General features: G+C 38.0%; 2 protein-coding genes and 1 long non-coding RNA gene across 7 annotated transcripts; all 3 read left to right on the plus strand.

Annotated features, from left to right (window-relative positions):
• Positions 1 to 3,092: 3,092 nt before the first annotated feature.
• nicn1 (nicolin 1) lies at positions 3,093 to 22,917 on the plus strand. 4 transcript variants are annotated; one of them, XR_015521150.1, is made up of 8 exons: positions 3,093 to 3,424; positions 8,094 to 8,226; positions 8,306 to 8,479; positions 15,147 to 15,260; positions 17,599 to 17,667; positions 21,560 to 21,664; positions 21,736 to 21,879; positions 21,940 to 22,917. XR_015521150.1 is itself a non-coding variant. In NM_001003610.2 (8 exon segments), coding segments are annotated over 6 exon segments (630 nt in total). In that variant the 5' UTR covers positions 3,142 to 3,306; positions 8,094 to 8,100; the 3' UTR covers positions 21,778 to 21,879; positions 21,940 to 22,259.
• Positions 4,259 to 7,293, plus strand: LOC147838615 (uncharacterized). Of its 2 annotated transcripts, XM_087304665.1 has the most exons (2): positions 4,512 to 6,379; positions 6,500 to 7,293. In XM_087304665.1, exons 1-2 carry the CDS (start codon positions 4,666 to 4,668, stop codon positions 6,865 to 6,867), a joined length of 2,082 nt encoding a protein of 693 aa, XP_087160791.1. In that variant the 5' UTR covers positions 4,512 to 4,665; the 3' UTR covers positions 6,868 to 7,293. The 2 variants fall into 2 exon arrangements, with proteins under 2 accessions (XP_087160790.1, XP_087160791.1); XM_087304664.1 differs by having other exon boundaries at positions 4,259 to 7,293.
• A 473-nt stretch (positions 22,918 to 23,390) lies between the features above and the next one.
• LOC141380234 (uncharacterized) lies at positions 23,391 to 25,962 on the plus strand. Its single transcript, XR_015522305.1, has 2 exons — positions 23,391 to 24,399; positions 25,346 to 25,962. It is a non-coding gene; the product is annotated as an uncharacterized LOC141380234 (long non-coding RNA).
• The last annotated feature ends 46,127 nt before the right edge of the window (positions 25,963 to 72,089 follow it).

Raw genomic sequence — 72,089 nt, forward strand, 5'->3', positions numbered from 1 at the left:
CCATGAGCACAGCGTTCCTAAAATATACCCTGCGTATAAATACTACCTGTTTCAGCAGGCCAGTCCTGGTCCAACTGCGAAACATTGTTTTTCCCATTTCCGAACAGACCCAGGGAAGAGCATGGCTTTTAAATCTCAATTCTGCAGAAAAAAAGAGGAGCTGGTTTTTGGTTACGCGCCAGTTTAACACCCTGGGGGCGCGCGCACGTTAGAGAGTTCCTGTATTTAGTTCAAAATAACAACAAAAACACTAATAACCTAATAATAGTAATAGTAATAATAGTAATAATAATAATAATGATGAATGTTTACAGTCCGATGGTTTAAAAAACTGTAGTAGAAATTAACACGTGATTGGCTTAAAATTGTTTTCTATTCAAAAAAAATTGACAATAATAATAATAATAATAATAATAATAATAATAATAATAATAATAATGATAAACACAACATTTGCATAATATATCACTTCAATTTATAATGAATATTACAAATATACATGCCCACTGATGACACAAGAAAAAAACATTTTTGTCACCAGGGCATATATGAACAATAGTTTTAGCATGAATCTCCTTACTCGATGCATCCTTAATTATCATGACTTTGACAGAGAAAGAGCATGTTATGTCACGCTTGCTGAACAACAGACACGTTGCAGGAACAGAAATGTGTTTTATATAAGAGATAAAACCAATCATAGAGTCCTCAGCACTAGGTTTAGCACATACTGTACCACACAGCAGCATGTATGTTGCAAGTAAAGTGCGTTAGTGCCCTCTTCCGGTGACATTGAGAAACGATCATGGAAAAAATAAAGTGAATTTAATAGCAGAGGTGCCATATCTAGAGAAATAAATTATATATATATATATATATATATATATATATATATATATATATATATATATATATATATATATATATATATATATATATATATATATATATATACTGAGGAATTGAGTTTGACTATAATTAATTGAAAATACAGAAACTATTTTATAATTCACAGTTGGATTATGCACAGAAACAGGTGTTTTGCTGCATTTATTATACTATTTGCATTTCATTTGGCCTCTAGTTTTTAGATAAACAGCTTTACTCATTCACATGTGCTTGAGGGAAATATATTTATTTAGTGTTTACTTTAATACTGGTAATGATATTCGCTCTTGATGTTTTGTTTACTAAGCCAGTGTGTGAACAGCTTGGCTTAAAAAAAAGAGACCTTCCTTAACATCCGAAAGGCTGCATACAATGATATACTTCAATGTAGAACAAAACAGAAGAAAAAAAGAAAGAACCATCACAGCAAACACAAAACTTCCCTAATGTCCCCATATGTTTCCAGTTTGGTGGTTTACAATAGGTTAGTTTTGAATAAGACCATAATATCCTCCCTGATAAAACCAGCATATGCTGGTTATAGGTTTTGACATTTACTGCTGGTTTTTGTTGGTACTTTGGATCAGCAGATAACCAGAAAGAAACCAGCAAGAGCCAAATTAAGCCAGCTTATTTAACATTTTTCTGATCCTTCACCACCCAACCCGCTCCGAGCTGGTATCAAACCGATGACCTTCCGCATGGGAGTCAGTTGCTCTGCCAAGGAGGCTAAGACCATGACCTCTTGTGTATTTCGCTAGAGCACCTTTAGAGGGCAGAGGAATGAGGTTTACCTGCACAGCACCTACTAGGTGGCCTCCGTTACATTCACCCCCCTAAACCTCACTGCCATCCAGGTCACGGCACCAATGTTTCCCCACTGGTCCTATGCCACCTAACCCGCTCCAACCTGGTATCGAAGTGTTGACCTTCTGCATGGGAGTCGGTTGGTCTAACAAGAAGGCTAAAGACCATGGCCTCCAGCGACTGTCGCTAGAGCACCTTTAGAAGACAGAGGAGTGAGGTTAACCTGCACAGCACCTACCAGCTGGCCCCAGTTACACTTACAGCCAGCAAAAACTAGTGTAAACCAGCTCACCATGAGCAAGAACCAGTTTAAACCAGCTCACGACCAACAGTAACCAGTTTAAACCAACTAACAACCAGAGAGAACCCATTTACACCAGGTCTTGACCAGCAAGAATCAGTTTAAACCAACTCAAGGTGAGCAAGAATCAGTTTAAACCAGCTCAAGACTAACTTGAACAAGTTTAAACCAGATCATGGCCAACAACAACCAGTTTAAACCAGCTCGAGGCCAACAATAACCAGTTTAAACCAGCTCACAATAAGCAAAAACCAGTTTAAACAAGCTTATTGTGAGCAAGAGTTAGTTTAAACTAGCTCAGGACCAACAAAAAACAGTTTAAACCAGCTGCTAACCAACAATAACTAGTTTAAACCAGCTAACAACCAAAAATATCCAGCTTACACCAGCTCATGACCAACCAGTTGGAAACCAGCCTGGAAATGGCCCAAACCCCTCTAAAACCAACCTGGTCGACCAGCTAAAACCAGTCAAGCCTGGAAATGGCCCAAACCCCTCTAAAACCAACCTGGTCGACCAGCTAAAAAGCTGTTTTTTTCAGTAGGATTGCAAGCAACAACAAATTTTATACCAGCTCAGAACCAGCAAAAACACGTTTAAACCAGCTCAAGACCAGCAATAACTAGTTTAAACCAGCTCATAACCAGCAAGAACCATCTTAATCCAGTTTGCAGTGAGCAACAAGTTTTATACCAGCTCAGAACCAGCAAAAACAAGTTTAAATCACCTCAAGACCAGCAATAACTAGTTTAAACCAGCTCACAACCAGTAAGAACCAGTTCAAACCAGCTCATGGTGTGAAAGAACCACTTTAAATCAGCTCACAACCAGCAGTAAACAGTTTTAACCAGCTCACAACCAGAATGCACCAGCTCATGACCAGCAAGAACCAGTTTAAACCAGTTTACTGCCAGGAAATTATCAGAGAATAAAATGTTTAATGAATTAATGAATGATTTAAGATTTATTATAACTTAAATATTTACTAAATGAGAGGCTCGTTTATAGTGTTGTATTTTATTATCTTGATGTATTACGTATGTATTATTAGCCTGTGCTTACACCTTTATGATACTGGCCCTTTAAGAAAGACGTCACACGCCGGACCGGAAGCTACAAGCGGAGCTGCGTCTATCAACAGTAGTAGACACGAACCATCATAATAAAGCTGCTCTTCATTCCTGCACGGATGACTGAAATGACTCTGTAAAGAGAGACTCGACACCTTTTAAGGGCACGACCAGGCTATTCGATACAAGATAAATTTAGTCCGAAGAACGAGTCAGACAGCTGAATATAGTAACCTTACAGTAAGTACTGCAGTGCTGCGCAATGGACGCGTTTCAAAACTCAGGGAGCTGCCTAGCTAGACAACATCATCATTGAGCGACATCAAAAGCAGTATTTAATGTGCTATTTGTTTTGAAGGTTTGTTTATTATGTCCTTCAAGGGAAAAACAGACCTACAGTATGTTGTGTAGAAATATCAATATTTATGATACAAACCAATGAGATTGTTTTTAAAATAACTTATTACAAAAACAGATGACAAAATTGTCCTGTAAAGTATTATATTTGTATTTTTGTTGTATGTAACATTATAACATAACATATACTACCACTGGTCAAATAAACATTTTATTTAAAGGTCAAATTGTTATTTTCTATTAAAATAATAATGATAAATATTATTTATATTAGCATCATTATTGTTATTATACTGGAAAAAAACAAAGTGTAAGTGTAAAAATAAAATGACATACGATTATATATATACACAAACTTGGCTCCTGATCAACTTGTTTTTTTAATAATAAACAAATAAACAAAATGTAATAATAATAATATTAATAATTATTATTATTAGTTAGTATTACAAATAATACAAGCTGTGTTTTAAAAATATTTAGTAAATTCTAAAATGTAAAAAAAAAATATGACAATTGTAAAATTAACATTTGTGGTAATATTATATAACTAATTATTTCTGACCAATGTTAAATGGCAAATCTGATAACAAAAAGTTATTATTATAATACAGCAACAGCACAGGATAACTGTTAAAACTACAATGACATTACAAGGTTGTTTAAATAATTCATTTAAAGAGAAATAAAAAAATATAAAAAAATTAAAAAAATCTAAATATTATTAATATGATTAACTATATATATATATTGTTACGATAACCAGCGATCATTCTCTGGAGATCGCTGGTTTCCTCTTTCTTCATGAACCTCACTTCCGCATTCCCCAGGACTACATTTCCATACATGCACTTCTTCCAATCACGCACGCCTGGTCACTCATCTTCCTGATTACATCACCAGCTGAAACCTGTTACAGAGACTGATTACACACAGTATTTAAGCAGCACACACTCATTCACATGGCCGAGTCTTGTCTACTGTTTGGTGACATTTCTACGCGTTTCTCCCGATCTTGTTTCTCCGTGTCAGTTCCTAGCTTAGTTTCCTTGTTATCCTGTTTAGCCGCCAGCCTTTCGACCTTTTGCCTGTTTACCGACTTCGACTCTGGATTTGCCCGTATATGCCTGTTCATACCTGCTTTGACCATTGCTTGTCTGACCAACGAATAAACCTGCATTTGGATCTTACCTTCAGTTGTTTGTATCTATCCCGAATCACAACAGAAGACTCGGCCTCATTATGGATCCAGCAGTGTTTTTGGTCCGTCTACGCCAAGGTAATCAATCCCTCGAGAACCACATCCAGTGTTATTTGGAGATCGCTAACACCATTGATTTACCAGACTGTATGCTCATTGACTTTTTTATTTATGGGCTTAATGAGCCGCTAAAGAGCACACTTTCAAGTGTTCGTTCTCGAGGGACTTTCTCTGAATTTTTGGACTATGCTCTACGCACTGTGGACTCGTCCTTCACCGTAGGTGAGGTGAAGGAAACTCCTAAATATTTTTTGGGGAGGGGCAGTGTACAGCAAGACCAGATAACACCGGGGCTTGCTGCTCATTCCATCACCACACTCCCAGCTCAGAAAATGGCCGCATCTAGTCCTTCAGCTCACAAGATGGCCGACTCCAGTCTTCCAGCTCACAAGATGGCCGACTCCAGTCCTCCAGCTCACAATGTGGTCACAACCAGCCTTCCAGCTCACAATGTGGTAAACGCCAATCTGCCACCAGCTCACAAGATGGTTTCCTGTTCCTTGTCCGTTCCTGCCTTAGTTCCTGTTCTAGTTCCTGAAGTGCCATCAACTGAGCCCCCAGAATGGTCACCACTACCTGAGTTACCAGACCTGCCAGACCTTCCAGAGCTGCTAGACACTCCAGTGCTGCCAGACCCTCCAGAGCTGCCAGACCCTCCAGTGCTGCCAGAGCTGCCAGACCTTCCAGAGCTGCTAGACACTCCAGTGCTGCCAGACCCTCCAGAGCTGCCAGACCCTCCAGAGCTGCCAGACCCTCCAGAGCTGCCAGACCCTCCAGTGCTGCCAGACCCTCCAGTGCTGCCAGACCCTCCAGTGCTGCCAGACCCTCCAGTGCTGCCAGACCCTCCAGTGCTGCCAGACCCTCCAGTGCTGCCAGACCCTCCAGTGCTGCCAGACCCTCCAGTGCTGCCAGACCCTCCAGTGCTGCCAGACCCTCCAGTGCTGCCAGACCCTCCAGCGCTGCCAGACCGTCCAGCGCTGCCAGATCCTCCAGCGCAGCCAGAGTCTACGCCGCAGCCAGAGTCTACGCCGCAGCCAGAGCCGACGCCGCAGCCAGAGCCGACGCCGCAGCCAGAGCCGACGCCGCAGCCAGAGCCGACGCCGCAGCCAGAGCCGACGCCGCAGCCAGAGCCGACGCCGCAGCCAGAGCCGACGCCGCAGCCAGAGCCGACGCCGCAGCCAGAGCCGACGCCGCAGCCAGAGCCGACGCCGCAGCCAGAGCCGACGCCGCAGCCAGAGCCGACGCCGCAGCCAGAGCCGACGCCGCAGCCAGAGCCGACGCCGCAGCCAGAGCCGACGCCGCAGCCAGAGCCGACGCCGCAGCCAGAGCCGACGCCGCAGCCAGAGCCGACGCCGCAGCCAGAGCCCACGCCGCAGCCAGAGCCCACGCCGCAGCCAGAGCCCACGCCGCAGCCAGAGCCCACGCCGCCGCCTGAGCTTCCTGAATGGCCGCCGCCTCCTGAGCTTCTTGAATGGTCGCCGCCTGAGTTTCCTGAATGGCCGCCCCCCAAGCCTCCTGAATGGCCGCCGCCTCCTGAGCTTCTTGAATGGTCGCCGCCTGAGTTTCCTGAATGGCCGCCGCCCAAACCTCCTGAATGGCCGCCGTCTGCTGAACTTCCTGAATGGCCGCTGCTACCTAAGCTTCCTCAATGGTCACAGCTTCATGTTCCAGGTCTTCCGCAGCTCCACGCTCCGGGCTCTCCGCAACTCCACTCTCCGGGTCTTCCGCAGCTCCACGCTCCAGGTCCTCCATTGTCAAACAATCCAGGACCACGACAGCTCTACTCTCCGGGTCTTCCGCAGCTCCACGCTCCAGGCCCTCCGCAACTCTACTCTCCGGGTCTTCCGCAGCTCCACGCTCCAGGCCCTCCGCAACTCTACTCTCCGGGTCTTCCGCAGCTCCACGCTCCAGGCCCTCCGCAACTCCACTCTCCGGGTCTTCCGCAGCTCCACGCTCCAGGTCCTCCATTGTCAAACGATCCAGGACCACGACAGCTCTACTCTCTGGGTCTTCCACAACTCCACGCTCCGGGTCTTCAGCAGCTCCATGCCCCAGGTACGCTCCAGCTGCATGGTCCTGGCCCTCCATCCCTCCCCCTGTTCCGCCTCCGCTCCACCTCCCGCCTGAACTGTATTTGGAGCGTCTGGAAGCCGCTCTTTAGAGGGGGGGCTATGTTACGATAACCAGCGATCATTCTCTGGAGATCGCTGGTTTCCTCTTTCTTCATGAACCTCACTTCCGCATTCCCCAGGACTACATTTCCATACATGCACTTCTTCCAATCACGCACGCCTGGTCACTCATCTTCCTGATTACATCACCAGCTGAAACCTGTTACAGAGACTGATTACACACAGTATTTAAGCAGCACACACTCATTCACATGGCCGAGTCTTGTCTACTGTTTGGTGACATTTCTACGCGTTTCTCCCGATCTTGTTTCTCCGTGTCAGTTCCTAGCTTAGTTTCCTTGTTATCCTGTTTAGCCGCCAGCCTTTCGACCTTTTGCCTGTTTACCGACTTCGACTCTGGATTTGCCCGTATATGCCTGTTCATACCTGCTTTGACCATTGCTTGTCTGACCAACGAATAAACCTGCATTTGGATCTTACCTTCAGTTGTTTGTATCTATCCCGAATCACAACATATATATATATATATACATATATATATACATATATATATATATATATATATATATATATATATATATATATATATATATATATATATATATATATATATATATATATATATATATATATATATATATATATATATATATATATATATATATCTGAGTTGATTAGTAACCAAGTTTGTGGTTATAGTAATAATAATATACTAATGATAATAATATAAATACTACCACTAATGATAATATTAATTAGCAAATAATAATAATAATAGTTAACCAATACTAATAACAATAATAATAATAATAATTATTAGGTAATGTTACAAATAATACAAGATGTGTTATAGATGTGTTAAAAAAATCTCACAATTTTCAAATAAACATTGTATTATAATCATAAAATAAGATATTTGTGTCATTTGTGCTAATATTATATACCTATTTGTTTATGACCAATGTTTTGACAGATTTGATAATAAAGAGCTGTTATTATTATCATTGTTAGTTAATTTATAAATTGTCTTTTTTGATATTTATTATTATAGAACAAACTATAAAATATAAAAATCTGTAAAAAAAAAACAATAATAATAATGATACAATAATTTAATAAAATAATATAAGGAATAAAAATAGCAAAAATAATAATAATAATAATTATTATTATAAAGTTTACATAAATAAAAAAAGCCTGATGTTGTGTCTTTGTGTTGATCAATACCATGGACCTTATGAGGTTTGTAACTGTGATTGATATCTGTCTTATCTCAGGTCAGTGATGAGTGCTGAATCAGTCAGCTGCACAGTGAAGTCTCCTGTGGCTTTGCAGATTGGAGATGCAGTATCTGATTCCTCTCGTCCCGGTGTCTATATTACAGACATCACCCTCGCCGAGCCTGTGAACGTGAGCATCATTGACTGACCACTGATCCAGCAGCAGCGAGGCTTTATTTATGTCTGATCTCCCTTTCATGTCTGTCTAGATTCAGGAAATTTCCTTCAAGAACTTCTACACGGCTTATCTAACAGTGCGTTTGCAGAGGAGGCATGGCTCGACTGCATCTAAGTGGGTCACATGTCTGAAAAACTACTGCCTTATGGGTAACCCACACGCCGAGGCTGGGTCACATGACTATTTCTCCATCTATAGACAACAGGTAAGACAAGGTAATCAAGAGAGATCGCAAAACCTGGCGAAAGATAAAAATAAATACTTGTTTACCAGCTGAAATGCAGCCACAAATCTTATTTTCCCACAAATGTTGTTGGTTTTTACAACATTATGTGAGATTTGAGATACCACAGACACTTTGATGTCTTTGATGATACAAGGCTTGAAACACAGAGACAATAGACCTTTTTCACAGCCGAATTGAACACCGGAAGCGCCCTTCGAAGCAGTGTATCGATATTTCCGGGTTCGCTAGGAGTCGCAGAGACATGACAGCCTCGGGACAGCGGATGACTTTCTCACGGTCAACTTTGCCATAATTTGGACAGGAAGATGTTGTTCGGTGAATGTGTAAAACTGCCTTAATAAAACAGCATTTAAAAGATGATACCGATTTGCAGAATTTGTGCAGAAAACGTGTCTTACACGCAGCGTTTGCAACATCAGGTTCCAGTAAGGTGCACAGCCAACAGCATAAAATCTGCTCATTCAAGCCATTCGTAAACTAGATTAACCTGGCTATTTAACATCCAGCAGGATAAATAAAATACAAATATACAAAACGTAATATAACATTTGTAATAATGAAATACATTGTAGAGTTCACACATTTTAAAGTGGGTCGGGCTTTCTTGTTTAGAGAGTTGATACTGGTATTATACAAGTATATTTCAGTCATCAATACCTTAAAATCTGGTTTCATGTTAGTACATTTACATTTATGAATGTACAATTTTGTTAACAACATAAGCAAATTCAATAAATAAAACTATTTTCCTCTAGATAAGATAGGATAATCAAGTAAAGCCCAAACGTAAATTTATCCATGATGAAAGAGGTTTTGAACACAAAAGAATTGCTATTAATACATTTTGCAACTCACCCCATAAGCTGACTATGTACAATGCCAAAATAAGTGTAAAACTGTCTCCTCATATTCGTTACAAAAATACAATTTACATTAATCCCACTTTTACATTTTTGCAAACAATTTTTTGCTGGATAAAACCTGTGGATGAGTTTATAGGACATTTCTTTAATTCTATTTCTAACATGATATTTCTGTGGTAACAGCCACACTTTTCTTCAATTCACCCTTTAATAAAGACATCCAATAAAATTGAATATAGGGTACAGTAATGATTTCTTTTTAGAAAAGAGTATGAATAGCTCTATCATTACTCTTGCTATTTAGTAAAACAAAATTTGCCGACATAAGATTTAGTATTATTAAAAGACGATGCATCAGAAGGATGGTCTTATTAATACCTCTAAATAACATGAATGAAGAACGTGTCTCTGCAGGAATTGAACCAATAACAGTTGAAAACTTGCTGGGTTATTGAGATTTTGTAATAAGAAAGGACTTCATTGTAAGAAAAGTTTACTATCTTTATTATATAACTGACTAAACAAATAATTTTGCTGTCAAACCAATTAAAAATAAAGAGATTTGCATTTGTATGAACTGTCTATTATTCCAAAAATAACAACAATGTAGGGATAAATCATGCTTATAGATTAATGACCATGATGAGCACTTGTTTGTGGAAGGCAGATAGCTTAACTGGAGTTTTGTCTATATTATAATTACTCTTCAAAATAAACCATAGACCACCAGTCTTTAATGAAACATGATAATCTCCGCTTTGAAGTGCATACAGCATACGAACGTACTCCCGCATATAACTTGAAACGGCATTCAACCCCTCTAATATTGTCATCCATGATTTTCCCTGTCCTTCGTCTTTCGGGAGATCGTGGTCATTAAAGTAAGAGTGTCGTTTTTGAGTTGGAGCAGCTGGGAACGCGGCAATCACAGCGATGAGATGACCCTGCCATTCTTTCTTGCTCCGTCGCATTGAAACCGGATGTTGTGATACACTGCTTCGCTTACCGGAACCAGGAAGTGTGAAAAAGGCCTATTGGCTCTACACCTCACCAGGAGGGAATACAGGAAAGTTCACTCCTCTCCTTTTCTTCATTTACATTTGAATCCATAGCCGGCCATCCCTTTAAGCCAACTAAGCGGCTGCTTAGGGCCCCGCCGCCACTAATAGCCCGTTTCCACTGAGTGGTACGGTATGGTACGGTTGAGTTTGGTACGCTTTTATGGCCGTTTCCACTGTCAAAAGGCGTACCGAACCAAACCGTACCGTACCACTTTTTCGGGACCCTTTCGAAAGGGTCCCAAACACAAGAAAGGGTATCAAAAGGTGGAGCTAGACGCGCAGCTGAATCCTTTTGGTTTACAGAGATACGTCATTTACTTACAACAAGCCAGAATGTAAACAAAGGACCCGCCATGTTTAAAATACACAGCGAGAGATTACAGCAGAATTATATATTCATATATCATCGTCCTGATGAACAGCCACACAGCCTTGGATTAGAGGAGAATCTACCCTGTGCCTCTCAGTTTTTATACGAGCCAGTCTGACGCGCTAGCGGTTTCGGTTTCTTCCTTGCGCTCGCCGCGCGTCTATATCTGAAATATATATATATATATATATATATATATATATATATATATATATATATATATAAATATATATCTGCGCCGGAGTTTAGACCGGGTTAGTTTTGGTCTACTGAAAAATCTATTATAGTTTCTCAAAATAGCAACGCGCCAGCGGTCCGCCTCAGAACGCCTTCCTTTTTAGACCAGAACGCCTATGGGCACACAAATGAGCGCTAATGCATTTGCTATTTAAACAGCGTAGCGCAACGCCTCAAAACCACTCTTGCGCCAAGCTGAAACTACCAAAAGATTATTGCGCCGCGCCTTGCACCACACTGCGCCGGGTGTATGATAGGGCCCTTAATGTCTCTGGTCTGCTCTAAATCCAACCATACATTTCTAAACTACAAACTCGTCAGATTGTGCTTGAATGGGAGTGTTTTTATGCCAGTGTTTCTCAACCATGTTCCTGGAAGACCACCAACACTGCCTGTTTTGGATGTCTCCTTTGTCTTTCAGGTCTTTCAGTCTCTTCTAATGGGCTGGTGATCTGAGTCAAGTGTGTTTGGTTAAGGAGACATGGAAAATGTGCTGAGCCGGTGCTCCCCTAAGGAACATAGTTGAGAAACACTGTTTTATGCAACAAAAACAAAACGACTGCCATTGTACGCAGACAAAAATACTCTTTTTGAATAATTCCCTTTGAGACAACTCAACCATTTGTGTCCGCAGGATATCATGTTTTTCAATTAAACAAAAGAAAAGAAAAGCACCAAACAGTTTTGTCAGCCATCCTAGCATAATCGCTGCAGCTCCCTGAACATTTTGTTTGCTGTGACGGTGATTTGGCCCATTTGTGCATCTCCCGGGATCTGATGTCCCGCTCTTTGATCTGCGAGTTCCCTGTAATGACTGTTTTAAAAGATCAGACTCCCTCGACGCTGCGTTTCAAAGACATTGAGATATTAGACACGTGTCCTGGACTGAACCCGCAGCTCTGTGGCCCACCTTTACTGTCACCAGATGAAATTTGCATTGAAAAAAGCCACCTGGGATGCCATGCAGCTCACCCCGTCTGCCATAATCTGTATAAGCGCTTTTCTGATGTCAGCGGGCACTGCAATGATAAATAAGATTTTATTAAGGAGCAGAGAAATAACTAAAAAACAGCGTCCTCGTGGGCTGTAATTACAAGGACACGGCTTCTCACTTACATTGAGCTTTAAGAAGACTTTAAAGAATTATTCATATATTCATTCATTTTCTTTTCGGCTTAGTCCCTTTATTAATCTGAGGTCGCCACAACGGAATGAACTGCCAACTTATCCAGCACATGTTTTACGCAGCGATGTCCTTCCAGCTGCAACCTATCACTGGGAAAACATCCATAAACACTCACTCATACTCATACACTACGGCCAGTTTAGCTTCCCCAATTCACCTGTACCGCATGTCTTTGGACTGTGAGGGAAACCTGAGCACCTGGAGGAAACTCACACGAATGCAGAGAGAACATGCAAACTCCACACAGAGACGTCAACTGACCCAGCCGAGGCTCGAACCATTGACCTACTTAAAAGAATTACTTCAGCCAAAATTAAAGTTTTGTCATCATTTGCTCCTAAACGTAAGGATTCTTTCCTAATGCGAAACTGAAATGATGATTTTTTTTAACATATCTATTTTGGAAATGTTTGGGGGGGCTGCTTTGTTCAGCCACTCTTCAGGTTCAGGTTTATTTTATTTATTTTTTTTTTAATAATAATATTGCGCGAAAAACAAAGTTAGTTAGTTTTAGGGTTTTACTTTTATTAATAATATTAATAATAATAGTAATACTGCTACTACTAATAATAATAATTATTATGCCCATTATAATAAGTAAACTAATAAACAACAATTTTAATAATAATAAATGAACAAAAAATAAATGCATATTAATACATACACATAATAATAATAATAATAATAATAATAATAATAATAATAAGAACAATTATACTACTACTACTACTACTACTACTACTAATAATAATAATAATAATAATTATTATTATTATTATTATTATTAATTCCATTATAATAAATATAAATAAATAAATAAACAGCAATAATGATTATTTTTTGAATTCTTATTATTATTATTATTATTATTTTGTTTTATTATTATTATTATTATAATTTTTATTATAATTTTTATTATTATTATTATTATGGGTTCAGAATCGCATCAGGGTGAATAAAAGATGTCAGAATTGTCAATGTTTGTGAACAAAAGTGGTACATGCTAAAAGCCACAGTGTGAATGATCTGCATGGTTTCACTGGAGATGGTCTTCAAAATCTCTTCAAATCTTTCAGAAAACAAGCAGATCAGCCTGTCAGTGTTGGCAGCGTCTGCGACTCCATACTGCATCAGTAACTTCCCAGTGTGGGGGAACAGTGACACATTTAGTTTGTTGTGTTTTTGCTGCGTCATTGTTTCTGGAGTATTCTTTCTGTGAGATTTTCTTGGTTGGTGAAGGTCGTGTCAGCCGCAGCCTAAACATTGCAATCTGTTTGACAATATTGTCTGCTGGATAGTAACTCTTTCAGTTCACTACAGTAAATATTATTTGTTTAACTTTATCGCCTGTGTCTGTAGCAGAAATGGTTTATCTACATTTTCCCATGGCCATTAAAGAGATGGTTTTTTTCATTTTTTTCATGTTCTCACCCTTAACTTGTACCATATCAGTTTGAGTTTGTTTTGTTCACACAAAAGGAGATATTTTGTAGAATGTTGGACACCTGTAACCATTGACTATGAGAGTGCATTGTCAATACCAATAACTAAGGTCCTGTGTTCACTTTTTTTGACCAGCATTCATGAAATGCTCTTAAAAACAACTTTGTTTTAATCCTATTAAAGGGGTGGTCCAGAATGTAATTTTAAGGCTTGGTTAATAAGATGCAAAGCAATGTGTGCTCATGTTTCACTTGAAGGAAATCACCTAATTTTTTTTTTACTTATAAATCTCATTGAATGAATTGAAAACCTCAATTTTTTGTTGTCATGCGCTCAAGCATGAAGACAATTGGTACAGTGGTTGCCTAGTAACATAAAAAGCACAGTGCACTGCTCATTACTATTGTCAATCAAAGACTTTTTAGCCGATTAGCTAGTTGTGTGCTGTATTTGGATGAACGTTGTTAGTTTTGAGCTGGAAAGCATCTCCAGGTTTGCAAGAAACATGAATCCATCATTTGTATTTACACAGTAACAGTTAACCACAAGAAAACGGCAATAATGTGCTGTAAAAGCGTATTCACAGCCACCTGGCCTATTCTGTCAAGCGACCGCGTAATGTTATCCGAATATATTACAGAGCTGTCTGGAATACTCGCTTCTGATTGGTCAGTCGCAACATTCTAAGCTATGTTATAACAAGATTACAACTGCTAAATAACACCAGCTCATCTCAGATTTTTGTATCACCTTGACTGTCAGTGAACTTTATTATGTTAAAGAATCGAAGGTTTTAAATACGGTGCACTTTCAGATGTAATCCTCAGCTGGATGTTTCCATTCACTTAAAGCTGTGTTACACACTGCATGAAGATCCTTCTCAAAAACCCATAATAGAGGCTCTTCAAGGGAGCTAATAATATTGATTTTAAACTGCTTTTATTCTAGCCGAAATAAAACAAATAACACTTTATCTAGAAGGAAAAATATTATTGGAATACTGTGGAAAATTCCTAAATCTGGTAAACATCATTTGGGAAATATTTATAAAAAAAGAAAACCCCCAACGCCTTTACCTAAATGTAGAGAATTGCTTTGAGAAGATCTTTCAACAACCAACATGAGAAAGCTTCAAGAAATAAATGCACAGAAGCGATCCTTCAAGTATCATTGCAGGGAACATGAATATTATTTAACTTCACAAGCGTCAAGTATCTGGAGCAGTTCTCTTTTTGCAGATTACCGCGTAAAACTTGTGAAAGCATTGTGTCTTTTATCGGGTCTTCATTCCGTCTTGTTAATTAAGGCTTGGAGACACGTCCTCGGTGTTCAATTCTGATGTTCCCTCTTAATTTAACCTCCTTTGTTTGGTTTGATAGCTGCATGAGAGGCTGCAGGATTTCTTTCCCAATGCGTGTCAGTTCTTGCCGAGATCTTTTCTTCTCTGTTTTTTTGGTGTTTTCAGATGTCGACAGAGCCTGATAATGTGACGACAGTGAGACTCATCTTGCGACAGCCTTCCTCTGAATGGCTCAGCTTCAGCATCGAGGAGATCAACATTTATCCCTGCACAAAAGAAGTACGTGCGGAAAACATTCTCATTTATGTCCTAATGTAAAATGAGCTGTATGCATTGGAAACCTTTTTATGTAGATGTAAATTTCAACAGTTCTTGGCAGTTTTTTTTTTTTTCCTCAGTTTCTTAGATTTAGTCAAAACATACAATAAAAGTTATTTATTTATTTATTTTACTTGCCTGGTTTTATTTATTTATTTATTTTTTTAGGTTTGTTTGATGTTTTATTTTATTATATTTCTTTTATAAATAAAAGGTTTGTTTTTGACTATTTTAATTAGTTGTTTTTTTATAAGTTGACCGGTGTGCTTTTTGTTTGTTTTTGTTTGCTTATCCATATTGTTCTGTTTTGTTTGCATTTGTTTTACATGGCTTTTGTTAGCTTTTTGAGTAAAATGATCAGTTTGTTTTAGTTTGTTTACTTTTGTTCTGCCAGATTAACTCTGATGAAAAAAAAATAGTTTTGTTTCAAGTGTGAAGCAGCATTTTACCAAAACTTAATTATTATTAACTTATCATTATTATTATTTTTTTTTTGCTTGCTTGCTTGCTTGTTGTTAATGCATTCATTTTTCTTCTTGTTTTCTGTGTTTGTTAGAAGTTTTTTTGTGTGTGAGAAGTTTTTTTTTTTTTTTTTGGTGCTTTTTTGTTTCCTTTTTTATGTTTGTGGCCAATTGTTTTTATTTGCATTTGCATTTGCTTTGTTCTGCTTTAGCTAGTTTTTTATTTATTTATTTTTTAAAATAGATATGTTTAGATAATTTTTTTAATCAATATTATTTCTCTTTTTGTGTTTGTTTTAGTTTTGTTCTTGTTTGTTTGAAGTTCTTGCTTGCTTTTGTTCTGCATTTGATTTAACTCTGATAAAAATAAAAACAGTTTAGTTTGGGTTTGTTTCGTTTTCTTATTTAATAATTATTATTAAAGTAGTGATTCACTAATTGATTTGTTTTGTTAGTGGTTAATTTAGTGTTTATGTTTTACTCTGCACTTTGTTTTTTATGATTTTGGTTTGTTTGGCACACTATTTTTCAAATGCCTTTTAGGTTAGATTTTGTACATTTGTTTCTGTTTGGTGGTTTTTTTTGTCTTTGTGCTTTTTTGTGTCTGTCTGCAGATTTTGTTTCACTTTGGTTTGTTTGCATTTTCTTTCTACTTTTTAAAACGTTTTTGAATTGTTTATGGTTTGTTTGTTTTAGCAGACTAGACTTTTATATTTCCTATTTTAGTTTTAATTTTAATTGTTTTAATTTCATTTAATTGTTGTTTTATTTTAATTGTTTAATTGTCATATTAATTGTTTTTTTTTTGTAATTCTGTGTGTTTGTTTGAGTTTTCTTTTTTGTTTTGTTATGCAGTTTGTTTGTATGAATTTTGTTTTGCCTAAAGCAGTAGTTTCCCCAAACTACACTACCTTAACAAAGTCTTGTCAACGATTCCAGTTGCGAGAGCAACAAATAAAGCTTGACTTCTAGTTCATTATTTGGAAAAGTAGCAGAAGATTTTTTTGATGAACCATCTGTTGAACTGCATCCCAATCATCACAAATACTGCAGAAGACCTACTGGAAACTGCATGGAGCCAGGATTTTAACAGAAATCAGTCTAGTTTGGTGAAGAAGAAATCTTGGTTTGGGGTTACATTCAGTATGGGGCATGCGAGAGATCTGCAGAGTGGATGGCAACATCGACAGCCTGAGGTATCAAGACATTTGTGCTGCCCATTACATTACAAACCACAGGAGGGGGCAAATTCTTCAGCAGGATAGCGCTCCTTCTCATACTTCATCCTCCACATCAAAGCTCCTGAAAGCAAAGAAGCTCAAGGTGCTCCAGGATTGGCCAGCCCAGTCACCAGACATGAACATTATTGAGCATGTCTGGGGTAAGATGAAGGAGGAGGCGTTGAAGATGAACCCAAAGAATCTTGATGAACTCTGGGAGTCCTGCAAGAACGCTTTCTTTGCCATTCCAGATGACTTTATTAATAACTGATTTGAGTCATTGCAGAGATGTATGGATGCAGTCCTCCAAGCTCATGATCGAGTCAGATACAATATTCATACTTTCTCCACTAAAACATGACTTTTGTCTAAGCAAAGTCAGACCTTACTGTCCTAATTAAATAATTAAATATCAAGGCAAGATCATATTTTATTGTGCTCAAATAAGCGTAATCTAGAGCCCTTTCATATAAGCCACTTCTGATACCAAATGATCAATTAAAAGCCAGATTTTTATCCTAAAACGTGGATAAGCGACAAGTCTCTTGTCAGGTAGTTTAATCTAGTCATTGAGCAAATGTTTATTTGTATGCTATTTCTTTTTATGTTTCCATTTAGGACTCAGAACGAGATGTTCCTGCCTGGTTGTCCACTCTTACGCCTGTAGATGAACCTCTTGATCTTAAAGTAAGTATTTTGTGTCGTATAATCAATTGTTTATCAGCATACGCAGTGCTGTTTTTACAGTCTGCTAATGCTATTTCATTTAGCAGCACACATACACACACACACACACACACACACACGTCTCAGTAGTTTCTATGTATTTATGCACCTCTGAGGTGTTAATTAACGCTGTGGCTTAAAACAGACTGAAAACATAATTAATGGAAGTGTATGAAACTCGCTGGTTGTCGTTTTTCAATCCCTGAGCATTGTGGCCTTGTCCCAGTTTTCATCTATGGGTCACTTGCATTAGAAATGTAAGATGCTTGTCTGGTGTCTCTATAGCTTTAGTGATGCTGAGTGCTGAACTTAATGCTTATTTAAACATCTGAAGAACTGGAGGAGTAATAGTGATTCACTGTTTACCCATAGTACAGTGTTTCGCCAGGAAAAAGACATGTACAGTGGTCACTTCATGAACTTACAGTGCATCTAGAAAAGTGTTGATATCGCTTCACTTTTTCCACATTGGTTTATGTTTCAGCCTTACTCCAAAATGGATTAAACTCATTTATTTCCTCAACATTCTCCACACAGTACCCCATAATGACAATGTGAAAAAAAGAGTTTTTTGAAATTGTTGCAAATTCATTCAAAATAAAAAAGCTGTAAAATCACATGTACATCAGAATTCACAGCCTTTGACGTGAAGCTCTAAATTGAGCTCAGGTACATTCTGTTTCAACTGATCATTCTTTAGATGTTTCAGCGGCTTCATTGAGGTTCACCTGTGGTCAATTCAGTTGATTGGACATGATTTGAAAAAGCATACACCTGTCTATATAAGGGCCCAGGGTTGACAGTGCATGTCAAAGCACAAACCAAGCATGAAGACAAAGGAATTGTCTGTAGACCTCAGAGACAGGATTGTCTCGAGGCACACGGCTGGGGAAGGTTACAGAAAGAATTTTGCTGCTCTCACAGTTCAAATAAGCATAGTGGCCTCCATCATCCTTAAGCGGAAGTTGTTTGGAAATAACAGGACTCTTCCTAGAGCTGGCCAGCTATCTAAGCTGAGTGAAGCCTTAGTTAGGGAGGTGGTCAATAACTTGATAGTCACTCTGTCTGCGCTCCAGCGCTCTTCTGTGGAGAGAGGAGAACCTTACAGAAGGACAACCATCTGTGCAGCAATCCACCAATCAGGCCTGTATGGTAGAGTGGAAGACACTCCCCGCCTGGAATTTCCCAAAAGCCATCTGAAAGACTCTCAGACCATAAGAAACTAAATTCTCTGCTCTGATGAGTCTAAAATTGAACTTTTTGGAGTGAATGACAGGCGTTACGTTTGGAGAAAAGCAGGCAGCGCTCATCACCAGGCTAATACCATCCCTATAGTAAAGCATGATGGTGGCAGCATCCTGCTGTAGGGATTTTTTTTAGCAGCAGGAACTGGAAGACTAGTCAGGATAGAGGGAAAGATGAAGGCAGTAATGTACAGAGACATCCTTAATGAAAACCTGCTTCAGAGTGCTCTTGACCTCAGACTGGGGCGATGGTTCATCTTCCAGCAGAACAATGACCCAAAGCACACCGCCAAAATTTCCATGGAGTGGCTTCACAACAACTCGGCGAATGTCCTTGCCTGGTCTAGCCAGAGCCCAGACCTAAATCCTATTAAACATTGGAAAATGGCTGTGCACTGTCACTTCCCATCCAACCTGATAGGAGGTTCTGCAAAGAGGAATGGGCAAAGATTCTCAAAGACAGGTGTGCCAAGCTCGTGACATCATATTCAAAAAGACTTGACGCTGTAATTGCTGCCAAAGGTGCAACAAAGTATTGTGCAAAGCCTGTGAATACTGATGTACATGTGATTTTACAGCTTTTTTATTTTAATAAATTTGCAACAATTTCTAAAACTTTTTTTCACATTGTCATTATGGGGGGTTGTGTGGAGAATGTTGAGGAAATAAATTAATATATTTTGGAATAAGGCTGTAACATAAACAAATGTGGAAAAAGTGAAGCGCTATCAATACTTTCTGGATGCACTGTATATAGTCTAAAAATGTTTTTTATGGGTAGATAGATAGATAGATAGATAGATAGATAGATAGATAGATAGATAGATAGATAGATAGATAGATAGATAGATAGATAGATAGATAGATAGATAGATAGTAATCTCAACATATGACTAAAAGTATGAAATATTATATTCAGAAGAATATTGATTCCTACAGTAGTAATAATTCTCCTCTGCACAGGGTCCCCGCGGGTCCTTAAAAAGTCTTGAAATGTCTTAAATAAAATTGTCGATTTTTAAGGTCTGAAAATGTCTTGAATTCTGTAATTTTCCATAAGGAGGTCTTAAATTTTATGTGGGATCTTAAATTTCATGTCCAACTCGTCTCTCGTCTTTTTTATTTTTTTCAACCGCTACTTGACCAGCGCAACATTTGGGGGCAGCACTTCGTGAAATCGCAAGCATGGGCAAATGTTTGTTTGATGACAATTGGTTGGAGGACGAAAAGTATCGGGGGTGGCTAAAGAAAACAGCCAGTAATCATGAAGGGAGGTGTGCTTTATCTAAAAAGACGATAAAACTGGGGACAATGGGCCGCAAAGCGCTCGATTCACACGTGAAAGCAGAGAAGCACAAAAAGTATGTGTAGTCGCAGGCAAGTAGTTTGCCCATAAGTATGTTCTCATCGAGCACTTCGACCTCAGCCTTCCACAAGGCCGTCCACTTCAAGCAATGCTTTCAGCAGCTTTGCGAATATAGTTACATTTAAGGCTGAAATACTGTGGGTATTTCAAACCGTAAGCCGCCGCCACTCGTACACCTCAAATGAGGACGTCCACCTGGTTTTTCAAGCAATGTTCCCTGACTCAGAGTGTGCGAGTACGTTCACATGTGGAAGAGACAAAACAGTATGTTTAGCACGATTTGGTGTTGCCCCATACCTAAAGAAGAAACTAATTTCACGAGCAAACAAGGACGCTTTCATCATAATGTTCGATGAGTCCATGAACGCAGCAACGAAGACTTAGACTTGCACTTTAGACGTTGGTCAACTGACGAGACCGGTGTCCTGTTGTCAGGGTTTTAAGGTCAATCAGCACTCGACATAAAAGTTTTTGCGTCCCTTTGACCTGTCTTGAGCGTGGCTCTGGTGAGTTGTGCCACACTAATGCTTCACCACATCATTCTGTGTTGACACACTGAACATTTTCCTGTTTTTTTTTTTGTTTTTGTTTAGGTAAAGTCTTAAATTTTCATTTTAGAGGACTTAAAAAGGTCTTAAAAGGTATTAAATGTCCTGTTTAAAAATGTGCAGATACCCTGCTGCATGACAGTGCTTTACTGCCACTTGCTGGACAAAACTGAATCTGCAACTCAAAGAGTACAAAGGTTTTCCATATTAGTTATAAACTGATATAACTAATCTTATTTTCCTGACACTGATTATAAGGTTTCAAGATATTTCAAGATATGTCTGTACATTTCAGAAATTGTTAGTTTATTTATCAGGCTGGCACAGTGGGTAGCACGATCGCCTCACAGCAAGAAGGTCGCTGGTTCGAGCCTCGGCTAGGCCAGTTGGCGTTTCTGTGTAGAGTTTGCATGTTCTCCCCTTGTTGGTGTGGGTTTCCTCCGGGTGCTCCGGATTCCCCACAGTCCAAACACATGCTCTATAGGAGAATTGATGAACTAAATTCATCATAAATTATTGAGTGTGTATGGGTTTCCCAGTGATGGGTTGCAGCTGGAAGGGCATTCACTGCGTAAAACATATGCTGGATAAGTTGGTGGTTCATTCCACTGTGTTGACCCCTGATAACTAAAGGGACTTAGCTGAAAATAAAATAAATAAATAGACCATAAATAATTGTGTGCGTGTTTCATCAGGGTCTTCCTGATCCAGAAACAGTTTCCTCCAGCATTCAGCAGATGTGGGCTCTCACTGAGATCATGCAGGCCAGCCAAACCGCAGCTTCAATCGGACGCTTCGACGTGAGTTACTGTTTACTATACACAAGTATCTCTCATGCGCACCACATTAACACTGCTTACTCTGTTTTCAGGTGGAAGGAGCTTATGATGTGAAATTACTGTCATACACGTAATGGGTCTGCTGAACCGAACTTTGACTTCAAGTTGATTAAGAAATTAAATGGATTGTTCATTCAGTATTTATAATAGAAGTGAAAGGTGCCCGAGATTTTAAAGCTCCAAAAAGCACATCCTTCTATAATAAACGTAATCCATACAACTCTATTGAGCTCAAGTAGGAAGCTGGAAATCATAGGTAATAGTTTTAAGTAAGGAATAATTGTCGACGGGCCATTGCATTATTTAATATTTTTAAAATAGAAGTGAATGGTGCCCGAGAATTTGAAGCTCCAAAAAGTACATCAATCTATAGTAATAGTAATTCATACAACTCCATTGAGTTCATGTAGGAAGCTAGAAATTGATAATAGTTTTATTAAGAAATAATTAAACAATGGCAATAGAATTATTTGAAAAGTTTATAATGGAAGTGAATGGTGCCTGAGATTTTGAAGCTCCAAAAAGCACATTCATCTATAATAAAAGTTATTCATACAATGTTACTGAGTTTATGTAGGAAACTGGAAATCATAGATAATTATTTTAAGTAAGGAATAATTTGTGACAGGCCATTGAATTATTCTAAAAATTTATAATGGAAGTGAATGGTGCCCAAGATGTTAAAGCTCCAAAAAGCTCATCCATTTATAATGAACATAATCCATACAAGTCCAATGGGTTAAGAAGCTGGGAATCGCTAATAGTTTCAAGTAAGTAATAATTGATGATGGGCCATTGAATTATTGTAAATGTTTATAATGGAAGTGAATGGTGCCCGAGTTTTTGAAGCTCCAAAAAAAGCACATCCATCTAAATTGAACGTAATCCATAAGATTCCACTGGGTTAAGAAGCTAGAAATCGCTAACAGTTTCAAGTAAGGAATAATTGATGATGGGCAATTGATTTATTCTAAAAGTTGATAATGGAAGTGAATGGTGCCATCTATAATTAAAGTGATTTATACAACTCCACTGAGTTCATGTTGGAAGCTGGAAACCATAGATAGTTTTAAGCTAGGAATAATTGACGATGGGCCAATGAATGATTAAAAAAATGTATAATGTAATAGAATGGTGCCTGAGAATTCAATAATTTCAAGTTCATCAAGAAATTAAAGGGATTGTTTAATTCAGTATTATTGTTTGTATATACAGTAAATATAAATATACATTGCCAGACCCGGAGATAGGCTTAAAAAAAAAAAAGCTCAACTGTTTAACCCTAGATGGGTTGTAAAATTTGCCTATTTGCAAAAAAGAAAAAGTGTTTCTTTTAAGATTTGCTTCTGCAATGCATTAAATTACGATTTATTTATTTATTTATTTTAATTATTTATATATATATATTTTTTTGCAAACTCGTATTAGATATTAAGATAAGACCAAAGATAATTGCTTTCTGTAATTCACTGACTGGTGAATAGGGTGAAAAAAAATGTATCATCATCATCATCCTATGACCAGTTTTTTTTTTTTTTTTTTTTAATGTTATGCTTTAACGTGGACAAGATATTTATTTTACATATATTGTAAGTTGCAATAATTTTTAGCACAAAAATCTGAACACTGGATCTTTTTTTTTCCTATTATTTATTTATTTATTTATTTATTTATTTATTATTTTCTTTACATGTGAGGTTTCTATAATCTCTTTTTAATCAGCCAGTAAACTTTTCACAATTTGTGTAGAATTAAATGTACATGAACAAATCCCTAAATAAAAACCTTCAGAATATATATATATTTATTAAACTGTGAAGTCTGGCTTATTGTAAGCTGCTAAAGAGGAGATTTATGACTCAATACAAGACTAATCACAATACAAAATATGTATTATCATTGAAATATGCAGACACTTTTTGCTTTAAAGTGCTATAAGTCGAACATTTAAAAAGGTATTTTGGATGTTTGCACATTCACATTACATTTAATAACATGCTATGAAAACCCCAAAACTGATCATGGCACCAAAAGATAGTGGTTTTCCAGTATAAATTTACATTAATATACGATAAACATGAAATTATTTGAAATGTTTATAATGGAAGTGAATGGTGCCCGAGTTTTTAAAGCGCCAAAAAAGCACATCCATCTATAATGAAAGTAATCCACACAACTCCTCTGAGTTCATGTAGGAAGCTAGAAATCATAGATAATAGTTATAAGTACGGAATAATTGACAACGAGCCATTGAACTATTCTAAAAGTTTTTAATTTAGGTGAATGGTGCCCGAGTTTTTGAAGCTCCAAAAAAGTACAACCATCAAAATTGATTGTAACCCATACAATTCCATTGGGTTAAGAATCTGGAAATCGCTAATAGCTTCAAGTAAGGAATAATTGATGATGGCCAATTGAATTATTCTAAAAGTTTATAATACAAGTGAATGGTGTCCGAGATTTTGATTTCCAAAAAGCAGTTACATCTATAACAAAAGTAATCCACACAACTCAGTTGAGCTCATGTCGGAAGCTGGGAACCAAAGATAATAGTTTAAAGTAAGGAATAATTGACAATGAGCCTTTAAATTATTCTAAAAGTTTATAATGGAAGTGAATGGTGCCCGAGTTTTTGAAGCTCCAAAAAGCACATCCATCTATAATAGAAGTAATTCATACAACTCCACTGAGTTCATGTAAGAATTAGTTGACGACGGGCCATTGAATTATTCAAAAACTGTATAATGTAAGTGAATGGTGCCCGAGATTTTGAAGGTCCTAAAAGCACTTAGATCTGTAATAAAAATAATTTGTACAACTCTATTGGGATAAGAAGCTGAAAATCCATAATAGGTTTAAGTAAGGAATAACTGACGATGAGCCATGTAATTATTCTAAAAGTTTATAATGGAAGTGAATGGTGCCTGAGTTTGTGTAGCTTTAAAAAGAACATCCATCTGTAATCAAAAGTAATCCATTAAATTCCATTAAGTTAATATGCTGGATATCGATAATAGTTTTAAGTAAGGAATATTTGATGACGGGAAATTGAATTATACCTAAAGTTTATAATGGAGGTAAATGGTGTCCGAGTTTTTGAAGCACCAAAAAGCACATCCATCTATAATAAAAGCAATCTATACAACTCAATTGAGTTGGCAAGGTGGAAATCGATAATGGTTTTAAGTAAGGATTAATTCATGGGAATTTAATTTTTCAAAATGTTTATAATGGAAGTGAATGGGGCCCAAGTTTTTGAAGCTCCAAAAAGCACATCCATCTAAAATAAAAGCAATCCAAACAACTCCGCTGAGTTCATGTAGGAAGCTGGAAACAATAGATAATAGTTATACGTATAGAAAAATTGACAACAAGCCATTGAACTATTGTAAAAGTTTATAATGGAAGTGAATCGTGCCCGATTTGGTGCCATCCATCCAAATTGATTGTAATCCATACAATTCCATTGGGTTAAGAAGCTGGAAATCGCTAATAGTTTCAAGCAAGGAATAGTTGATGATGGGCAATTGAATTATTCTAAAAGTTTGTAATGGTAGCGAATGGTGTCCAAGATTTTCAGTTCCAAAAAGCAGTTACATCCATAATAAAAGTAATCCACACAACTCAACTGAGCTCATGTAGGAAGCTGGGAACAGATCATAGTTTTAAGTAAGGGATAATTGACGATGAGCCTTTGCATTATTCTAAAAGTTTATAACAGAAGTGAATGGTGCCCGAGATTTTGAAGTTTCAAAAAAGCACATCCATCTTTAATGAACGTAATCTATACAATTCCATTGGGTTAAGAAGCTGGAAATTGATAATAGTTTTAAGTAAGAAATATTTGACGATGAGCTTTTGAATTATTCTAAAAGTTTATAATGGAAGTGAATGGTGCCCGAGATTTTGAAGCTCCAAAAAGCACTTCCATCTATAATGAAAGCAATTCATACAACTCCACTGAGTTCATGTGAAGCAGGAAACCATAGATAATAGTTTAAAGTAAGGAATAATAGACGACGGGCCATTGGATTGTTCGGAAAATGTGTAAAAGTACTCCACTTCATGATGTGGCCACATTACTACCCTGAGATCTCAATTCAATTCAATCATTTAAGTGCAGTTTTAAAAAAAGCCTTTCAGCACAAGTTCAAGAGCTTGTCATGCATGTAAAATATGATGTATGCTTATGTATTTATTTACTCATTTGTGTCTTAACATTCAATAAAAAAACACATCTTTCATGCATAGACTGCAAATGTTTCTCATTCATTCCCACCCTGACACGTTTAAATAATTTTAATTTATCTTAGCACATGATGACATCAACACAAGCTTCATTCTCCAGATCTATCATCATATTTCCTCAATAAATAAGCCTCTGCTGCTCATAACATTAAGATTTCCTTATTTTAGACTGTATCTCTCTCTTTCGGGACTTGAGTATCTTTTGACGTCTGTTTTCAAACGTTAATGAAATGCGTCTCATTTGGTGTTAATTAAAACTCAATGGACATGTTCATGGTTGCCAGGCAGTAATCAAGAGCGCTGCCGCTTCCTAATGCTAATCATTGGAAATCAATGGTCGGCGTCCAAGAGGAGCCTCCATCTGTTTCTGCTGGCGTCTCCATCCGAGGCCATCGGCTACGCAACATTAGCCTCCAAATGGAGCTCCGCGGCTCCACAATGTCACCCAAAAAGAGCTTCTTTAGGTGGAAACTGACGGATGGTATTTGTACGTTAAACTAATCTTAAATGAGTAAACGTGGTGTCACTTTGAGTCATTTTATGAACTGCAACCTTTGAAAATTCAGTCATGTTTATGCAAATCAACACAGTGTGGTGTGGTTTAAATCAATAGCTCAACCAAAAATGATCCCATAATTTACTCTAGGAGTCACGTTTTCTTTCCTTTAAAGGTAGACAGTTGAATAAGATCCTGGATTAGCCTATGCTTATAATGGAAGTGAATGGTGCCCGAGTTTTGAAGCTCCAAATAGCACATCTATCTATAATAAAAGCAATCTATACAACTCAATTGAGTTCATGTGAGAAGCTGGAAATTGACAATAGTTTTAAGTAAGGATTAACTGACGACAGGCCATTGAATTATTCTAAACGTTTATATTAGAAATGAATGGTGGCCGAGTTTTTGAAGCTCCAAAAAGCGCATCCCTCTACGTATAATAAAAGCAACTCATACAACTCCATTGAGTTCATGTAAGAAGCTGGAAGCCATTGATAATACTTTTAAGTAAGGAACAATTGTCGATGGGCCATTTACCTATTTGAAAAGTTTATAATGGAAGTGAATGGTGCCTGAGATTTTGAAGCTCCAGAAAGCACATCTATGTATAATAAAAGTAATCCATAATATTGGAGTTGGGAAGCTGGAAACTATAGGTAATTCTTAAGTAAGGACTAATTGATGATGGGCAGTTGAACTATTCTAAAGGTTTATAATGGAAGTGAATGGTGCCCGATTTTTTGAAGCTCCGAACAGCAAATCTAGTAATCCATACAACCTCATTGAGTTCATGTAGGAAGCTGGAAACCTTAGATTATATTTTTAAGCAAGGAATAACTGTTGACAGGCCATTGAATTATGCAAAAAAGTTCAAATAGAAGTGAATGGTGCCCGAGATTTTGAAGCTCCAAAAAGCACATCAATCTATAATAGAAGTAATCCATTCATTTCTATTGAGTTCATGTAGGAAGCTGGAAACTGATAATAATTTAAAGGGCCATTTGAAAAGATTATAATGGAAGTGAATGGTGCCCAAGTTTTTCAAGCTCCAAAAAGCACATCCATCTATAATAAAAGTAATCACACAACCCTACTGAGTTCATGTGGGAAGCTGAAGATCAATAATAGTTTTAAGTAAGAAATAACTGGCGATGAGCCATTAAGTTGTTCAGAAAGTTAATAACGGAAGTAAATGGTGCCCGAGATTTTGAAGCTCCAAAAAGCACATCCATCTATACTAGAAGTAATCCATACAACTCCATTGGACTCATGCAGGAAGCTGGAAACCGATAATGGTTTTAAGTAAGGAATAATTGATGATGGGCCATTGAATTATTCAAAACCTTTATATAGAAGGTGAATGGTGCCTGTAATAGTTCGATTATTCATTGCTTATACGTTGGTTCCCACAGCTAAAGACACTGTTCAGTTGTTGTATTTCAGACATTTATCAGGTTCAGTTACATGGATTTATATATGTATAAACGGATTTATAATATATATATATATATATATATATATATATATATATATATATATATATATATATATATATATATATATATATATATATATACATACACATACACACATATATATATATATATATATATATATATATATATATATATATATATATATATATATATATATATATATATATATATATTTAGGGTTATGGTTGGGTTGTAAAACAACCCAGTATTTTTTAAAGTGTACACATGTCCAGGAAATTTCAAATTTACTTTTTTTTTTACCAAGGAGGCTATAAAAAACGTGAAGAATTCATTATTATTGTATTATTATTGTTTCATTATTATTATTATTACTATTATTATTATTATTCTGTTTGAATTAATATTTTTTATTAAACTGGCCAAATTATGACTGAGGACAGTTGAATGTTCTGGCCAGTTTTTTTTTTTTCGTTTTTTTTGTCTAATAAATGATAGGAGGCTACAGTTTTTTTTTTACTTTAAAACTTTAACAGATTGCTATTTTTTCCTAATGATATAATACATTTGTATTTAAAAGTTGCAAATTTTTAGGAAATATTATTAGTACATCAAAAAGTGTGGTTATGATGACATCTGACTAGCTAATCCAGCAAAACAAAAAAAGTACTGCTTAAAATGTCCCTAAAATGTAGTATTTAACTCTCATAGTTAAATAGAAACTGAGGCACTGCAAAAAGGTCCACGTTTAAAAAAAAAAAAAAAGAACCACCCCTTTCACCCGGCTGGCTACGGGCCTGTAGTTTATTGACAATGATCCATATTCGAAAGTGTATTTAAATGCACATATGCAACATGTTTTAGTAGTATGGTGTTAGTATGTGCACTGTAAAAATTCTGGGTTATTTCATTGTCAAATAAGTTTTATTGATGAAGACACAGATTCAAGACAAAATGAATTCTCTTTACATATTTTGTTTACATAACATAACACATAACTGGCACAGCAAATAAGAAAAATTAAAAGGAGAAAAAAAATAAATAAATAAAATAAAATAAACCACCCACCCACATAACAAGCAAACTTGTTACAAAGACCTGTTTGAACAACAGGGTATGATGACAAAGGATGTTAAAACATTACAGAAATGATGCATTATTATGAGAGTTTTTTTCAAGGTAACAGATAAAAGGATTCCAAATTTTGTCAGATTGTTCAAGTTTTCTTTTCAAATAGTATCTAATTGGCTCCAAATGTAACATAGAGGCAATTTCTCCAAGCCACAGTTTACATGGGGATTCCTTTTTTTTCCAAAACAGTAGCAGTAGCTTCTTGGCAGTAGTTATGCAGTATGAGAGCAATTTATGTTGTGTATTTGATAACAAATGTGTTTGTTCCAACCCAAGCTCATTCTGGAAACGTAGCCCCTCGGACGTTTCTGGAGACCGCGATTTACGTGGCCGGAGGTACGTAAAGGCCGCGTTAGTTTTTTTCGAGCAAACGCTGCGGGGCGGTGTGGTGCCGCTCCGCCCCTCCTCTTCGCGCTCGCCGGCCGACGGCTCGCCTCCGAGTGGAGGGCTTTCCCGATGCAATCAGTTTGTCCGCTTAGCTTACAGCGTTGCGTCGGCGGAGCGGAGGCCCCGGAGAAGGAACCGGAGCCGGTCGCGGTGGACAACGACCGGGATTGAGTCCGGGGAACAGCAGGTTCCGGAAATCAGGTAAGACGAAAAACGGAATCCAAAAAATAAGGGCGAGAACGCGGCGGGATCCGAAAACGCGGTCGAAATCGAAGACGAGGGCTTTTGCTTTTTTTTTTTTTTCTCGATCCGGCAGCTTTTCGCGCGAGAACGGCCGGGCGCGAACGCCGCGCGCTCCCGAGAGGCGCCCGAGACGCGAAAAAGCGCACACAGCGGCCTCTCGCGGATCCGCGAAAACAAAAAACGCTCGAATACTTACCTCCCGGGACGTAAATCGCGGTCCACAGAAACGTCCGCGGGGCTACGTTTCCACAATGAGCCCGGGTTGGTTTGTTCAGAAAATCCCAGAATTACAAGCATTGGATCTGGTTGTAATTACAATTTCAACACTTCGGAAAGCGCTTCAAAAATTCCATTCCAATAATTCTGTATCTTAGAACAAAAAATCAAACTGTGAGATAGATCCGCGTCTGACGAATTACATTTGTCACAAAGAGGTGAAATATTTTGGAAGATTAAAATTCTGGGTTATTTCAAATAAAATATGGTTGTCACGGCCACACAAAGGAGACAAGGCGGAAATTACTTCAAGGGCTTCATTTGTGTGATGCAACCCCAGCAGAGAGGTGAAGCAGGTGAGTGGTGTGGCGGAGGGAAAGCTGTCTCACACACAGTTTGTGAGGTAAGTTCAGTTCTTCGGTAAACACCAATATAACAAATGTCACTTCCCTGAATCAGTCATTTGGATCCACAGGAGGATAAGGACAACCACGGAGGAGCACAGGAGAATTGTAACAGCAAGGAGAAGAACCACGGAGGAAAACCATCCGACTATGATTCCAGCCCAAGAGTGAATGACAGAGGTGAGTTTATACAGTTGAAACCAGAAGTTTACATACACTCTAAAAAAAGAAACATAACTATTAAAAAAAATGTCTGATGGTAAATCATGTTAACGTTTACTTTTGTAGGTTCGTTAGGATTACCTAAATCATTTACATTTGCTAAATGCCAAAATAATAAGATTTTTTTTTTTTTTGAGAATTTTTCATTAATTTCTAGACAGTAAACTTTTACATACATTTCCTTGGTATTTGTTTTGCTTTGCTTTTAAGCTGTATAACTTTGGTCAAATGTTTTGGTTGTCCTTCCACAAGCTTCTCACAATAGTTTCATGGCCCGTTCCTCCTGACAGAATTGGTGTAACTGGAGTCAGATTTGTTGGCTGTCTTGCTTGCACAAGCTTTTTCAACTCTGCCCACACATTTTCTATAGGGTTGAGGTCAGGGCTTTGTGATGGCCACTCCAAAACATTCACTCTGTTGTCCTTAAAGCACATTTTAACTATTTTGGCAGTATGCTCAGGGTCATGGTCTGTTTGGAAGACCCATTTGTGGCCAAGTTTTAATTTCCTGGCTGATGTCTTGAGATGTCGCTTCAGTATTTCTACATAATTTTCTTTATTCATGACATCATCTATGTTGTAAAGTGGACCAGTCCCTCCAGCAGCAAAACAGCCCCACAAAATGATGCTGCCACCCCCATACTTCACAGTTGGGATGTTGTTCCTGGGCTTGTAAGCTTTCCCCTTTGTCCTCCAAATGTAACACTGGTCATTATGGCCAAACAGTTCAATCCTAGTTCCATCAGATCACAGGACATGTCTCCAGATTATTTTTTTTTCCCAGTGTAGTTTAGCAAATTGTAATCTGGCTTTTTTGTTGATTCTGACTTATTGGATTTCCCATGTTGTCACACAAGGAAGCAGTGTGTTTAAGGTTTTCCTTAAATACTATTCTACAGTTGAGCCTCCAATTAACTCAAATGCTGTCATTTAGCCAATCAGAAACTGATTAGACACTGATGTGGACAAAACCAATAATTATTTAAACTTATTTATTGGAGAAATTTAACCCAAAGTTTGAGTCGTATTATTGTAAAATAAAGAACTGCATTTTAAAACATTTCCTTCAGTGTATTAATTCAGTGTAAAAGAAGCATTTTATGTGTATAATGGTTGCATTGTTTCTTTAGTCATTCTATTGTTTATCCAACAGATGGCAGTAGATAAACAATTGATGTACTGAAAAACGCCTACAGTTTATAAATTGATAAATCAACATATACATTTTGTGTAACGACATAGGTATGATCAAGTTGTACTCTATCATGGTGGTTTACATTGGAATTCCTTATGTTCTATTTCAAAACGCTTCAACATCACACTTAAAAATGTTTGACAGTCAAATTTAGCCACAGGTGTCCTTTGGGGGTTGGGTTTAGGGGTATAATTAGCGTTTTTACTGTACAAAATACTTTACACCTATGCGGAGTTCCAGTAAACCACCAACACCAACATGTGTGTGTGTGTTTGTGATAGGTAATATCTGTAACCCATGAAATATGCTTACAAAACTGTTCTTGTACTCCATGTGAGAAATCTACGGCTACCCGATGGTGTTTTCTCCATAAAAAAACAATGCAAGTTTGATGTAACTTCGGTGTGTCTCCACAAGATGGCGCTAGTGAAACACAACACAGAAATCCTGACAGAAATGAAACGGCCAATACATTGACGAACTGTTCAAAGCAACTAAATACCATCTGTTAGTTTAGTGATAATGAATGGATTTTACATCACCAAAAGCACACATTACTCACCACATTAGGTTAGACGACGTTCTGGGAATTCAATACAACCGAAGCCCTATGCGATTTAAGCAGGTCCAATGTCAATTACCACAGACAATAATTTCGACCTAAAATCAAAGAGAGGAGACCGTCGCTCAATTCTGTAAATGTAATAGTCAATTTGTTTGTTCTTTCTCAAACTATAGAGATGTTCGGTGCTTTTGTTTTGCTGTGAATTGCCTGTGAATAGAGCCAGGGACCTACTGAAGCCAAACATTTCTTTAATATCTCTATTATGTCTACCACCACACAAATGTTGACATACGACAAAACTGGTAAACAGACATTTTCTGCTGTCAGCAGATCAGATTTTCTGTTTGCAGCTCTCGGAAAACAAAACTTAGAGGGTTTCGAGTGCATTTAGCTATCATTGAGTCTCGAGCGGATGTGTGAAATGGACTTTTAAATCATTCAAGCCCACAAAGGGAGAACAAACTTCCCTCTGCTGAACTCGTGATGCATTAAAATTGCAGATGGACAATAACCTCTACCAGGACTACTCTTAAATCTTAAAATGTGCTTCGGGAGAACAATATGTTCCTCTTTATAGAGTTTATATACACTAGTCAATCTATAAAAGCACCATTGATGTGGTCTTTGCTGTTAGTGTGCTTTATATTTTCAGTCTTTGAAGCTATACCAGGGACAACACGGTGGCAAAGAGGGTGTCGCCTCACAGCAAGAATGTCGCTGGTTCGAGCCCTTGCTCGGTCAGTTGGCATTTCTGTATGGAGTATGCATGTTCTCCCCGTGTTGAGGTGGGTTTTCATCCGGGTGCTCCGGATTCTCCCACAATCCAAACACATGCGCTATAAAGGAATTGAGTACGCTAAAATTGTCTGTAGTGTATGAGTTTGAATGAGTGTGTATGGATGTTTCCTAGTGATGGGTTGCAGCTGGAAGGGGATTTGCTGTGTAAAACATATGCTGGATGAGTTGGCGGTTCATTCCAGATTAATAAACGGACTAAACTGAAAAGACAATGAATGAATGAATGGTGCTATACTATAGTACAGTCTGTAAGGAATACACCCAAAATACTTGAAATTTGACTTAAGCCAATATTTATTATTTTAATATATTATGATAATGAACAATTGGACATTCAAAATACTATATATTAATAATTTATAGCATATTTACACTGTACAAAATGTACAACAATCGCTCAATTTCATTTGCAGTGCATCTGAAAAGTCTTCATATCGCTTCACTTTTTCCACATTTGTTTATGTTACAGCCCTATTCCAAAATTGATTAAAATCATTGATTTCCTCAACATTCTACCCACAATCACCCATAATGACAGTGAGAAAAAAAGAGCTTTTGAAATTGTTGCAAATTTATTACAAATAAAAAGCTATGAAATTACATAAAGGGACTAGTACTGTGAATACTTTCAGTATTCACAGGCTTTGGCGTGAAGCTCTATATTGAGCTCAGGTACATTCTGTTTCCACTGATCATTCTTTAGATGATTCACCAGCTTCATTGCAGTTCACCTGTGGTCGATTTAGTTTATTGGACATGATTTGAAAAGGAATACACCTGTCTATATAAGGTCTCAGGGTTGACAGTGCATGTCAAAGCACAAACCAAGCATGAAGACAAAGGAATTGTCTGTAGATCTCCATGACAGGATTGTCTCAAGGCACACGGCTGGGGAAGGTTACAGAACATTTTCTGCTGCTCTGAAAGTTCCAATGAGCACAGTGGCCTCCATCATCTGAAGCATGGTGGTGGCTGCATCATGCTGTGGGGATGTTTTTCAGCAGCAGGAACTGGAAGACTAGTCAGGATAGAGGGAAAGAAAATACCTGCTTCAGAGTGCTCTTGACCTCAGACTGGGGCGATGGTTCATCTTCCAGCAGAACAATGACCCAAAGCACACCGCCAAAATATCAATGGAGTGGCTTCACAACAACTCAGCGAATGTCCTTGAGTGTCCCAGCCAGAGCCCAGACCTAAATCCTATTGAACATCTCTGGAGAGATCTGAAAATGACTATACACCGTGGCTTCCCATCCAACCTGATAGAGCTTGAGAGCTACTGCAAAGAGGAATGGGCAAACATTCTCAAAGACAGGTGTGCCAAGCTTTTGGCATCATATTCAAAAAGACTTGAGGCTGTAATTGCTGTCAAAGGTGCGTCAATAAAGTATTTAGCAAAGGCTGTGAATACTGATGTAATTTTACAGCTTTTTATTTGGAATAAATTTGCAACTCTTTTCTCACATTGTGATTATGGGGTATTGTGTGGAGAATGTTGAGAAAATAAATTAATTTAATCCATTTTGGAATAAGGGTGTAACAAAAAATGTGGAAAAAGTGAAGCGCTTTATGACTAATACAATTAACTATAATATGGTTTTTTCTCACTGTTGATTTCAACTTAGGCTCACTTGAAAAACATATTTACGAGTCGTATTATACTGTTCGTTCATTTCATGTGTGTGTGTGTTTTTTTTTTTTTTTTTTTTTTTTGAGGTTTTGCAAAATGCCTTGGACATTTCCAGTGAGCCTCTGTTGGTTGAGTTTAATGCATTAACTAACGTTTACTAACTAGATTTTATAAAGTGTGACCTGCTGTGCTGTGTGTCATCTATTGGCTGCTTAATTTAAAACGTTTGTTTTTACTCTGAACATGTATACACATAAGGAATACACCAAGCATTTTTTTGACTAATATGTCGGTCAATATCATGATAGTACCATTTACCATGATAAAAGCTTAAGCAATTAAATTATAACATGAAAATGGGATACCGGAGTTATGTCGAGAAATGGACCCCTGCCTTAAAATGCACCCACTCCTAGACTTTCATTAGCATTCTCAAGCCACATTTAATAAAAAATAAAAGGCCAAAATTGATTAAATTATAAAAAATATTATTATTATGATGGATAATGCAAGGACAAGTAGTGAAATGCATTTTAATACGCGCTAGGTTTACAAATAAATGTAAAACAATAATATTGACTGTAGTGTAGCCTAAAATTAGGATTTTGTTGGTTTTTACATGGACATTTAGGCTACATGGAACACATAAAGTTGCTGTTTTAAACTAAACCATATGTTAAACAATTCACTTAGGACGTACTCACACTAGGTACAGTTGCCTCGAACCGGGCCAAAGCATGATTGTCCTCCCTCCCGTCTCCCCCGACGGCCCCCGCTCACACCACAAACGGGCTTCGGCACGCTTACGTCATCGCTGCTGCGCTGTTCAGTGCGAAGCGCTCTCTCACTCAGCAGCACAGTGGAGATTTCTCTAGTTATATTGTTTCAGTCGTTTGATTTGCCGTCAAATATTTCGCCAAACAGTCCTTAGGGATGCGGTAACACGCAGTCAGATATTTCGCCGAACAGATCCGCCACTTTTGGCGCTCAAAAACAATCATAAAGCCCTCAGGCTGCAGGAATGAGGTCTACTGAAGGTGCGCAGCTGTCGTGCAGTGAGGGGTTTGCGTCTTTAATAAACTACGGCAGTTTGTGTTCACTGAACAGTAAGAATGATTAATAAATCCATATGAAACAGCCCCTTAAAAGTCACGTCTCGCTTTCAGTTTCGGGCTTTTGCGCGTTTTGCACTCACACACAAGCCCAAGTGAACCCCGCTCAGGCCTACCTCTTCCAACCGGGCCAGGGCCGGCCAAGTGAACCGTGCTTGAGCCCGATTCAGCGCACTCACACTTCTTAAACGATCCGGGAAACGGGCCTGGGCACGGTACGGATGGCATAGTGTGAGTATGCCCTTAATCTCATCCGTATTGTTTTTAAAGTCGTTCATTCATTCATTTTCTTTTCGGCTTAGTCCCTTTATTAATCTAGGGTTGCCACAGCTGAATGGACTGCCAACCTATCTAGCACATGTTTCACGCAGAGGATGCCCTTCTAGCTGCAACCCATTGCTGGGAAACATCCATACACACTCACTCACACACATACACTATAGTCAGTTTTAGCCGATTCACCTATACCAGATTTGTTTGGACTTGTCGGGGAAACCGGAGCACCAGGAGGAAACCCATGCCAACACTGGGAGTACATGGAAACTCCACACAGAAATGCCAACCAGCCCAGCTGAGGCTCGAACGAGTGACCTTATTGCTCTGAGATGAACGTGCTACACACTGCATTAATGCTTTACCTGTTTTTAAAGTCAATCTATTTATTTATTTATTTACTTATATTTTCTGTAAGAGAAGGTCAAGAAGTCACTCTTATTAGTGTCATAAATCTATTATTAAATCTATATTTTTAATCAATTCAAGTTAATAGATGCACATTTCAGTGGGGGTGCATTTTACGGCAGGGGTGCGTTTCTCGGCACAACACCGACAGAAGCCTAGTTGAAATATGACCATGCTTGTTCATCATATCCTATCTTTTTAACTTGGAGGTATGAATTATCACGCAGAGTGCCTGACACTGAAGCCATTTGAATGGGAATTGATGGGGTGTCCGTTACAATAGGTCCTAATTGGCATTTTATCCATCTCAGAGGTTGGCCAGAGGACAACTATCCGTCACTGAGAAGCAGAACATCATCCTGAATGGGATTTTAATTGAAAGCGAATTATTGAGAGACTTGTTCTGTACTGACAGAGGAGCTTTGTCTGGACTCTGCTGACAACTGGTATTTGAATTCAATATTGACACGACTCGTGCGATTAAACTGCGCGGGACGACAGATTAACTGTGAAGAAACAATTAGTTTCTGCATTAAAGAGAAACTTCTGCTGAAAATGAAGCAATTATCTTCCTCGGCGAACCCATCAGGTTCTTTAATAAGTAGAAAAGCGTGAGGCCTTTGACCAGTATTTAGTTCACACTTGGTTTGCTCTGCTCTAAAAACCCTTGACTATTGTCTGAATTTAAACAGAAAGAATAGTGTAGCGTACAAAAGTGTTCACCGCCGGATGATGTCTGTTCTGCATAATGGACCTAAACATGCGCCTCAAGCATCCTGACAGTTGTTGTTGTGGTTATACCAACTAGTTATTCCCCAACAGGGATCGTCTAAATGGCAAGAGGTTGGACACTTTGTGAGAACAAAGCAATCCATTTTCACCCTGTTATGAAGACCTGACTCATTCGATTCAAGCAGCTCAGGGTAACCTTTTACCCTTATCAGCTCTGAGTCATGTCTAACTCCATCACATTTTCTCCTCTTTTACAGAGCACCTTTGGGTTTGAGTTTCAATTCAATTGATGTTTTACAACTAGGTCACCTTTAGTCTCTTCCAAAGCTTATCAAAAGTATTGAGTTCGGTACCAATCAGTTCTAATAACTGTCCATTTTCACATTTAAACACAGCTGATTGGCCAATGTGTTCACTCCACATGTACAACAGAAATGTATATGGCTGTTAACGGCTCTTCATCGAGTTCTCCGAGTGCAAACACAGATACACAGACACTGGAACATTTCAAAGTCGCTTCAATTAGCTGTTCTATGCTGTTTTTGACATATGAGCAATCTGCGGATGGATCGACTGATCTACGCGACTTCAAAATGCTCCAGTTTTTGTGTATTTGCAGTGAAGAGTGGTGAACTGATGACCTTTATGGCTTATCACAGTAATTCTGTTGAGCATGTGAACACAATGGCTAATCATCTGCGTTTATGAACTCAGTCAATAGCGCTCAAATGTTAGCGGGAAATGGAGGCTTTGAAAAATTCAGTAATGATTGGTACCGAACTATATAGATTTGACAACACTAACTAGTACTGTTGTTGTGGTTTTATACTTAAAGTTGTTACATTTTCAACTGTCATACAAACCTGATTTTCTTTGCCTCCTGTACAAAAAGAATGTTTGCAGAATGTTGAAGATTTTTAACTTTTAGTACCCTGAACTTTCAGTACCGTTCCAATACTGGTTTGGAGCGGAGCTTATTTGCAAATCTTTGTTCTTTTAACACCTAAAGCACTGACTTTAGACCAGGAAAATCTGTTTTATCACCAAATTACTGGGCTACAATTATTTCACATGAATAAAAAGTAAAAATTATCTTAGAACAAGCTAAAGTATCTGCCAGCGGGGTTGGCAAAATAACATTATTTCAAACCTAAAAACAAGATTATTTTACTTACCCCACTGGCAGATTATTTTAGGTAAAAGAAAATGTTATGTTTATATATGAGCGATATCACACAAGTAGCAGTGCGATGTGGCTGCTACACTGCTACGAGTGTGATATTGCGTTTTTACAACAGTTGAACTGCATAATCGTGTATATAAAAAAAATAAATCAAACACAGAAAGTCTCAAAACCCTTTTGTAAAGGGTCTTCCGCCATTCCTTCACATCTGCAGTTGACGTCAGAACAGAAGCCGCTGCTCATTCACCAGACATTTTAGAATATCACAATAATTAATGCCGAAAAAAGCAGCACAATCAATACCAGACTGCTGTTGTGTTTGTAATAAGGAAAAACACTAAACACATGTATGCATTTCTTCTTTTTTTCTGCCAACACAACACACTCCGGGTATGTGAGTCGCATCTCTCAATACACTATAATTATATGGTATAACAGCACTACAACATACAAAAGAGAGAGATTGACTTAGAATATCACCAGTTTTATAATGATTTGATCAGCTATAGTTAGAAATTAGGCTGTTTTAATCTTCTAAGGACTTATTATGCGGTCCTGTCATCATCTAGACAACGTCAACCGTCTGGTCAGCTCAAAATGACAGGCTGATGGCCGATGATGTCTCTCAGAAATGATAAATATTTAAAATAGGCACTGTCCTTATAAATAAACTGCATAGTTTGAAACTAAACAACTACATTCTCAACTTAAAAAGCCTCCAAAGACATTATGAAACTAAACATTATGTCCAAAAATGTTTCTTTTTTTTTTTTTTTTTAGACTAGAAACAAGACAACAGTGTTTTGCAGTGCAGATGAGTTTAGACTCATGCGGTGCTCACACTAGAGTTTGATCATGCAAAATTCTGTTGTATGGCACTGCAAAAAGGGGCGGGATCAAATTAGATGTTTACACAATAAAAAAAAGTGAGCGATTGGTCCATATATAACGTTTCAGTAAAGAGAGGTCATGTTTTGATCTTCGATTGATCTCACTCAATCTTGTGGTCAGAGCTCACCAAGCTTGAACTTTGCAATGCAGTGAACTGCAAAACTTTTCGCACTAGGTTGCAATTCCAGTCTGTCGCATTTGCGTGTGTATGAATGGAAGCTATGGGGTGAAAAGTTAAGTGTGACCTCTAGTAGGGCTTTTCACGCTGCAATTATCCATGGATTTTAACAGTGGGTGTGATTAAAACATTTTAGACCCCAATATCCTCTGTATTTATTATTCTCTTGGTCAACAGATGGGCAAAAAAGCCTCTCCGTATTTGGTGTAAAGGGAGGAGAGGGCAATGTTGTAAATTTAATTTATAAATGCTGAATATTAAATCAATAAATTGTGAATGAACTAGTTTCTATCACATGCATTCAAAGTCATTACTTCCAGCTGCAAATCATTAATTAAAAGCTGGAGAAACCGCTGTAGCTCTATTTCCGCTACATAATAAAAGAGTTGCACCTCAGCAGGGCTTTTCACTCTGCTTTTAACCATGGATTTTCCTGGTCAAAATTGTGCATCATAAAAACATTTTAGACTCCGTTTACTCATATTTAAAGTTATAATTTGCCCAAAAATGAGCATTTTCTCCCCATCCGTTCAGTGCTTTTAAACTTTTACAAATTTATTGCATCTGCTTAATTTTGAAAACCAACTTCCGCCAACAGCAAAATTACGAAAAAAAGTACTATGGTGTTAATAGCAGTCTTCCTGGATCATTCTTTGGTAGATCTTTATTTGTGTGCAACTGAAGAAACTCAAACAGGTTTGGAACAAGTGGAAGCTAAGTATAATAGTGAATTGGGGTGAATGTTTTATTCTTTCCTCAAAGAAATGTAGAGGATCTTGTTTACTAGTTTAGAATGACCCGGGGTTGGCTATTTCAAGTGTGCCAGACAAAACATGTTCAGATGCATACCATTTGGGAATAAAAAGTTTTTAAAGACATGTAATCAAATAATTGTGATAAAAGACTTTTGGTCAGCAATGATTGAAAGTTTAAATCAATATTTGGAATGTAAATGATTTTGGATAACTGAACTGAATTTGGACCAATTACACAATCCGAGAGGAAGGAAAGTACATGAACAAGGTGTTGTCATAATAAAAAAGGATGTACTACATATTTTACGATTATGGGAATTTTGTCATCTCGATCTAAAATCTCTTATGAAGTATGGCAACATATAATTCAGTTTTTTACTAATAAGTCTGCACCTGTGATTGGTCAAACAAGCATTTACTCCACTGGCCCTTGAGAGGCACTTTAAAGTGATCTGATTGGCTAACGCGCACTGTTCACAGGCAGATTGTCTTTAGTTACAAAACAGTCTAGACCCATGCAAAACAATGTGCAATTTCTCAGGGTTGAGTTGTTGAGGGTTCTGTCAGACACAAGGGATATTTTATGTGATATTTTCTCACCCAAAAAAAATCACTGTACTTTGGAGGATTGTCCTTGTAATAAGCCAAAGGCTTGAAACAATTGACGCACAGTGATCAATAGATCTGATTCTCTGAGAATCAGTGGAGTATCCAACCAAACTCCACCATATAATTTAGCCTGGGTATCATATGAAAAACAACAGTGCACTGAGTATTGATTCATATATTGACTTTTGTCACACGCCAAAGCTGCTGGATTTGTGGCTGGATTTGTCTCACAGTTGTATTTTAAAGAGTGAAAGTTCCTCCTCAGACTCGTTCGGTTTGTGAAGCTCCCACATTAGCATTCATAAGCTCAAGTTTCCACCAGAACAGAGATGGACTGGTCATGCTGAAGCCAATTACAATAATGCATTACTCAACATCCTCTCAATGTGAAACAGATATCCGTGTATGTGATATTTTGGATGTGGGGAACTATTAGAAATTGGGATGTGGCAGCCTTTTCGGACATTTATCCAATATACTGTAGATATCATAACTTCAAATTTTCAAAGTTCACATTTCCTGATATATAGCCTAGTGCAGTGTTTCCCAACTCTGTTCATGGAGGCACTTAAATAGTACATATTTTGGATGTCTCCCTTATTTGTTTTGGAGTCTCCTCTAATGTTTGATGAGTCGATTCAGGTGTGCTTGAATAGGAAGACATTGAAAATATATACTGTTGGTGTGCCTTCAGGAACAGGGCTGGGAAATACTGGTCTTGTGAAGAAATGGCCTAACCTGGGCTCGTGTGCTAAGTTGGCCTATGGTAATCTCTGATTTGGCTGACCATCCCATCTTGGAAGAGAAAGAGAATGTACTGCAATATGCATATTTTATGATTATGGGAGTATTGTCATCTTGGTCAAACGTTTCTTATTAAATATGGCAACCATAAATAAGCTTTCACTAATGAGTCCTCATCTGTGATTGGTCAAACAAGCATTTACTCCATTGGCACTTAAGAGGCACTTTAAAGTGATCTGATTGGCTAGCGCACACTGTTCACAGGCAGATTGTCTTTTTATTTACAAAACAGTCTTGGGCCGTGCAAAAACAAGGCGCAATTTCTCAGGGCTGAGTTGTTGAGGGTTCTGTCAGACTAAAGGGACATTTTATGTGATATTTTCTCACCCAAAAAATCACTGTACTTTGGAGGATTGTCCTTGTAATAAGCCAAAGGCTTAAAACAATTGACGCGCGCTGATCAATAGATCTGATTTTCTGAGATAGAGTGGAGTGTCCAACCAAGCCCCACCATATAATTTAGCCAGGGTATCATATGAAAAACAACAGCGCACTAAGTATTGATTCATATATTGACTTTTGTCATACTCCAAAGCTGCTGGATTTGTGGCTGGATTTGTCTCACAGTTGTATTTTAAAGAGTGAAAGTTCCTCCTCAGACTTGTTCGGTTTGTAAAGCTCCAACATTAGCATTCATAAGCTCAAGTTTCCACCAGAACAGAGATGGACTGGTCATGCTGGAGCCAATTACATTAATGAATTACTCACCATCCTCTCAGTGTGAACAAGACATCTGTGTATGTGATATTCTGGATGTGGGGAACTATTGGAAATAGGGAATGCTGCAGCCTTTTTTTGGCATTTATCCAGTATACTTAAGGTATCTTAGAACTTCAAATTTTGAGAGTTCACATTTCCCAATATATAGCCTAGTGCAGTGTTTCCCACTGTTGGAGTGTTCCTGGAGCCACTCCAACAGTGCATATTTTGGATGTCTCTCTTATTTGTTTTGGAGTCTCTGATGAGTCTGATGATGAGTTCTGATGAGTTGATTCAGGTGTGTTTGAATATGAAGACATTGAGAATATGTACTATTGGTGTGCCTTGAGGAACAGAGTTGGGAAACACTGGTCTTGGCCCATGGTAATCTTTGATTTGGCCGACTATCCCATCTGAGAAGAGAAAGAGATTGTACTGCAATAATAGGAAACAAACAATGTACTGTATTATCCATTTTTTATGATTATGGGAATCTTGTCATTTCCGTCTAACGTTCTCATGAAATATGGCAACCTATAAATAAGCTTTCACTTATCAGTCCTCATCTGTGATTGGTCAAACAAGCAATTACTCCATTGGCACTTGAGTGGCACTTCAAAGCAATCTGATTGGCTACTGCGCACTGTTTACATGCAGATTGTCTTTAGTTACAAAACAGCCGAGGGCCATGCAAAAATAAGGTGCAATTTCTCAAGGTTGATTTGTTCAGGGTTCTGTCAGACAAAAGGGACAACTTATGTGATATTTTCTCACCCCAAACTAGGGCCCGTGTGTCAAAGTTGGCCCATGGTTACCCTTGATTTGGCAGACAATGATCTCATCTGAGAAAAGAAACAGAGGTGAGGTAGTTGGGCCAAATGTCTTTGACAGAAATTGTCATTTAACTTAATTTTGAAATCGAAATTTAACTTAACTCTTTGTTTCTCTTTTATTGCTTTATTGCCCCTTTTTGCAGAAATTACGTCAGAATTTAGAATGCTCAAACTCTATTTTCTTCATGGCCTAAGAAAGTGTGTTAATTCAATTAATTTTTAAACAATTATTTAAATAGTATTTTCTGTTGACTTTTGATCAGACTACATTACCCACGATACTCTGTGGAAATTTTTCTCCTATCAGAAAGGTTCAGTTAGCAAAGTGCCGGAAAATATATCTTTAGCTCCACCCTTTTCCATGAGGCAGCGGCAATATAAAGCTCACAAATTTGTAAAAGTAGGTTTATTCCGTGGTAAACTTGCAATTTATTCGTTCTATAGACTCAACCAACAACTTTAAAAGAGCAGTTTTTCTGTTTGTTTGTCATTTTAAATCTTATAACATGGATTAACAATAATCTGGCCTGAAGTATTTAGGCATACAAGTTAAGTTGAAATCAATTCCCTTATACAAAGCGTGTCACAAAGACTGCCACCTGGAGGTTCAAGGAGAAAATTTATTGATATGAACTTTTTAGATCGCTTTAGTACAGTTTGTGTGTGATAACAGGCATGCACAATATGTAACTTTTTTAATAAGCAATAATACATTTATGCAATCACAAATGTTGACAGTGATTTGATGCATTAGAAAAAATTGCAGACGCCTTTACCAATATCAAAATGCTTTTGTAAACATCCAGTTATTCTTTACACTGGTTAAGAAACCGACTGTAATACTACTATGGCTACTGTCAAAAAGAAAGTCCGCTCTAACTGTAAAACTAAACAAATTGCTAAATACAGTTGACACATAAAAGTGTAAAGCATGCAGCCTACTACAAAGGTGAAAGGTTATTGTTTATCATATTTAACAAACCGTTTACTACAAATTTTTATGTAATTTGGCTCACATGGATAATTGAATATTAATCAGATGATGTCATTACGCTGCTGTGCCGTCAGCCAATCGTTGCATTGCTGATCATGATTTCGAGGATCGATAGATCTGTCTTTCACAACACACGCAGCGATCTCAGATCAGTTCATTCAGACATTTTAATCTGATTCACAAACTTGTTTTAAGAACCAAATTAGCTAGAGATCAGTTATCAAGATTAAAAGATCCAGGATCTGCCAAATCATCTAAGGGATCATTTAAGGGGGTATAAGAACGGACCCCTGGTCTCCTGCATAGTTCAGCTCTAACTTCCTTCAACAAGTTTCTAGTATACCTAGAAAGAGCTTGATTAGCTGGATCAGGTGTGCTTGACCGGGGTTGCACTAATATATGAAGGACACCGGCCCTCCAGAACCGAATTTGGGCATCCCTGACCTGTACACATACCGAAATTAAGTACGTTTTTATTGTAGTACATGTGTACATGTTGGTTTATTATTAGTTATTATTATTTTTGCCGTATTAACCATGGTTAATTTGTGTCACCATGATTAAACTAAAGTATTTTTTTTATATCAAGTAAATCCTTTCATAAGGCTGGGAAGAATATGAATAGAATTTCTTTTTTTTTTCCAGACCCAAACTTGCACTCCATAAAAACTGATTTGCATTGGTTAAATCTAAACGGTTCAATCTTAACTGTATAGCCAGGTTGCGTGCTTTACGCCATCTGCCCCCACGCCTCCGTCAATTCCTATTTGACTACAGAATAATGGGGAAAGTTTATGAGATATAAGTGCACTTTGCCTAATTCATTCGGCTGTTTAGCTGGCACATCATCACGCCAGCCCTCTTTATTACCATAAAGCAAATTACAGTGAGAAACTTCACCAGAGATGCTTTCACAAGAGACATCAACAAGCAAAAAACGACATTAATCAAGCACATAAAGCATCCCTCATCTGCATTTTGCCATCATACGCTTTTGATAGTCATTGCGAATGGTGGAAAATAAAACTGACTGCCAGTTCTGCACCAAGTATATATAAACAAAGTGAAACATTAGCTTGTATTAATTAAAATGTATGCAATATGTTGCTACAAACCAAAAACGAAGTCACTTATTAATCAGTGAAAACTATATAATATATTTGCATGAATTTATATACAGTAGTCAATATTTGAAGTAGATCATTGCCATTTATCAGGGTTTTCCTAAAACAATTAAACAACAGCTATTCACATCTCAGGACAATTTTGAAAAATGTTGACTACTGTTGTTGTTTGTTTGTTTATTTTCATCAATCGGACATAGAATAGTGCCTTGAAGCAGAAAACACTGAAATAATGAAATGGCCAAACCAGAGTCCCGAAAATCTCTGGAAAATCCTTGGTGACAATGTTCTGGCTAAGAAACACTACAGTTGGTGATCTGCGAAAGCGATTGATTGCCATTATTTTCTCAGGACAATTTTGAAAACTTTTGATCCACAAGAAATGTTGACTATTGTATGGTTTTCATATAATTCCAACACTGTATATACATATAAATACATAGTATATTTAAATATTCTAATTCGATTTGTTTATTTGTTGCCGAACAAACAACTTATTACGAGCAATGAACAAACATGTCTGTTTAAAAATAAAAATAAATAAAAAATTGATATTAGCATGTTGCTAACCCAACAACAGTACTGTATCAAATATTGGGCCTATTGTCTATTTAGATTTGAAGTCAGTGTGTTGCTTAAAGTACAAAACTATAAATATTACGAGGAACACAACTAGGAATCATTAATAAGTGTGTGTATTATGTTAAGCCCATTTATGCATTAATAGCGCCGCCACATTTGTACAGTGCTCCCAGGATAAATGTCATTCAGCCGCACTAGTCAAGACTAAAGCCAATGTGAAGGTGCTGGACTTTAGCGCTGTGTGCAGTTGTAGTAACGAGCAAAAAATAAAAAATAAAAAAAAGCAAAAAGGCAGAACATTTCATAGGTAAGGTTTTGTTTTTATGTTTTTGTATGTTACGAACTTTTGTGCTCAACAAGTAACGATATTTAGTAACACAGTCACTTATGGCTCGTTTCCACTGACTGGTACAGCAGGTTTGGGTCGGTACGGGTGACCTTTATCAGGATTGCTTTTCTACTACCAAGGGTACCCTTTTGGTGGGCGTGGTGTATGACAGAGAGTTTTAGTCGACGTCATTCTCGCTCGAAAAATGTCTACAGTAAAGCTGTACAGGTCGTTCACAAATTTTTTAAATGCCATGCCTTAGCATCTCAATTGGATTAAGGTCAGGACTTTGACTAGGCCACTCCAAAGTCATCATTTTGTTTTTTATCAGCTAACTTCAAAAGTGAACTTGCTGATGATCTTCAGATCATTGTCCTGCAGCAGAATCCAAGTTCGCTTCAGCTTCAGGTCTCTTAACAGGTCCTGAAGCAGCAAAACAGCCCCAGAAGCATCACACAGTTATTTATTTTGCCTTTATACCATTTTTTTGAATATGCAAAAAAGTACATGCATTAGGATCATATAAATACAAATAAAATGAAACATCAAAAAAAAAAAAAAAACACCACAGCATCAATATAGTCAGGTACTGGCAGGTTTAAATCATAGATATAAATACAACCGATAGAAAGAAACCAGTGAGTGGTAAGCAGAGACAACAATACTTGTAATGTATGATAGTAATAATGACAGTAAAAAGAAAGAAAGGACAACAGCAATAATAACTGACAACAACAATAATAAAGCACAAGTACTACACCAACCACTACTAGAAGAAGTTACTAATATTATAGCTACTACTGCTGCTACTACCACAACCAGGACTACTACTACTACAATGTCTACTACTACTGATATTACCACAGCAATAGCCCCTTTCACACAATGATACCGGAAAATATTTGTAAAATTTCCGGAACGACTTTACCGGTAAATTTGAAAAAGCGCTGTTCACACAGGCGAGGACGTTACGGAATTTTTCCAGAAAAGTTCACACACCCATTCCAAAATACCGGTAAATTCTGACATTATTCACCTCAAATGAGGTTTTAACGGCTGCGCTTGTATTTGTAAACATTTGACTATATCACAAACTCTGTGGATGATCAGTATTGTGAACAACTTTGATAAAAACATATGGAGGATCACTTTCGCATGTCGAGATGTACATGATATGTGTGTGCTGGCGTTAACAGCTGTTTCACGGGCACACGCAAGCTTGAAGGCAAACAACAGCGGCTTATCATAAGCATCTTATCAATGGTTATTTACACAGTTGGCATTAAGAAGAACATATAAACATTATCTGACTAACTTCTAGCAGCTAAATGCATCTGGGATAATATTCAAAGGCTTTTATTCTCCTAAACCGCGCAGAACGTGAACTTCTGACTGTTCTGATTGGCTAAAGCAGACGTCTCACGTCAGCATGTTCTAGACGTGCACGCGCTCTTTTCGGCAATCTTCCTTCTGCATTCACACAGCGCAGCATTCCGGCAAATTACCAGTAATGTTACAACTCCTCTTTCCGGAAAATAGCCAGAACAAACTTACCAGTATTTTCAAAAAGGACCTGTTCACAAGTACAACCTTTCCGGAAAATTGCCGGTAATTTTCCGGAAAGGTCTGTATGTGTGAAAGGGGCTAATGACTACTACTACTACTGATACTACTACAAAAATGACTACTACTACTGATACTACTACAGAGTCTATTACAACAACATCCACTACAACTGATACTACTACACTAATGTCTACCACTACTACTACTACTACTACTGATACTACTACAGCAATCAATGCTACTATAACATTTACATCGACAACATCTACTACTTCTGATACTACTACATCGACAACGACTACTATTACTACTACTACAACTACAACAACTTTTACTACTTCAGATACCACTATACCAACGACATCTACTACTACAGAAACTACTACAACTACTACTTCAATAATCCCATCTACAACTACAATCATTACTACTACAATGACTACTACTACTACTACTTCTACAACAACTACAGCAACCTGAATAACAACAATGGTAGAAATGCTTATAATAGTGATAATGAGGAGATAACAGGAGGACAAGTCAGAACAGTGATAATAATAAAGCATCACACTACTGCCAGCGCCACATTTTACCATCAGTATAGTGTTGATTTTCAAGAAACACCTTGAAAACTGCATGATGTGTTTACTTGTGTTTTTTTTTTTTTACTAGTATTTACATTTGTCTGATGATCTGAAACACTAATGTGTGACAAACATGCCAAAAAAATATATATATTTAGGGGGCAAAAACTTTTTCACACCACAGTAAAGTGAGCGTTTTTGTTTTCAGACTATTGCATGCAGGTTAAGTTATTTCACTTTAATGATTTTAATGTTTTTTTTTATGGCCTTTAAACTGATATAACTGAACATAACCATAGGACACTGAGTAAAAGAGCTGATTTCAGAAGAAAATTCCAGATGACACCTTAAATATTGATCTATTTTAGATTAACAACACTGTAAAAAGACTGTAAAAAGCAACCATTTAATTAGCTACATCTGATGTTAGCAGATGTATAATTAATTTTAATAAACCGTTTGCTGATTTATTTGCTGCAAATGCATACTATTTATTGTATGTTTTCTTTTGTAAATAATAATAATTAACCGTTAAACTGTTTATTTACAATGAAACATCTCCAGAAGAACAGATTTAGTATCTTTTATTATGGTGGGTTTCCCTTATTATGGTGGGCACATTTCTTATTTGCACATCCCAATGATGACAGGTATGTGGACTACTAGTGAACATTTATAGCCTCCATTTGGCAGCGTGTGATATATCATCATCTGATTGTTCATATCCGTCCTAAACTGAGATTGATTTGACATCTGGGTGTCACTGCTACTAAATATGCATTCATTCTTTCCCTCGTCTTTGTCCTCATTGTCTCTTCGTATCCCACTCGTGTATTTTCATCCTTTTACTTCCATTTTCTCTAAATGATGTGGTAATTGATATGGTAATTGTGTTCATGCGTGGAGCAGTGAAATGCATCTAACCAGCGTAGCTGCGCATGCTAAATCTGTCGATGAGATGATTGTAGGAGGATGTCAGTCAAACCAATAAGCATCACGTCAATCAAGCAAACTTGTTTTCCACTGTTGGCCAATATTGGGGTTGCAATCTGTCAATCAAAACTCACCCTATTTGCTTACATAACACTATTGAGACTATGAAGGTTACCATAATACCCAAAACCCAACAATGATAACATCTAATGTTTACTTTAGGTTTTATTTTTAGTGAGTAAGGCGTAAAAGTTAGATTGTCAGTCATGTTGCTGTGATTTTATTTAAAAACGAAACCATTAGCAGTATTTTTTCTGTTTCTGAAATGTGTTTTATTACAATGTTAACCCGGATTTCATGTCTGATCATGCACTTTAAGTGCAAAGTACTTAAATAATTTAATATTTGGTTCATTACTATAACATTTTAAGTGAATTCTACTTTTTTGTAGACAAAGTTTATTGTATGAATACAATAGACTGAAGCTTTAAAAGTTTTTCACTGATCACGCCCCCTGCCCCCAACCTGATTTGCTCAAGCAACGCCATGTTCTTGTGGTTGCAGTAGCAGGTAATTTCAAACTTCTGGGACCTCATGTACGAAGACTTGCGTTGAAATCATACTAAAACATTAAAGTCATTAGCATAATTTTTTGTGATCGTGCACATGCGCTCAGTTTCACGTTAACTTGGATGTACAAAAAGAATATGCGTGGGATTTGGCCTACGCAGTGTTTCATGCATCTGAATTTTTACTGTGTACGCACATTCACAGCTTTGTGCACACAGTCCTGGCTAAAGGTCCCAGATCACCAGTTACCTACACATGAATGGGAAGTTAGTATCCTATAATCTGTTCAAATATTGGTTAAAGCGAAAGCAACCGGTGCTGATTACAAAAAGACCAATCTGGTGCTCTTGAAAGTAGCAGGACTGTGGATGCATTAACATAACTTTTTGTCTAGTGTATTTAAAAGAGAAGCGATCACATCAGTTGCGTTTCTAGGCACGTTTGTTTCAAGGAAGGAAACAGGAGCGCACAGGCGTTTTAAACAGTCGCACGCATCACATCAGCTGTTAGCGCGAGTGATTATCCTCTCAATGGGTATTCAACCGGCTTTCTTTTGCTCGCATGAACACAATTGTGTTTGTCAGTCTGACTGCTTCTCAACTCTAAGATCACATTTGGACGTATATTGGGTCATCTTTATTGTCGAACACTGTTTTTTTTAAGACATCTACAATTTAAAAATAATTTTCAACCAGCCAAAGTGACGTGTGGCGATGTCTGTCAGACCCGCCACAGCTAAAATCTACCCGCGTTTGGCGGGTGTTAATGTAAAGCCTTGATCACAACACACCATAGATATATATTACATACGGACCCTGAGAGTGCGTCAATAGTGCCGCCACATTTGTACAGTACTCCCAGGATAAATGTAATTCAGCCGTACTAGTCAAGACTAAAGCCAATGTGAAGATGCTGGACTTTAGCGATCTGTACGGATGTAGTAACGAGCAAACAGAAAACAAAGCACAAAGGCAGAACATTTCCTAGGTTAGACTTTGTTTTTTATGTTTTTGTACGCTACAAACTTTTGTGCTCAACAAGGAACGTTTTTGTCGTTATACGTTATAGTCACTAGCTGCGTTTCCACTGTCGGGCCAATGCAAGCCAGGGCTTTTATCGGGCCGGGCTGGGCCAATCGCCAGGGAGATTAAGCAGTGAGGCCGAAATCCTGTCGCCTTTCCATTGTTGGGCTAGTAGCTTGCATCACGTCAAGTAAATATCGCCCACAGAACGTCCCCTGAATCAAACGTCACACAACCCGCCCACTTCAGCGGGAATCAGGCAGGTAAAGCACACCATCGCATCATCACAAAACTATTAAAATGAAGACAACCGATAGAAACAAATGACAAGTTACTGTACAGCATTATCCTTTATGTCTATACGCACAGGCTTGGGTGTTCTCATTCATCATATTCATTAACTTGCCGACTGACTGTTGGCATCGAACATCGAGTGGTCTCGCCACTAACTGAGGGACCCAGCGCAGTGAGCGCACCATCCATAATATAAAACCACAGAAATTCTCCGTTAATAACTCGGTGGAAAATGTATTTTATAACATCCTCATTTAGATAGACGCTGTCGAACATCCAGTCCAAATGCTCTGGAGAGACCTGAAACAATGTTGCCCTATAAAATATAGCCTATATTTTGTTGCGCTCAGCAGCTATGCACTAATAAAGCTCTTCATGCATTTAAAATTTCATTTTTAAATTTTACCACGTCATATAAAAACATAAACACTTGTTTGAGGACACTGAACACATTTTGTATTTGCAGTTTTCCCTGATGCGTTTGTAAAGAGGCCCAGCGCAGGACTGGATGACAGAAAAAAAGTTAGCCTTTTTTCTGCTTTCACTCACCTAAAAAATGCTGTTTGCACGATTTGATTAATTAAATCATATCAAATACTTTATAAATAATATTTCAAACCTTCTGCAGTGTTTATTATTTTTAGAAAAGATGTAAAATCTTTTTTCAGATAGGCCTTTGCAAAATTAAACTTTAATATGGCTTTAAAACAGTTTGATTTCTGTTTTGTATATACCTACATTGTTATAGCTAGCTTTTGTTTTATATTGGTTTATTTATTTAATGTGATTTTATTATATCCAATATGTGACACTATTTTGTTTTTTAGTTTTGAGCCTTCAAGTGGACACGTGTTTTGTTAAGTTTTTTGTCTTTCTGTTGTATTCATATTGTGTATTATCTCCAGAAAAATAAAAATAAGAAAGAAGCCGCTCACGGCATCAACAGAGCTGTAAAGGGAGCGCTCTTTTGCTCTGTCTCACAGGCACATGCAGGCATCTAAACCCACTTAAACACACATTTCAAATTTGATAAAATCTCAAAAATCTTCACTGTCTGCTGTGTCTTTAATATGGTGTAAAGATTATTATACATTATTGAAAAATCAAGCAGGACAAAGCAAAGAATGTCACTTATAAATTAAAACTTTATTATTTTATGCAACAGCCTTACATTTAAAAGGGAAACATAAGGGCAATCATACGCATAAAAACCCCAGCCTAAAAGGCTAGATGTTTTCTTTACCTTATTTATTTATTTGTTTATTTGTTTGGCGCATGTACTCGTGTGCGCTCGGAAAACTGTGTCCGCCTCTTCTTTCACTCCGTCCTGAAGCCCCAGCTGGCCCTCTATGGCCCGAGGTATTCAGCAGGCCGAAGAAAGGCTGGCTGCTGGCCCCTTAAAAGCACCGATTTGGCTCGATTAGGCCAGTGGAAAAGCAACTCGCCTTGGCTCGCTCGCATTAGGCGCAATTGTGGAATCGCGGCTACTTATGCCGAGTTCAGACTGCATGATTTTCAAAGTAGTCGTGTCACAGATGTTTCACACTGCAGGACTATCTGGGCTGGCGTTTCGTTGCTGCTTTGTTTACACTGCAAGATGGATCGGCGACAGGGACTTTCACATTGCATGACTTTAATATAGGAATAATCGCCGACAAGTTCGTCCAAACTACGTCTCACAGCCAAAAACACGCAGTATATCTTTTGTTATTAAATACTTAACGAAAAAGAAGCCTTTAATGGGGTAGAAAATGTACATATTTGCTCACCTGGGTTTAAAGGGAATTAGCCATTTCTCCTCAACGTTGATAATAAACTAATTTCTTTCTGTATGAAACGTCAAACAGACACGGTTGCTCCTGAGTCCTGTCAAACCTCCACTATTTTTCCTCCATTTTGTGGGTCCAAATAAACCGAAAAAGAGCACTTTTAACTTCTCCCCCAGCCTCCCGCTGCCCTGCAGCAGGTATACACACACGCACACACAAGTGAATGCTGCTCTCTCATTGGCTGTAGGCGATCGATGATGTTATTTTCAGTCAAAACTCAATTCACACGGCATGATTTGAATCGCCGACAGCTCCAGATATTTAGCATGCCAAATATCTAGCAGGCATCGGCGACTCATCAGCGATTCTCTCAGATCGCGTCATTGATAGCTCATACTGTGTGATTGTCACTCATGTGCACGAGCAGTGATTTGCCTGTGATTTCAGGCATTTCTCAAAACCTGTCGGCGAGCCAAAATCGGGGCTTAAATCACGCAGTCTGAACTAGGCATTACTGCACTGACCATAAGGCAAAGTAGCACCAAATCACAGTAAACACTCAGCTTATGCTAGTTTTCTTGAATAAAATAAGCAAACAATGTAAATAAAATATGAAAACAAGATGCGGCGGTGCCTGAAAAGTGTACTATTGTTGTCTAATGCCAAGTTCAGACTGCATGATTTTAGCCCAGATTTTGACTCAGCAACAGGTCTTGAGAAAACTGCCAACAAATTACTGAAATCACAGGCAAATTGGTGCATGACAATAAGAAGAATCGCAGACAATGGTCCAAAAACGACGTCTCTCATGATAATGTAGTATACATTTTCTTTTTAACTACATAACGAGAATAAAGCCTTTAAAGGGGTAGAAAGTTACTTATTTTGCTCACCTGGCCCTTAAGGAATTAGCTATTTTTCATCAACTTTTTTATTTTATTTTGGGACCTGATTGTGGTATTACTCAGATGACGCATCAAAAAGTCTAGCAGTGTAAACCCCGTCACCGATCCATCTTGCTGTGTAAACAAAGCAGTGACGAAATGCTACCCCAAATAGACATACAGTGTGAAATCATCTGTAACATGACTACTTTGAAAATCGTGCAGTCTTGAACTCTGCTAAGTGAACAAGTCGTTCATAATGGAGATTCATTCACAACCGAATCGCTCCTTCTGTTAGAATGAGAAGTGAAAAGCAGGAGAGGAGGTTTGCTTCAGGACACGGATTAGTTCAAATTTAACAGGGAGGGAGGATAATACATTTTCATTTTCATTTTTACACACAAACACACACTCTTTTCCAACAATGCCTGTGCGACCACTTATCCATCAAGGTAGAAAAGTGATGTCAGATTATAATTTTCGTAATTTAATAAAATATTTGCATATTGACCACTGGAGAAATTCATAGATCATATATATATATGTGTATATGTGTGTATATCTCTGGCTCCGGATAACCAGTTCTGCACTGCACCTTGCTCCCACATCAGTTTCAAAGGAGCGCTGCCCTGTACTAAAATGGCTCTCTGTTGGCTCATTCCTTCCAATAGACAACATAAGCGTAGGTGACTTCTAATTTGAATATCCATGGCAGAAATAATTTGACAAAACACAAATATGGGGTAAAATAGTACACCCTAATTAAATATGTACCATCAGTTGTTATGAATACAAATACATGTATTTTTCGTAACTATTTTTTCCACTGTGGCAGTGCACTCTGGGATTGACTTCTCTAAAGTGCCTATACACAACGCTTTCTCAAAGGACAGCCTTTGTAATAACCTTCACATCACACATGTCGTACATAGGCAGGTCATTGGCTTTTATTACCTATATCGCAACAACACGAGGGATTGTGTGTCCCTAATGGTGTTTATGGAGTGAGCGGATTGATGTCAATAAATCAGCATAATTTCATTGACTTCAGAAACAGAAAGTGCACTTGTTAAAAATGACAAATGAGCTACTTCCTGAATCAGATCAAGGCAACATCTCACTATTGGGTTTACTTGAGGCAGCATCTTATTATTGGGTTTACTTGATCTCAGTGCTGCGTTTGGCACAATAGATAACGACATCCTCATCGGATATATTGGCATTGAGGATCGAGTGCTAAAATGGTTAAATTGGCAACATTCAGACAGATTAACGAATGTTAGAGTACCACAAGGATCTGTTTTAGGCCCACTCATGTTTTCAATTTCGAAATATCATAAAACAGGCTATACAAATAAATGTAACATGGAACTGAATTGTTTATTCTCTAGTCTAGTGAACACATGCTAGCGTCACTGAAGACACAGGCGATAGATGATGTCATTAGTCAGTCTCCATTACATTCATCTCTCTGAATGAAGCCATACATCATGGGGGATTTTACGCATATGATCATGCAGCTCGGGGTTCCATGTCATTTATCTTCAGTAAACCATCGGTAGTTTCAGCAGAGATAATAAGTAAACGTAAAATGAAGGAATTGCCTTGGGGAGTCACAGATGGGAGGGTTTATATATTGCAGTGTGTGAAAGTGATAATACATGCAGAACGGGACATATTCAATGTACATGAGATTCCAAATGATAAAGAACAAGAAAATATGATTGTTAATAACATGGTATTATGTTTAGGGTAATGAGGAAGATATGAAATAACAAATATAAAACTACAAATAAATAATAATAAAATAAATAGATAATAAATAGAGTTATAAAGAGCGTTTATGGCATGGATGAAACCAATTTTTTTATTAATTGTATTAATTAACTTGGTTTACTCCATTATTGTTTTTAGCTATTTTAAAATGTATTTATTTATTTATTAAGCAAATTAAATAATTCCAGGGCTTTTATAGATTGTATTGATTTGCTTTTTTAATTAAAAGTAAAATACAATCTTAAAGGAACAACATTTGTCAAATCAATTACATGAAGCAATAAATAAATAAATGCATAGATTTTTTTATTAATTTATTCATTACAATGAAATATTTTACATTAACTTTTTTTCATTTGACTAACATTAATATTTTATTTTTAAAAAGTAATAAATGTTCTTTCATTTTAGGTTCAATAACTAAATTACATTATCATTTTTATTTAAATTGTGTAAATGAAAATTAAAAACAATGTAATCCAATTAAAAAATAAATGACTGGTTTGAGTTTGTCAATATAGTTTATTTTCCATTTTATGTTAAATATTGTTTTAAATAATAGTGTAGGAATGGCTGTAGTTCCCTGTAGTAAAACAGCAAGAACTAATAAAGAAAAAGGCTCAGGATAGGCTTTGACACATTCTTACTGTAACCTCGGGGAGTGACACATACAACTGAGGTAAGATCCAAAATAGGTTTATTCGTAGTCAGGCAAGCAGTGGTCAATACAGGGGCAAACAGATGCATGAGGGCAATCCAGAGTCGAAGTCAAAATAACAGGCAGTTGGTCAGATGCAGACAGCAAACAGAATTAAACAAATAAGTAAGGCAAAGGATCAAAAGCAAGGCAAAGGATCAAAACACGACAAAGGCAGACAAAGGAAACCGCATTGTAATGTCACTAACAGTAAACAAGACTCGACAAACTGAAGGGGTGAGTGTGTGGTTTAAATAGTGTGTGCAATCAGTCTCTGACAATCCTCGGGTGGTGTGAATGTAATCAGTTTAGATGAGGAAGCATGTGTGTCTGGGCGAAGTGCATGTATGAAAATGTTGTCCAGAAATGGCGGAATTGTAGTCCATGAGTTATTGTGAGTGAGATCCAGCGATTTATGGAGTTATGATCGCTGGAGATTGTGACACTTACCCTCTTCTTAATTATACCCAGGTGTGATGGTAAATCCCCAGCAGATGAGTAAATCTTTATGCCACTGGTTAACTTTAGCAAAAGAACCATTCATTGCATTCATAGTGTAAAGAGAAGGACGATATGTCTTGGGGTCGCAAGTCTGTATGCAGACCTGTAGTGAAGAGCTCTCAAGCTCAACACTACATACTGAATATGTAGGACTTCCAGCAATACTCTTTATTTATTTATCTTCGAGTAATTGATGTTGTGCATTTACTTCTGAATTGGCTTTTATTGTTTGATTCTGTAATTCACATGATGCACTTTCATCCAAAAAATAAAGTGTTAAGTTTTGATTTATTCTGAATTCTCCTGAAATATATTATCTAGTGGATTATGTTGAGGCTGGTGCTACCTTGATCTGTGTACATGATATCCAAACGAATTGCATGAGACTATTTGAAGCTTCAGAGACTATTCAATTTCTGGTTATCGCTGATTTAGCTATTTGTATGGAAATAAGTAAATTAACTACACTTACTGTGAGTGAGCAGGGGGCAACCAGACTAATTGGGTATTAGCTAACCCTGCATCCTTTTACTAACTTCAGAGTCTCGTGATCCTGTGATCCTGCCCGTGAGAAACATGTAAACCACAAGGCGTGAAAACTCTGAGCGGCATTTTGGTCCCTAGTGAATGTATAACTGAAGAGTATGGGAACATATATAAATTAAAACTCTAAACCGATTTATAAACAACAAATGTGACCCATTCCCAATTAGAAATTCAATCTAAATTTGACATCACTTAAAATTGGAGTTGAACACAATTATAAATAAATTCTAATAACAAATAAAACAATAATTTTCAGAAAAATACTTTTTGAAGTTCAACTCCAACTGTCAAAAATTAAACTTCAACTTCAAAATTCAAATTCATACTCCAACTGTCAACACTTCAAATCCACACTCCAACTGTCAAAAAAATCAAATTCTAATTGTCAACAATGTGTTTTCAAACTGTCAACACTTCAAATTTAAATTCCAGCTGTTACTGTAACAATATGAATTCAAACTCCAATTGTCAACACCTCAAATTCAAATTCCAACTGTCAAAAATTCAAATTTTAATTCCAACTTAAAAAATATATATATATATATTTCAAACTCCAAATGTCAACAATTTAAATTCCAATTATCTACAATGGCAATTCAAACTCCAACTGTAAACAATGTAAATTAAAATTTCAACTGTCAACACTTCAAATTCAACTCCAACTGTCAAAAAATAAACTTTAACGGCAACTGTCAAAAATTCAAATTCCAACTCCAACTGTCAACAATTTCAATTTCAATTTTAACTGTGAACAATGTGAATTTAAATTCCAACTGTCAAAAAATAAACTTTAACTTTAACCTGTAAAAATTGTAATTTAAACGAGGACTGTCAACTCTTCAAATTTCAATTGTAAACAATGTCAATTCAAACTCCAACTGTCAACGCTTCAAATTCAACTCCAACTGTCAAAAATTAAACTTCAACTGCCAAAAATTCAAATTCAAACTCCAACTGTCAAACATTCAAATTCCAATTGTGAACAATATGAATTCAAGCTCCAATTGTCATTTCAGAAGTGCTGGAAATGGCTAACACGCATTTAATCTTCCATTCATCAGATTCTTCTAAATAGATACCATTTTATATATTGAGTTTGCCTTATGGAAGCAGTGTTATTCAGTCAAAATTACAAAAGAATGTCATTGAGTATGTCAGCCCATGCTATTATATCCATTAGGAGTATGATTAATTATGATCCATTAATGCCCTTTCCTAATCCTAGTGAGCCCTGCCTAAAATGATAAAATTATCCTCATTTGAGGCAAACAACAAACCTTTGTTTTCATTTCCCCATTTTTTGCTTTATATAAGATGTCTAAGACCCAAAATTTAATTCCTAGGACACTTCTAGCTTGATTTGAACTTTTCTTTATAAACAAAACTGATTATTCAGCATTTGCATAGATTCAATCACATAAAAGAGCTCTAGACATAATCAGAACTCTCAGAAAGGTGACGCGCGCGCACACACACACACACACACACACACACACATGCACACACACACTAATAATAATAATAATAATAATAATAATAATAATTCATTTTGTGTCCCTTATGATTCAGAAACAAGCTTGGATAATTTGTGAGCCAGGAGGTATTTCTCTGATTTCAAATTAAGGACCAATTATATTGAGTCACTCCAAATTCATATTTACGAAAATTAGATGGTAAACTTTGTACAAAATGTTGGGCACAGCAATAAATAAAAACATATAGCGGTCATTTTTGATTATAGTCTGAGAGAATAATACTAAATAAATCAAATATAATGCAGTCAGTAATAGGGAGCATAAGTGATCGGTTTGTATGAATAAGAAAAACAGCAGACTGTTGAATATTTAGGGATGCAAATTCAGCTTATTCTTTTAGTTGATCATTTGTCTTGTTCATTTGTGCTGTGGAAAGCATTCGAGAAAACGCCTCCGCTGTCAGTTCTGGCATAGAAACAAATAGACTCATTTAAGTCTGATTAAAACAAAGGGGGAAAAGCAGAAATGCAACTCAGCACTGTGGTGTAGATTAGCATTTTCAATTACGTTTGTTCTATGAATCATTAATAACATGGACTTGTACACTTCTTAGGTTGCTACGTAATTATGTTGGTTTAAGAAAGAAAGCATAGTCATACAGTATGCTGTTTAATATTCATTTGAGATTGGGATCTCTGAACTAATCACCAAACCTTCAAACTAATATACAGCACAGTTAACATAAAAATTGTGTTACAAATTGACTTACATTGACGGGATGTTCAGATGAACAAGCCAAAGTTTATTCAAACCCAACTGTCAAAAATTCAAACTCCAACTGTCAACATCTCAAATTCACACTCCAACTGTCAAAAATTCAAACTCCAGCTGCCAACAATGTGAATTCAAACTTAACAGTGAACAATGTGAAATACAACTCTCAACTGTCAACACTTTAAATTCAACTTCAACTGTCAAAAATTTTTTATTCAAAATCGAACTGTCAACACTTCAAATCCACATTCCAACTGTCAAAAAATCTAATTCCAATTGTCCATGTGAAGTTTAACTCCAACGCTCAACACTTCAAATTTGAACAATATAAATTCAAGCTCCAACTTTTAAAAATTCAAATTCAAACTCCAACTGTCAAAATTTCAAATTCACACTCCAACTGTTAAACATTCAAATTCACACTCCAACTGTCAAAAAATGTAATTCCAAATGTCAACAATGTAAATTAAAGTTCCAACTGTCAAAAAATCCATTTCAACTTCCAAAAATTTGAATGTGAATTTAAACTCTAACTGTCAAACATTCAAATTCAAACTCCAACCCCAATGGTCAAAAATTCCAAATTAAACTCAAACTCCAAAATGTCAATTCAAACTAAAAACTAAAACTAAAACTCAACTCAAACTAAAATCCACCCATCAGTCATTCATCAATCAGTAGTGCACTATAGCAAGGCTTAAAAAAGTAATCTAGGATACTAGAATGATATATGTTTTAAAACAAGAAAGCAAAATTCAGAAAGCTATCAATATTTTTGAATTTTATGAATCTAGACATACTACTTGCCTCTCATACTGATTTTAGCATACTGCATAGTATAGAAGTATCTGGTTTTGGACGCAGCCATTGTTTTCAGGTGTGGTGAGAGGTGGCTGGAGAGGGAAAGTGATGATTGGAGGTGCAGGAATGAGATGGTGAGGGAGGATGGTGCTTGGAGCAGCAGACAAGCTGAGGATGTGACAGTCACAAAGACTTTTTTCATTTGTTTTTAATGTGTGTTTGCTTGTCTGAATAATGGTGTCTGTGACTTATTGGGTAAAGCTAACCATCTTAATTTTTATCTCTTGAGTTATCCTGTGTGCATCCAGTATGCTAGCAAAAATAACATTACTTCACTATCTATCTTCTAAAGATATTTTAACTGTACCGTCACCCATCTGGTGCATTCCTGACAACTTTCCAACTGCACCATCAACCTCATAATGAGAGTCCACCTGGCACTTTGGCTCCGTTTTAGACCAGTAGCATCTGGTACAGTTTAATATGCCAGTGACAAGATTTTATTCTTTTAGCAATATTGTCATCCTCTGCACTTCAGAAATGACTATTATCTCTCAGTGTCTAGTTAAATGTTTTTTTTTAGAATATGAATGTCTGCCTACTGCAAACACTCTACAAAATCTCTGTATAATAGATTGACTGCTTCAACTTGCTGCTATTCGACCAGCCCAATCAGAATCAAGTATTCCATGCTCTGTACAATACTATAGATTGACCAATGAAATTTTAAAATCAGAACAACCCACCAATTAGTTTCGGTTAATTTTCTACAGAACCAATGCTACAAACAACAAACATGACTGACCACTCTCACTACTCTAATTAACCAATCAGAATCAATAAACCAGTAACAATCAATATTACAACTGGCCACACAGAAACAGTGATCAGTACTGGAGGTGTCTGGAGATGTGTGTGGTGCGGGGTTGTGGATGTTCCAGACAAAAGTAAAGACCAGGAGGGGGGGTGGCCATGTCACATCACGGATGCAAATGAAAAGCAGGCGTGGCATTTGTGATAAAGTTAAGAGCAGGTTGTGTCACGAACGAATACAAAAAGGGGGTGGGGGGTTAAAGAGGAGTAGTTATCGCGGACGAAATCGAAGAGGAGGTGGGGGTTGGTGGGGCACCCTAATATAAACATTTCCAGCCTGGTCTTAGCTAGTTAGGCTGGGAGATGACCAGCTAAAACCAGCTTGACCAGCCTAGCCAAGCTGGGAGCCCAGCCAAAACCAGCTATGTCCATCTTAAACCAGGCTGGTCAAGCTGGTTTTAGCTGGATTTAGCTGGTCATTTTCCAGCCTGACCAGCTGAGACCAGGCTGGAAATGGCTGGAAACCAGCCTGGAAGTGGCCAAAACCCCTCTAAAACCAGCCTGGTCGACCAGCTAAAACCAGCTAACCAGCCTAGGCTGGTTTAAGCTGGATTTTTTAGCAGGGTAGGTATTCCTTGTGTCTCGTGGCTATTGGTTGAAACTGATTGTGATGAGTGATGTGACATTTAGGTCTTCCTGGTAGAACTACCGCTACAAGCTACATTTCTAACCATTCCACCGGAAGACGCTGGTCACTATGGCGTCCTCCATGCAGCAGCCAAGAAAAGGTCTATAATCAATACGACAACTGACCAATCAAAATTGAGCAAAACTTAAATAGACAAGACACTCCTACAAATGACCAAACCTAGAATCACCAGTTGCTGAATAATTACAGCTGACAATTTCAGAAATGTGTGCAACAGTTCCATTTCTTAAAACTTTTAAAACTCAAATCTATCACTACTTCTGCTTAAGTTCCAGAAAGTCTTTAGGTAGCAAGATATAAATGAACTCTTCTCGAACCATAGAGAGAGCACTCTGTTACATTGTAGGTACACCAGTTTTTACAGAACTAGCTGCTCTGTTTGCTCTCCGTGAGCATAGTTCATTTTTCTTGATTTGGGGTTTGTAGTTAAAACGCTGAACTAGATAGATCCGTCTCAGTGTTTCACAGAAAATCAACACTTTCTGTTGGACTGATGAGCTTTTCTCGGGGACCTCGGAGACTTTCAAATGAGTTGCAAATGAAGACAAAGCTTCATCTCAACGAGTTCGTTTTCCGGGGTGAAATTCGTCAATAGCAATTTAAGTTTAACTTATCTTTGCCTTTTGCCGTTCTTTGACCTTGTTCAGCAAGTTTTTTTACACAGCGGATGCCCTTCCAGCTGCAATTCATCTCTGGGAAAGACTATCAAACAATAATTTTATAAATCAAAATAGTAATTTTTGACAACTAAATTTACACAAAACCATTGATAAATTTTTAGCTTAAATTCATTTTTAGTCCTAAAGTGCTTAAATATATATAGGGATATATATAGGGCACCACGGTGGCACAGTGGGTAGCACGATCACCTCACAGCAAGAAAGTCGCTGATTCAAGCACATCCAAACACATGCTATATAGGTGACTTGGTAAGCTAAATTGTCTGTAGTGTATGTGTTTGAATCAGTGTGAATGGATGTTTCCCTGTAATGGGTTGCAGCTGGAAGGAAATCCGTTGTGTAAAACATATGCTGGATGAGTTGGTGGTTAGTTCCGCTGTGGCAACCCCAGATTTAAAAAGAAAATGAATGAATTACATATATAAATTTTAGAAATGCAATAAATAATCTATGTTTTGATGACATATCTAGTTAATAACAAAACTTTAATTGCCTAAATCTGACAGTAAAATATCAAATAATAGGCAACAAGTAGCTATAAATTGGATTTTTTGCTCACATATAGCTTAGTTACATTGTGTTTGTGTGTGTGTGTGTGTGTGTGTGTGTGTGTGTGTGTGTGTGTGTGTGTGTGTGTATGTGTGTGTGTGTGTGTATGTGTGTGTGTGTGTGTGTGTGTGTGTGTGTGTGTGTTTATACAATCATGGGCCACTTTATTATGAACACCTTAATAGTCCGGGGGTTGACCCCTTTTGCCTTCAGAACAGCCTTAATCCTTCGTGGCGTAGATTCAACAAGGTACTGGAAATATTCCTCAGAGATTTTGCTCCATATTGACATAATAGCATCACACTGTTGCTGCAGATTTGTAGGCTGCACATTCATGATGCCAATCTCCCATTCCACCACATCCCAAAGGTGCTCTATTGGATTGAGATCTGGTGACTGTGGAGGCCATTTGAGTACAGTGAACTATCGTAATGTTCAAGAAACCAGTCTGAGATGATTTAGGCTTTATGACATGGCGCTTTATCCTGCTGGAAGTAGCTATCAGAAGATGGGTACACTGTGCTCAAAATGGGATGGACATGGTCAGCAGCAATACTCAGGTAGGCTGTGTCGTTGACACGATGCTCAATTGTAACTAACGAGCTTAAAGTGTGCCAAGAAAATATCCCCCACACCATTACACCACCACCCGCAGCCTTAACCGTTGATACAAGACAGGATGGATCCATGCCTTCATGCTGTTGAGGCCAAATTCTGACCCGACCATCTGAATGTGACAGCAGAAACGGACACTCAACAGACCAGGCAACATTTCTCCAATCTTCTATTGTCCAGTTTTGCTGAGCCTGTGTGAATTGTAGCCTCAGATTCCTGTTCTTAGCTGACTGGAGTGGCACCCGGGGTTGTCTTCTGGTGCTGTAGCCCATCTGCCTCAAGGTTGGATATGTTGTGTGTTCAGAGATGCTCTTCTGCAGACCTAATTTGTAATGAGTGCTTATTTGAGCTACTGTTGCCTTTCTATCAGCTGGAACCAGTCTGGCCATTCTCCTCTGACCTCTGGCATCAACAAGGCTTTTGCACCCACAGAACTGCTGCTCACTAGATTTTTTTTTTTTTTTTCGGACCATTCTCTGTAGACCCTAGAGAAATCCTAGTAGATCAGCAGTTTCTCAAATACTCAGACCAGCCTGTCTGACACTAACAACCATGCCATGTTCAAACTCACTTAAATCCCCTTTTTTCACCATTCTGATGCTCGCTTTGAACTGCAGCAGATCGTCTTGACCGTGTCTACATGTCCAAATGCATTGAGTTGCTGCCATGTGATTGGTTTATTTGAAATTTGCGTTAACGAGCAGTTGGACAGGTGCACCCAATAAAGTGGCCAGTGAGTGTATTTGTTTTCAATAATAATCTACATGGATACATCACATAGATCATAGATATAATCTACAAAGATCTGTAATTCACTTCCACCTTGTTGACAGATGAGCTCATTAGAATAATCACACTGTTATGACAGCTTAATTGTAGACAATAGACTACTATAATATATAGGTCTCTTTATTAGGCCCACTTCCTAAAGAACCCATTTCCAGTTGAGTCCACTGTCTGCTAAAATACTTTTCACTAAAGTCCCTCGACTGTCATATTACTAGAAAAGCATTATATTCAGCTTATTGTTTAGCGCCCGACCGGAATATAAATGACAAAGGCTCTGTAATTGTGATGTTTCATTGATCTGAGGCCAGGGAAGCGTGACCGCTAACTACTCTTTCTCTCTCCACCCCGCGTATGAGCTCCAACTATTGGATATTGTTCATAACTCTACTTTACGACCTGTACTAGCAAGTCAGCAGAAATCAATTTCACTGCCATGTCGGTAAACATTTGCACGCAGCTGGAAATTACACATCATAATCACTGGCAGGAGTCTGAAATAAAGCAGTGTTTGAAATTTAAAATCGGTTATTCTCATTCATGTATTAAGAAGATTAACATCCCCTTTCGAGATCATAAAGATGCACAGAAAAGGCTCACACATAATGGATAGATGGGAATAATTATAAATCAACTCGCCGAAGAGCATTTTTCAGCACAATTATCTGTAAACAGCCAATAGTGGTTGTCGGATGAGGCACGACGGGCTAAGCTGCTTTGATGAGTTTGATGCTAAACTTCCTGTCCTTCAGCAAAGGATTGTGGGTATACAGCTGTGATTTAGGCAAACAGAAGACAAGCGTGAGCAAACATGGTAAAGATTAGATGGATGTGGTGCAATCAGAATGATAAATGCTTGAGGGAACTCTTGAGGGAATGCGTTAAGATCGATGCAAGAATGTGAGCAAAACTTTGTTGGATGCTTAAAGAGCCCCTTTTGGATCTCATGTAGTGGTTATAAATGTAGAAGTTCTGCAATGATACAATGAATAAAGTTAGTGTCCCAAAAGGAAAGAAAAAGCAAATCTGTCTGAATGAGTCAAGTCTGGTTTCACTTTGTGCAAACTTGCTGTATGTAGGTTAGAAAGTAATTTGCATAATGCCAGTCTATAGTCTTCAATGAAAGCCCTGATCAACAGTCTACTTTGACTGTCAAACACTGTAGATTTAGCTGAGACTGAAGAGTTGTTTAGGTTGAAAACGCCAAGAAACACTGTTTTCAGCTCTGAGAAAGCAACTTTAGTTTCTAAAGGCAAGTACTATTGCCCTCAAACAATATGGAAAGAAAATTACAGAGCAGAGTAGGGATCATCTGATCAATCAGAGCCCAGAGGATTAATCTGTCCAATCAGAGAAAGTGGGATCATCCGACCAATCAGAGCAATGTAGTTTCATTTAACAAATGTGAGCAGAGCGGACTAATCTGACCAATCAGTGCAACATAGCGTCAGCTGAACCATGAGAGCAGAGTAGAGTAATCTGACCAATCGGAATAGAGTAGGGTCATCAGACCAATCATACCATAGCAGACTAATCTGACCAGTCAGAGAAAGTGGGATGATCGGACCAAACAGAGCAATGTATTTTCATCTAACCAATGAGAGCAGAGCGAATTAATCTGACTAATAAGTGCAAGTAGGATCATATGACCAATCAGTGCAATATAGTGTCAGATGAACAATGAGAGCAAAGTAATCTGACCTATCAGTATACAGTAGGGTCATCTGATCTGTCATAGCAAACCAATCCAAAGAGCTTAGAATGACCAAGAAGCGACACTCTAGTGTAATTTGGGAAACAGCCACTAGATGGCATGGCGGCCATTTTGGAATGAAAACTGCAATAGAACTACAGCATATTATAAGTCTGTAAAACATACTATTAAAAGTGCTGATGATTGTGATAATATGTGTTGTATTGTCGTCTTCCAGGTTGTATCTCAGCTTTAAAGAGCCCATATTATGGGTTTTTGAAAATTCCCCTCCATGTAGTGTGTAACACAGCTCTAAGTGAAGTGAAGTATCCAGCTAAGGCTTAAATCTGTAAGAATACAGTGTTTAAAACTGTTGATTCATCTATAAAAGAGTCGATTCATAGTGCTTCAAACGAGTCGCCTTGATACCGACTCATTAGGTGTTTCGCCATGACGTACGAACGAAACAAAGTTTTTCACGTGCACGCGCAAACCCGGGAGATTTCAAACCTGAGGCCCCGCCCTCTGACGCAGTAACCCAGACACACACACACACACAAACACACGCACACAAACATGCCGGTCGATTGAAGTCACATTGCAGATGGATATATTGAGTCTCTACCCAAAGATGAAACCTCAGCATTATAGCCAAGCAGTTGGAAACTACTGGAAACTTCTGGAAGCTACATGCTACAAAGAATACTTCATCTGCGTTTGTTAAAGGAAGGATCAGTAACTTACTGATGGACATCAGGATGGGTTTCTTCCATTTCTCAAGTGTAAGTACGTGCGGTTAAAGTTGTTGCCTCGTTGACTCTAGCTTGCAAATGTATTTAGTTGTGATTTGTTACTTGTAACCGAGTGTACTGTATCAGGTTAACTGGCTTTATTCTCTTATCGCGTGCAAAGTCACGTTAAAAACGCGACGCGTGCTGCTTTGTTTATGGAGCTCCGTGGTAACGTTAGAGGTGTGCATACCCGCGGCTGTCCCCGCGCCAGATTTCTGCGGCGCGGGAATAAATTTCCGAATAAATCGCCGGAGCGGTCGGTAACGGGTTTGATTTGGGACGGAAGCGGGCTACCTGAGAAAGAGAAAGATGTGTCTGCTTGGTGCTTGTGTGTTAGTGCGCACGCGCGCGTATGAGAGAGAGAGAGAGAGAGAGAGAGAGAGAGAGAGAGAGAGAGAGAGAGAGAGAGAGAGAGAGAGAGAGAGAGAGAGAGAGAGAGAGAGAGAGAGAGAGAGAGAGCTTTATGCTTGGTGCTGTGTGTGTGTTTATACAGATTTTTGGTTGTGTTCTCCCCCGCTCTTTAGCGGGATCGGGCGCGGCGGGCAGAATACGGGGCGGGTTCTAAGGCTAAAACCTGGCGGGTGCGGGCGGAAGCGGGAGCGTTCTCGTCCGGAGGTGTGTGTGTGTGGCAGCTAAAATCCACGCCTACACTATCTAGCGTGTATGAACTGTGATTTCTTTTTAAATTGCTGATTAGCTATTGGCCATTTCACTCTCTGACTGAAGGCAGTCGACCAATCGCGACAGACTGTCATCGGTCCAATCAGCGCAGATTAGCTTCGCGCTAAGGAGGGGTTTGGGAACAAATGAATCACTGAACGATTCATACAGGAGTCGCTGGGATAATTAGGTAAAAATAAATGCAGATTATAAGACCATGAAAGTGTTTTTTGACCTTGCATGCATATTAGACTGTTGTTGGAGACCCTTACAACCAAGATATGACCCTATTTCATGTATAATATGGGCTCTTTAATGTGTTTTTTAAATAAATAAATAAAAAACAAAGCAGCTGCTTGCCATCGCGACAATAATGAGATTCAATGGACGGCCGATCACTTTCACTCCAAAATGGCGGAATCCATGGCTGTTGCTGGGTGCTGCTGTTGCAATGGAACGTTCTATTGAGTGTCGCCTCTTGGTCATTCTAAGCTCTTTGACTATGAATAATGACAGCAATGTAGTATCATCTGACCAGTGAGAGCAGAGAGAGTCGTCTGACCAATCAGAAAAGAGTAGGGCGATCTTACCAATCAGCTCATAGCAAGCTAAACTGACCAATCAGAGCAAGTAGGGCCATCAATCAAATCAAAGCAGAGGGATGATCAATCAGGGACAGAGTCATACAACCAGTCAGAACAAGCACGGCTATGAGACCAAACAGAGTGATGTATTGTCATCTGATCAATAAGGGAAGTGCAGGCCCAGATTGGCTAATCGGGAGGACCGGGAGAATTCCCGATGGGCCGGTCCGTTTTTTGGCCGCGAGGGCCGGTGTCCCTAGTTCCAGAATCGGTTGCTCTCAGCAGTCACACTTTTTAAAAATAATTTATTTATTTACTTGACCACAGCCTTCTTATTCATTATTTTACTGCAGCTCTGCTCTTTTTATCTATTGTCCTGTAGCCTCGTGAGCAGGATGCAGGTTAATGATGATATAACTAGATAAGTCACCATTGAATGTACAGCTGTTGTGGTACAGTGGTTAGTATGTTAGATTATGACGCGGCCAACCTGGGTTCGGTCCTTGTCTGAGTAACAATTTTTTTTTTTCATTTTTATTGTTAAGACATAATACTGTAAGGGTTGTTGAACATTTGAAGTTCTAAAAGAGCTGTTTTCTCAAAAGAAAGACGTGATAGTGTAATTAGAAACTGAATTGGAAATAACCTTATTTTAATATAGTCAGTGGTGAACTGAGGTGGGCCGGTCTGAGGCTTGAAACTCCAGGGCTGAAAAAGAGTCCCACTCCGGCCCTGGGGAAGTGTGAAGTAACATGGCCAATGAGAGTAGAAAAGAGTCATCTAACCAATCAGGCCAGAGTAGGACTATTTAACCAATAAGAATAGTGTAAGAAGCCGATCACACTGAATGCACTTTATGCGTTTAGAGACGCCTTTTTTGAATGGTTTACTAATGGCCGCAAGTGTTATGTGCACTGCTTATACGCAGGGGCGGACTGGCCATCTGGCAATTCTGGCAAATGCCAGAAGGGCGGGACCAACTTTTAAATGTGGGCCGGTCAGTTTTTTTTTTATTTATTTTTTTTTATATGTATTGTTTTTAAGTGCAGACAGCTTTTATCTCTTGCTAGATGTGATATTATGATGATGATGATAATAAAAAAAATAATAATAATAACAAATGTTAAGCATTTGGCCCAATCGGCAACTGCCGCCTGGTTTCAAGATGGGCCAACCCAATCCAAGGTTACCCGGACATAATCAAAATCTGGCAAAAATGTCATATTATTTCACCATCTTCACACCAAAATAAATAGTAAATGTGCGTGTCCGTGGGCGGGGCTGTGGTGGTGTGGTAATGTGGGCTGATGTGGCAACAGTGCCAGGGCTATATTTTTGTCCCAGTCTGCCCCTGTCTATACGCCCTGCGTGCCTCCCATTTTAACCACCTGCTGCGCTTTGGGTTTTTGCCGTGTATTCAGTATATCAGTCATGTATTTTTCATTCTCCAATCAAAAAGCAGAGGCAGGGTTTCCGTTGAGGTGACTGCAGTGTTTATGCAGCAAGATCATCTAAGAGCATTAGATTTGCTCTGATAGAAAGGTGGGGTTTAGAAAGACATGATGCTTGAACACAGCTTTCAGATACTGTGAAGAAAAAGCTGATACTGGGGATATGTAATGATATGGGATTTTTGACCTTGGTGGATGTAGACCAGGGATCAACAAATTTGTTCCTAGAGAGCCGGTATCCAGCAGATTTTAGCTCCAACCCTTATCAAACACACCCGAACAAGCTAATTAAAGGGCCATGAAACCCCCACGTTTCAGCAGGGTGTTTTCACACCTCTACTTTGGAAAAAGTCAGAAAAGTGGGCGTGTCCAACTCTGTTTAAGGGGGAGTGTCGGAGGAAGAAAAGTGGGATGGTGTGGGAGTGTCTATTTGGGGACGCGCGAGTTTCAGAATCAAAATACACACACAGACAAACAAAAGAAAGTGATGGTGTTCAACCTACATGGACATCTGTAGTCGAATTATTTGCCAAATTATTAAATGGTGGACTTTAACTGCAGTTTGGCTCTTTCATTCAGGGAATTCAGTCATGTCCCTCGCGACAAACGAGATATTTGATTCGAGGAGCTGCTCTAAGCCTGTATTTTTCATGCAATGTTTGATACCGCACGGCGAATGAGAGAAAAAAAAACCTCAGCATTTCCCGGAAACTTAGATGCACACGACAGGTAGTGTCAGAAAGCCGCGCGTGTTATTCCGGTCACTAAATGCGGTGAAAATCCTACACGAGGTTAAAATTTGGTTGTGGTGCTAACATTTTTACACTCGGTGCAATAGTTTGTTCGATATGAACAAACTGAATAAACAAAGAGCACTGGTCGCTCACTTACCAAATCTGTAGAGACAGGACAATCCACAGCAACTAGAGCCGCGTCTTTATTAAGAGGAGACTACAAGCAAATCTGGATCTCAGCGTTTGCAGATGAGAACAGCTCTCAGGTAAACAATGTTCCTCCTTAGACATGTAAGTTATTGTTGTCAAGCGTCGCGTACACTGTTAATCCACACGTGACTCCAGCTGCGCTCTCACAGAGAAAAAAATGAAAACAAAACTTAACTGCAGCAAACTATAAAAGCAACACTTCACGCTTGTTTTGCCAACACAACGTGGCGTCTCTGCCGTCTAAACACTGTGACAGTAATGAATATTAATGAAGTTGCACAATGGAGCGCGCTGATTGGTTTGAACCAAGCCTTACTCATGCATTAATGCATCACACTGTAAGACGTAATAAGACACACTCTGGCTCAGACGTCCAGTTTGCACGCTGGAATACACGCTATTTTGTCATGACCGTGACGCAGCTTCAAAAATTCGTTTCAAACCGGAAGTACGAATTTGCTTGAAATAACGCAAAAACAACCAATTTACACTTTTTAGTGAAATATAGGTGTCCTATTAGTGTTTTTAGCAGTGTGGGACACATATACGACTGTCAACAGCTCAAAAAATGTGTTTTGGTGTTTCGTGACCCTTTAAGGTCTTACTAGGTATAGTTGAAACACCCATGCAGGTGTGTTGAGGCAAGTTGGAGCTAAACCCTACAGGGCACCGGATCTCTTGGAACGAGATTGGTGACCACCTGATGTAGACTAAGTGTAGGAGACCAACAAAACAATATAAGGACATAAGGGCACTGTGTGATATCATTAGATGTTCAAATACACATATTGCTATAATACATTTATGGAGCAAGTCAACTATTTCTAGCCACGTCTTATTTTGCTCTCTTTCTTGCAACAGGGTAACTTTCAAACCTCATTTAATATGAATAGAAAATAAAACAGCTCATATAATATTTAGTGTGACCTTCAAAATGGAAGAACAGCATTTTTCTGAAGCCTCTGTGCTTCCTTTTTCCAAACCCTTAAAGCGACATTTAATCATTTTAATTGTAAGGTGTGTGCTTTTATTTATTACAGTGCATCCGGAAAGTCTTCAAATGGCTTCACTTTTTCCACATTTGTTTATGTTACAGCTTTATTTCAAAGTGGATTAGATTCATTGATTTCCTCAACATTCCCCACAAAATCCCCCATATTAACAATGTGGAAAAAGAGTTTTTGAAACTGTTGCAAATTAATTAAAGATATAAGAGCTGTAAAATCACATGTTCATCAGTATTCACAGGCTTTGGCGTGAAGCTCTAAATTTAGCTCAGGTACATTCTGTTTCCACTGATCCTTCTTGAAATGTTTCAGCAGCTTCATTGGAGTTCAGCTGTGGTCAATTTAGTTGATTGGACATGATTTGAAAAGGCATACACCTGTCTATATAAGGTCCCAGGGTTGACAGTGCATGTCAA

Source organism: Danio rerio, chromosome 22, assembly GCF_052040795.2.
Source record: "Danio rerio strain M-AB ecotype USA chromosome 22, GRCz13ab, whole genome shotgun sequence".
In the NCBI taxonomy this organism is placed as follows: Eukaryota; Metazoa; Chordata; class Actinopteri; order Cypriniformes; family Danionidae; genus Danio; species Danio rerio.

Bases quoted from the DNA above. Each gene is read 5' to 3' on its own strand.
- LOC147838615 (XM_087304664.1), top strand. From the start codon at position 4,666: ATGGATCCAGCAGTGTTTTTGGTCCGTCTACGCCAAGGTAATCAATCC.
- nicn1 (XM_087302634.1), top strand. From the start codon at position 8,101: ATGAGTGCTGAATCAGTCAGCTGCACAGTGAAGTCTCCTGTGGCTTTG. The intron at 8,480-15,146 runs GTAAGACAAGGT...TGGTGTTTTCAG, and splicing joins TCTCCATCTATAGACAACAG to ATGTCGACAGAGCCTGATAA. The intron at 17,668-21,559 runs GTAAGTATTTTG...GTGTTTCATCAG, and splicing joins ATGAACCTCTTGATCTTAAA to GGTCTTCCTGATCCAGAAAC.